The sequence below is a fragment of the Acinonyx jubatus genome, chromosome C2 (genome assembly GCF_027475565.1).
Source record: "Acinonyx jubatus isolate Ajub_Pintada_27869175 chromosome C2, VMU_Ajub_asm_v1.0, whole genome shotgun sequence".
NCBI classification, from domain to species: Eukaryota; Metazoa; Chordata; class Mammalia; order Carnivora; family Felidae; genus Acinonyx; species Acinonyx jubatus.
Genome location: NC_069384.1, coordinates 42,168,428 through 42,240,516, shown reverse-complemented (window position 1 = coordinate 42,240,516; position 72,089 = coordinate 42,168,428). Strand labels below are relative to the sequence as shown.

Sequence of the window (72,089 nt, the reverse complement as noted above, 5' to 3'; positions counted from 1 at the left end):
AATGCATAAGCATGTAATATCTTTCCATATGTTTGCATCATCTTCAATTTCTTTCATCAGTATTTTATAGTCTTCAAAGCATATGTCTTTCTCCTCTTTGGTTAAGTTTATTCCTAGGTATTTTACTCCTTTTGCTTCAATTATAAATGGTGTTATTTTCTTAATTTCTCTTTCTGCTACTTAGTTTTTGCTATATAGAAACACTACAATTTCTGGGTATTAACTTTGTATCCTGCAACTCTACCAAATTCATTTATCAGTTCTAGTAGTTTTTTTGGTGGAATCTTTAGGATTTTCTCTGTATAGCATCATGTCACCTACAAACAGTGATAGTATAACTTCTTCTTTACCAATATAGATGACTCATTTCTTTTTCTTGTCTGATTGCTATGGCCAGGATTTCCAGTACTATGTTGAATAAAAGTACTAACCTTGCTTTAACAAGACAAAAGACATAGGAACTGAGTTGATATATAAACAGACTATAAAGGAAACCTTCCTCAAAAAGTTATTTTATCTAAATTTGCTTATATAATTTCATCTTTAGAAAATATTATATGAGTAAAAATTTGTAATATAGTTTATATATGGGACATTTATTATTGAAACAAGAAATTCACTGATCTAGGCAATACTGTACATTTTAATGATATGATAAACGTTTGCTATAGTTTGGATGATCAATAGCCTTTTCCTAAAATATTTATACCGTGTTAGGCACCATGTTAGAATTAACCATGATAAGGAAGCAAGCCTATCCTAAAGAAAGTAGGAAGTTATAGTCTGAAAGAGTAGAAAAGCCATTCAACTGTAGCAGAGTTTGAAAGCTCAGGACACAGTGCTATGATGTACAAACAACAAGAGCCTAATGCAGGTATGACAGATCAGAGAAGACTTCTTCAACCTGATAGTAAGGAGTAAATGGACCAATTTAAAGAAGTGAGGAGAACATGGAAGAGTTTCTCAGCAGAGGAGATGGCAGTGAGAAGACCTGGAGGCAAGGAACTGGACAGCAGATAAGATTGTAGACAGCAGTGAGGGAGGGAGTTGTGAAATAAGGATAGAAGGATGATGAAAGGATTGTATGCTCTGTTAAAGAGTTTGGGATTTTGCCCAGAGGAAAAGAGGTCATTCAAGTTCTAAGCATGGAGGCGACACAGTCACATGTGTGCATTGTAAGATTATATCAGGTGCAATGCAGAGAAAGAGATCAATCAGATTGAAAAGAGAGATTCACCTTGAGGGTGTTGCAGAATATGAAGAGATACTGATGTCTTATAAACAATTAGAAGTGAATATAAGTAAGATATAGTAAGACAAGTAAAATGTAGTAAATGAATAAATGTGGAGATAAGGGAAAGGGAAAAGCCTAACCACAGATCTAAGATAATATCAAGTCCCTTCAATTGAGTAACCAGGGAAATGTTATTCACTAAAATAGGATCAGTAGGAAAGACCAAGTCTGGGACATGAGCTATGAACTGAACTTTATGTATATTGCACTAAAGATACCTAAGCCATCCAAATGGAGGCATCCTGTAGACAACTGGACACACAGGTTTGAAGCAAAGAAGAAAGATCTGGTCTAGAGACTCATTATCAGCATATATATAGCAATTGAAATAAAGGGCATAGATGAGATTGTTCAGGGATACTATTTAGGCTGATAAAAGAAGGTAGCAAGACTCATTACCAAGAATTATGAACAAACCTCGCAATAATGTATCTGTGGATTAATGGGGGCAAGCTAGTTTGCAACGGATGACAGAAGGTAAATTTCAGAAAACAATTACAGACAACTCTTTTATATAAAGCTTCAGACATATTTAGTATATGTGCTGCCAAAGCAAGCATGAGCTTTAGAGATATTTAAAGAGAGACATGGAATAGATATAAGATTGTCTAAAAGACGGAGAGACCTAGCATGGTTAAATGTTCATTAGAGCTTGTTTGGAGGTTCTAGCGGAAGAGCGCAGCTACTCGTATACCCTTGACGGAAGAACGGTGGTCCTCTTTCAGGAAAGGTCGTCCTCTTCGACGAGTGCGCAGCTTCGGGAGGGACGCACCTGGAGCGGTGAGGGAGGAAGGGGACACCCGCCTAACCAGCCAGATCAGCTGAATCAACTCTGGCGATCGATGGGGTGACAGATGTCGTAGCCAGATCGCCCTCACATCCTTAAATGTTCATTAGAGATATGAGTACACGATGACTTTGAAGATACAGGGTGGAATCGGAACACCCTCAAGGTGAAATAACTTTAAGGGGGTGGGGACTTTTTAAACTTTATGTAAAGAAGAAAATGATGGATTACATTTTTTTCTTAGCCCAGTGTATTAGTTTTCTATTGCAATGTAAAAAATCACTACAAAGTCAGTAGTTTGAAACTATACACATTTCTCATCTCACAGTTTTCAGGAGCCCGGACACTGGTTAACTGGATCATCTCAGGGAGTAACAGAGCAGAATCAAGCTGTTAGCCGGGGCTGGTGTTCTCATCTGAGGTTCAGGGTCCTCCTCTGAACTCACTGGTTCTTAGTAGAATTCAGTTCCTTGAAGCTGTGAGACTGAGGCCCCTGCTCTATTGCAGGCCATCAGCCAGGTGTTGGTCTAACAAGCCACTTGTCCCTTTCATGTTGTCCTTCTATAAGATGGCAATTTGCTTCTTGAAAGCTGAGGAGAGAACATTTGCTACTTCAGATCTCTCCAACATTGGGAAGGGCCTGTCTCTTTTGATGGTTCACCTGATTAGATCAGGACCACTTAGGATAATTCCCTGTGATTAACTCAAAGTCATGTGATTTGCAACCTTAATTCCATCCGAAAAGCCCCATCACCTTTATCAGATAATGTAACCTAATCACAGGAGTGACATTCAATCTATTCACAGGTCCAGGAGGAAGGGATGACACAGGACTTTTACTCCAGGAGAGGGGACATTTGAGGGCCATCTCAGATTCCTGCATAATACACATCAACCAAAAGATCACCCCAAATGTAAATATTTTTCTTTCTGAAAGGAAGATTTGTTCACTATTCACTTAATATGTGGGTTCTCATGTCTAAAGACATACGTACATAAATCGTTTTGTATCTTTTATGGAAGTAATTCTCATTCTTAAAAAAATCTACAAAAATAACTAAACATTTAATATTCATTGAAAAAGCAACACCATTGAAAACTGTTGGGACCCTCCTAACTCAGAGTTAGGCGAAGCACATAGCTGCAGAGAGGTCTCATTAGTCTACACAGAGATCTAAATCATGGCCCTCAATAACACTAATATATATACACACACACACACACACACACACACACACATAAAACAGGAAAATGAAGGCAGTTATTGCAAGTCTTTGTTACAGCTTTTCCACCTGTCTTAATGAAATTATCCTTAGGAACTTTTGCTTTGGGTTGACACTAACTGTTGACCCCTTTTGAAACACTACAGGTCTTGATGGGTATTGAGGAGGGCACCTTTTGGGATGAGCACTGGGTGTTGTATGGAAACCAATTTGACAATAAATTTCATATATTGAAAAAAAAGAAAAAGAAACAGTACAGGTCTAGTGCTTAAGGCACTATCTCTTCTCATTCCCTAAGAGGTATATTCAAAAGCACACTTGGTTCTGGACTTTCTCAGCACAGGAAAGGAAGAACAAGATGTTGGGGACTCTGCCCTTTGGATTCTAGATCTCTTTATGAAATGAGTGGAGACTAACCAGGTGAGAATTAGGTACCTGTTCACAATAAAACCTGATTCTACTCAGTATCAGCCCTCAAAACATGGGCAGGACAAAATTAATTCCCCCTTACTTTATTTTTCCAGTATTGTAAAAATTAAACTATAATAAAATTTAAATGGAAAAACTGAGAAATGATGAAACAAATCTATCTTTTCTTGCATGTAATGTGTCCTAAAATTTGTAACACCTACCAGACAACAACAGCAACAGCAACAACAACAACAACAACAACAACAACAACAACAGTATCTCCCTCAGCACATTAGCGAGATAATTAGATTCTAGGACTATCCAAACACAGTGAAATAGGTGCAGTGCCTTTATTACAGTGTCTTCCAGGGTGTGGCAAAAGGATAAGGGTGGAAACGCAAGTATCAGCAATTGACTCATGTTTGCCACACAGGATCCAGGAAAACAACGTAGGACAGAGGAGGAAGGCAGCGGAATAATAGCTACTGCCCACTAGTTATTAAATCCCCATGATGTTACAGTCATTACAGTGAATTCTCTAAATACATTATCACAGACCTTCACGACGACCTTGCGAGGTAAGCATTTGTCTCATTTTTTAAAAAGTTTACAATAGGGAGAGACCGATTAGGAAACTTATCCAGGGACACAGAAGGAACAAGAGGCTGTAATGTGTCCCCAACTTTAGCTGACTTCCGAGCCAGTGCGATTTCTCATAGATCCCACTGCCTCGGGTAGGAAGGAGTGCTAGGGAGGAGTCTGATGTCATATGTCTTCAGAGCACTGGAGTAGCACATGCTAAAATAACTTCAGACTCTTCTGGTTGTTCAGTGGCCTTGTTTTTTTCGAAAAGTGCCACAAACCATAAATTTAATATGCCCTATTGCCCTGCATATGAGGAGATTATGTCCTATAAACTGGTTTATTTTCATAATAATATTTTTAGTAAGACAGATTTTTTTAAAAAAAATAAATACTCTATCCATAAAACATTTTTATATCAGAGATCTCATAGCTGGTTAAATTCTTGGATTTGGTCATTTATTTTGTTTATTTTTTATTTTTTTAAGACCCCAGTTAAATAATGTTCTAAATAAATAAGGCACAATACCTCAGTTGCCCAGGCTTCTTACTATGGTTTAGCTTGTACAAATCTGTACCATTTTTATTCTGGAAAAAAAAAACTGTCATTTGAAGGGGAAAAGGGACACATTATATCAGTAACGTACATAAGAGCATTGGGGAAAAATTCTATAGCTTTTGTGTTATTATACAGTGATATCATTGCGGTTTCCTCTAGTGTTTCTCTCCTTCCTCTTTGAGAGGCCAACATAAGAGACTTCTGCCTGCGTGTCCAGAGCCAGAAACTCATTATGATTGCAGCCCTGCAAGGCAGTGCTGGGAACCAAACTGTGAAATTGTGATTCCTCGAGTGGAGTGTGGGAAGCCCTATGTACTGCTAGTTTTCTAATGGACTGAACCACACAATCACAGCAAACAGAAAACCCTGAAGGTTGATTTTGTGTGTGTGTTTATTTTGGTGGTGTTCAAGAGGAAACTAATCAGACAGGGAAACTTATTTAAATAAATGTTTCCTTGGCTAAGAGGTGTCCACCCTAACATTTGCTTTTCATTGATGTTTGACATGCATTTTCACTATCCTTTAAAATTTTTATTTTTCTAAAGAATTCATTTTGACAGAGAATATGAGAAAAGAAAAAATAAAAATTTTATAATAAATCAGATCTTTGGTTGTTCTTCCTCATGGGTAGACGTGGGAATCAAATGGCCAAAGTAATCAACCCTGCCGTCTACTTAATTTTCCTGCAAAAATTATATAAGAAAACAGGATAAATAGTTTAAAACCAATACAACATTATTCCTTCCATTGAGCCTACATATTTACAAACAGAATTGTGGAACTCAAGAATTATTTGATGTAAGCTGCAAGCTGAGTGTGTTAGTGAATAAAACTTCAATGCGCAATTTCAAAGAAATGTATCTAAAGCTATGATTGCCTAAAGTAAACAAATTCATATAAATTGGCCCCTGCCTATTGTTTTATATTTGTTCTTATAACAAAGAGGGCAAACTTCCCTGTAACAGGACTCTAAACAGAGCAGTAGGTCTGTAATTTTAAGTCAGACGATGGTATTTTAATTTGGTATAGGCCATGAGATGTTAAATAGATTAGCATAACTCAAAGGAACAAACATTAAATGCTCATATGCATTTAAGTGTGAAAGTAACCAAAAGAGAGCTGCCCATGTATCTGAATCATTTCAGTAATTTTCTCCTAATTCTCTTTCCCCTCTCTCTGCCACGCATCTTTCCAGGTCAGATTCCCTATATATATCCCTCCTCCCTTTTCTTACTCTTTGATCTTTTAGGTTCTAAAACAGGGATTGAAAAGTTACTAGTGTTTTCCAGGTCATGTGCCAACACAAGGAAGGTAAAGTTTGTTTGAGAAGTAAATTTGGAGCAAAACTTTATTTCTTATGTATCACTTCTCCAAAAAGGTGACTGGTGAGAGTTACTCAGGTAACCTAAAACCTAGCCTCAGAATACTGAATGCATGTTTGAGCCTGAGCATCCCTCCAGCACCAGTGAGCAGAAATATTCTCAGCGTGTTCTCTACGGGTACTGCTGTTGGAGTGGAGGGTGGTAGAGGGGGCTACTCCTCTGTACTCATTCCCAACTCTTGAAGTTTGGCTTCTGTGTCCAAAGCCAGGATTACGAGTGGGATTTTATTCTCCTTAATGACACTCCATTAAAAAATAAATGTCTTTGGGGGACCTGGGTGGCGTGGCTTAGTGGCTTAAGTGTCCGACTTTGGCTCAGGTTGTCGGTTCAAGCCCCATATTGGGTTCTCCACTCTCAGCACAGAGCCTGCTTTGGATCCTCTGTCTCCCTCTCTCTCTGCTCCTCCCCCCCTCAAAATAAATAAACATTTAAATAAATAAATAAATATCCTTAAAAATGGACATTATTTAAAAGGATATTATAGGTAAACTGAGAGCTAACACTATTCATCATTGAAAAACATAATTTTAAACGTCATTAAATCAGTGGAGATTACTGCAAAAACAGAAATAGAATAATAATTAAGGTTACACTTATATACATATATGCATGCACATATATATTTATGTATTGTAAGTGTTACATCATAAATGTAAAGGGAGAAGATATTTTAAAATGATATGTGATGAAAAAATGAATTAAAAAACGATATATGATAACTGCTGATAAAGGAACTCTGTAAAAGATTGACAGACTCATTATATATATATTTGTATATATTTATATATATTATATATAATATATTTATAATGATAATAGAAATGACTTTATAAGAAGGGAAACAGATCCATACAAATATTTGCAGCAGATTTTATATATAAAAAAACAATGTCTGTACTGTATAAAAGGCTTATGTAAATTGGCATGAAAAATAACGCTAAAATGTAAAAAGGGATACAAACAATTTGAATCAAAGTTAGCAAAGTAAAAATCTATATAAAAATCTTTAATTCTGCTAGTTATCAAAAGAACACAAAGAAATAAGAGTACTGTGTCTTTTTAAGCCAATAAAATGAGGAAATTTGTTAATCAAGCAGGTGTTCTCATACATAACTGATAAAACATAACCAATTGGCAGATTTGTTCTGGAAAAATGATTTTTCCAAGACATAAAATAATTGTACCCTTTAACCCAATTATCTGTTGATGAGAAGATAAAGGACATGGGGAAAATAGTAAGGAAAGAAATGAGGAAAAGGTAATATGCATGAAAATATTCATTATAACAAATAACAAAGCCGTTAAAATTATGAGGACTGTACAACAACATAGAAAAATGCTTATTTATAACACCTAATGAAAAATAAATAACTGCATTTGTCTACCAAATGTAAAAATCATGCCTAGATAAGAACTATATGGGACAAAAAATATTTTAAAAAGTTTGATTGGTTAGATCTTTCACTGTAAGCCATTTCAATGCATTATATTGTAAGCCAATCAATACTACAAATTTTATTTATCTAGCAAAAATAATTTATTCAAAGCAAAAATTCCTGTCAAGGAGTGACAAAAACCCTAGCATTCCCCCACTTCCCATCCTCTTCTTTTTCATAGAAAATTTTAGCGAGGCACAAGGCCACCTGAAGAAAGGCAGCATGTCCCTGTCTCCTTTGTAGCAAGGTGTGGGGGTGAACCTAAGTCCTGGCCAATGTGCTACGCCTCAGAGCGCTATGTGGCAGCTTCCTCAATCCTACCTTAACAGGCATCTGTCACATGGCCTTCCCCAACTTCTATGTTCCTTCATCCTGCCATCTGGGTTGTGGAAGCCAACTTGGACAAAGGCCACAGTGTAGATCCTTCAAGTCAATGTAGAGCAGAGTCGTACTACCAGCCCTGGTGCACCTGTCTCTGGCCTTTCTCTACATGAAGGAAAGTGAAAATAAACTATCTCGCATAAACCACTGTTCATTTTTACTTCTCTGTTACATAAAGCAGAATCTCAACCTACTAAATGCAAAGAGGTTACCCCCAAAGCCAGCTGGCTGTAATATTTAAGCCATAATCAGTTGAAAACAACTAAGAGCCAAGTTGGGACAACAATACAAGGGCAGTAGGACACTAAGAAGATTGCCAAAGTTGATCCTGGGGCACTCAATTTAGTCATCAGGATTTAGACTCTCCATATGTCAGGTGTTCTCAGTGGGGGTGATATCGCCCTATGGTGATGAAACGTGGCTCTATGGGGACAAATAAAATGTTAGCTATACAATGGTTTGTGGCTTTCCAGCATGTCACAGGACATAACGGGACACGTAATATATCTATAGTATAACATTTCATGGTGGTAGAGGGCTAGCATTTTGGAATCAAGAGCCAAAAAGCCTGGGGAGGAAGAGGGTGGAAATCATGAAAAAATAAGGAAAAAAAGACTGAGGAACTTTGCTGAATGTGACACCCTCCCCTGCCTGATCTATCAAGCAAATCCTACTTAGTCTTTTAGATTCCATAGCTTCCTCAGTTAACAACTTGTCACATTGTTTTATTAGTGATTATTTTTCCATCTCCCCACTAAGTTTTAAGAATAGTATGATTTTCAATTCTGCATCTATAACACATTGCTTGGCCCATAACAACAGCACAGAAAATGTGAATGGCTGAATGAACACCCCAGGGGCATTTTTCCTGCAAGTCTAATGCTCCAGCAATTCTCACTTAACAATAGACACAATTCTCCCTCTGCCTGAGTGGTAACAAATTAAGAAAACCACTGAGAAGCACAGCATTTCTCAAACAATATGTTGAATAACTTGGTAAAAGAATCCAGTTCAGCCCTGGGAACACCCCATTTCTACTTATTTTTTACCAATACAGGTTTTCCTGTTAAAAAAGAAAAAAACTTTAATCTTTTTACATTCATTACTACTTAGCATTTTCTTTTTTTAATCTCAAGCATCAAGTTGATTTGAAATCTGCTGTTATTTTAACAATAGGGCAGCGTTTGATATTTGGAATTTATACAAACACTCCTGAAAAGGCCACCGCTAATGGAACCTAAGCTTTTTCAGTTTACAGGAAATATCACAAACATTAATTATGAACTCAAGTTTCTTTACTAGTGGTTTATTCTACCAGTGTGGCTCAACCATGCAGCATAATTCCACCTATAAACAGTTACTGAACACCTACTGCCCGTGATGTGTTGTGCAAGTCCTACAGGGGATTTAAAGCAAAATAAAGCAGAGTCCGTCTTCAAATTTCTTACATTCTTTCTGAGAAACCATCACGTGAATGGAAACCATCATGTGAATACAGTTTGAGTGTTATGCAAAATACACATACAAATGTTTGAGAATTTGAAAGGAGAACACACAAAATACATGCAAATAAGATGCCATGGGCAGTTGGCTTTGGGGATGTGCTTTGCAGTTGAAACAGGATTATAATAGAGGGAGATGGGGAGACAGGTATTGCAGATGGTGAACAACAGAGAACAACAACAACAGAAAAAGCAAATAATCCTTTTCAAGAAGAGGGCATAAACCGCATTTGATCTGTATGCACATTAAATTTGAGAAGCAAATGTAGGCTCCCATAGCTAAGTGAAAGAAAAGAACAAATAGCAAAATAATTTGGAGTCATTTCCTAGAGAAATTATTATGCTTTGACAAAAACCACCATTAGCCAGTAGGGACTATGGGCAGCCTTTGAGCATGCATGTGAGCCACAGCTAAGCTTAGGCAAATTAGCATAATATATGTTTGCAGAGTAATGTACAAAGACTTCCAGAAGTAGGGAGACCACCATTCTTGCAAAGGTCTGGAAAGAGTTAATAAAAGAGAGGAATTAGTATTGTAGGAAAGAAATGCAAAAATGAGGATGGATGAGAAAAATTTCAGAAGCCAAATTTGCAATTCTTGACAACTTCTTGAATTTCTAGGATAAGGGAATAATATATGGCAAGAAAAAAATTATTCCTAGGCTTTGAGCCTGAATAACTGGGAGAAAGATGTGACATTAACAGAAAAAGGAAAATAAGAAGGGAAAGTTGGTTTAGGATGTGAGGAGATCAAGAATTTTCCCATTTGGACATATTAAACCAGCCAGTGTCAAACTGAGCCCATTTACCAGGTAGTTAGAAATGTAGTCTCCAGGAGTTTGGGGAAAAAATGAAAGTGCTATAAATTATGTAAGCAGAGATTATGGTTGAAGCTGTGGAAATATTTGAAGAAACAAAGAGTATGGGATAGAAAGTAAAAGAATCAAGGAAAGAAACTTGGAGATTGCTAATTTTAAGAGACAGGAGAAAGAGACAGAGCAGAAGTTCCCACAGGCCATGTGGGGAAGCCAGACTGGAATATGCCACTGGGCCAAGGCAAGTCTGCCTTTCTAAGAAAGAATCAGTCAGCATGCAAGGCTGCCAAGGCATCAGGAGAAAGGATGCTACTTTATTATGACTGAAATCAATGTTGATAATCAAACACTCACTACCAATGTAATCAAAGCTCTCTTATATATTGGCATCATCTGTTTTTCCCAGTATTTCTAAAGAACCACAAAATAAGGGTAAGGCAAGGCAAACCTGAATGTATCCCAGTACAAGTATCAATGTAACAAAATTAACGTGTTTCAATTTATTTGGTATTGTATCCAGGAAGAAAATATCAGTTCTACAAAGAGTAATACATATTTTCTGCATATAACTTTAGAGGATCTGCATTGGTAACTCAGTCTTTTTGAAGTCATTAACAAACCAGGGAGGGTTTTATTCATTGTTGTTACATGAGTAACAATGTAAATTGACCCGCATGCTGAATAGAGTTACAAAAAAGATCAGCTGTGAACTTGCTTTGTGAACCTAGGAAAGTCGCAACTTCTCTGGTTTCACTTCTTTTTCCTGTTATGTACTGCAGGGGCTGAAGAAATCTAGAAGGCACCCTACCAACTTGATATATACTCAATATATTCCTGAAATACCTTTTGACTACTTAACTTGCTTAAGAAAAGGTGGCTCTGATTGATGAAGGGAGTGAAAGCAGTAAGGTGAAGAACAATATGACAAACTATAGGTCTCACATACATAGCAAAATGGTGTATGAAGTTCAAAATCCCGTATTGGAGAGAGTCTCCAGATATATGATAAGAGACAGGAAATGCAACCTTGGATAGTCAGTCACGTTCCTTTGTCCCAGGGAGTGACAGATTGGAATAGCGACATTGTTCTCAAAAACAATGTTGCTTTAAGAAAAATGTTAGGCAAAACCTGAAATCTTTTACTAGGGAATATCCTACAAATATTAACATGAGATTTTCAGAGCTCTGCCACTGTTAAAAACTAACACTTAATTCTTTTTAAAAATAGACACACACAGCTAGGTCCTTCAGGGAGATTCTCTCATTCCAAAGAGGCTGGATTAATTCACTGCTCAGGTACTTAGAAGTCACTTTTGATTTGGGCTCAGGTCGTGATCCCATGGTTGGTGAGACGGAGCCCCATGGGGAACCCTGCCTTCGGCTGCACCCTGACAAGGCAGAGCCGCTTGGGATTCTCTCTCTCTCTCCCTCTCTCTCTCCCTCTCTCTCTCTCTCATTCTCCCCTCCTTCCTCTCTTTCTCTCCTGGAGCTCTGCCTCTGGCTGTGCCCTGACAGAGCAGAGCCGGTTTGAGACTCTCTCCCTCTCTCTCTGCCCTCCCCCCACTCTTGCTCTCTCTGTCTCTCTCTCTCTCTCAAAATAAATAAATAACCATTTTTTTAAAAAAGGAGTCATTTGAATCTCTGCCAGAAAAATGGATGTTTGTCCAATTCCAGAACTACCACAAGCCGTAGAAAACCTCAATATCAGGGCCTGCATTTTAGAAATCTCTCGTCCCAGAGCAGGTTACAAAACTCACTTTGAGCATACGTCAAAGGTGGCTTAAAGAGAGGAATTTACCATCTATTCTCAAATTTGTTCTGTAATATACGGAAAAATGTTAAACCAAAGCTGGCTTTTTCCTTAGCTTCTTAATTCTTAATAGCAGAAGCACATAAAAACAACTAATTGGACTAGTTCATCAGAATAAATAATAAATGAATGCATTGCTGGTTAACCTCATAGCTTTAGTTAAACACAGTACTTGTTCCATTTATAGAAAAATTTGAAATAGCTGATTGGCCTTAGTGACTTTTCTACCATTTGGTCAGCCAGTGTGGTGCAGTTCATATAAGAAAGCAACATAAATGCCTTACCCTTTTCTCTTTATATACCATTTCTCAAGATAAGTATTAATCCCTTCCATCTCTAAAAAAAAGCGACTAATTAACCTTTATATTCTTATAAACCTGTTAGGTAGAAGCTAGATGTGAGCAGTGGAAGGAACAGCCCCAGGCAGAGTCCCAAGTCCTTGAAGGGGAATGATAGAGACATGGGCTGAAAGTAAGGGCAGTGAAAATAAACAAACACCCTACACATTATAAGCCCAGGAGCTCAACATCCTGACCTTGGGGCTTCCAAGATCTTCGACCTGATAGACCAAGAGCTACAGGTGCAGAACATTCTACCCCTGCCCAGGGTAACCCCTACACTCATTATAATACATTTGCATTGCAGGGATAGCCTGAAGCCTAGGAAAGGCTACCAGGAGGGTAGGTATAAACTCTAGAGGGTCAAAAATTCCCCCTCCCAACCTGTGGGAAGAGTCCCCCAATGATTGGAAGCAGCCTCCATTGGAGACCACCTCACTGTACATCACCACTCCTCCCAGCCCAGAGAGACCCACTAATACCCAATCCCAAACCTAAGGCCAAACCAACCTAAGGCCAGTTCCACCTCATGGAATCGGCTCTCTCTCCCACTTTGAGCATGTATTTTCTCTTTAATAAACTGCTTTGTGCTTGCTACTTTCCTTCTGGCTGTCTTTATTCTGAGCATGGATTCCCCTGTAAATCTTCTCATGGGGAATCCAAGGACCAAGACCTCCATTTACACAACACGGTCCCTAACACACCTATGTATTTAAACAAATGGACTTCAACACATGTATTTCTTCGGCTTACTGAAGTTCAAGTGGTCCCGTACAGTTGACCCTTGAACAAACGTGGCAGCTAGGGGTACTGACCCCTGCATAGTCAAAAATCCGCATATAAATTGTGACTCCTCCAAAACTTGACTGCTAATAGGCTACTGTTGTTGACAAAAAGCATCCCTAAAAATACGAACAGTCGATAACACATATTTTGTATGTTATATACTATATTCTTACAGTAAAGTAAGCTAAAGAAAACAATTTTATTAAGAAAATCATAAGGGGAGGTGGGGGGCCCTGGGTGGCTCAGTCGGTTGAGCGTGGGACTTTGGCTCAGGTCATGATCTCGCGGTCCGTGAGTTCGAGCCCCATGTCGGGCTCTGTGCTGACAGCTCGGAGCTCAGGGCCTGGAGCCTGCTTTGGATTTTATGTCTCCCTCTCGCTCTGCCCCTCTGCCATTCACACTCTGTCTCTCTCTGTCTCTCAAAAATAAATAAAGATTAAAAAAATTTAAATAAAACATAATTTGGTCACCAGCAATATGCATTGCTGCTGGTTGGTGATGTTGCTTTTCAGTGGAGCTTATATTTAAATATAAAACGCACACACACACTCACACACACTTACGTCTTCAAACTTATTTTGAAATAGCATGTTATAACTTCGATCTGTTTTAACAGTCCTATCATTCCGGCATGCTTTCATCCTTATTTTCTTTGTATCTTGATCATTTGCAATGGGATTTAGCTACAACACTTTCTTGTTGCTCATTTTTACGTGAAGTTATTTTCCTTAACTCTTAGAAGGGACCTTGGTTTAAATGGCATTTTCTAACCTACCAAGCTCCTTCTTCCAGCATTTGCATATAGAGTTAACAAAAAACAAATAAACAAATAAACAAATAAACAAATAAACAAATAAATAAATAAATAAATGGTGGCTTTCTTTCCGAGATCTTCTAGTTCTGTTTCCCTCTCCCACTTTTACATAGACATCGTTTTTTCTTTCTTGTCAATGTCCCTATCCTGACCAATATTGATTCTACTACTGGCAGTTTCTCCCTAGTATAGGACCCTTTCCTGAAGGAAATTCTGGATAATCGGTGTCAAGAGTTGGGGACTAGTCAACCCCAGCTCCTTAAACTTTCCAAGTGTTGGCGCCTTTGTGGGTTCCTATGCTTAGGTCTTCCAGCTGCTCTGTTGTTGCCATGTAGCTTTTTCCAGGGAAGATGTTTTTGTGCTGTTAATTTGTTTCCAGCTGCTTAAATGTGGAGGTTCAAAGGAATTGCTTGTGACCCAGTTTTGTTGTAAACACTGACTATGAGTTTTTTTTTTCAATTTCCATTCCAATTGTTACCACATTCCCAGAATTTCCCAGCGCATTCTACTTTCAGAAACAGATGTAGGCACAGCTATGGCTACAGATGTAGACAGAGATGCAAATAGAGTTGCAAGGACAGGCACGAGTACAGATACAGATACAGACATAAGTCTACATAAATGTGCATAGATTAAAATGACTAACAGAAGAAGCATGGAATATAGGTTATCAGGGTGATGGGATTATGGGTAATTTTTTTTTTTTTTTTGGCATCACATAATAAAAACAAAAACCAAAGCCAGTACTTGCAAGTCTATGAGAATTACCATCATCGTCTCAGGGGTGTTTGGCAATGGCCCCTTTTCAGTATCCCATTAGTATCTAAACCCCATTCACATCAAATTCAGTTATCTCCTTCAGTTCAGCTAGTTGTACTTTACCTTCTTTATGATAGAGAAAAATGGTTCGCTGTTCATTCTTCTCAACCTTTTGGTTTTGGGCCAGTGTTCCATGTTTGAGCGTTCCAGTCTCCTTGATACACGTTAAAATCTAACTTCTGCTATTTCATTACAAACCTCTTTTGTCTGAATAGCATCTAAGCTTTTGCTTTTCAAACATTCTTTGGCTTTAATGCTAGTATCTAATATAAAATTACAAAAGCCTACTTATGAGCTATGAAGTCAAGAATTTGACTCTCAGAGTTCTTTTTTATTCTTTCCCCCTCCCCCCCCCCCCAGGGCAACAGCCCTCACATTCATGTCTCACTTAATCCTGAAGACTACAGAGTAAAAAGACCATGACCGAGAAGGAAAATGAAGTGGGTGGTATTTCAAAGTGTTGTCTATTCTCATTTCTCTGTAAGAATTATTGTCTCTGGACAGGGACATTACCGTTGTTTATGTTTGTGGCAATGTCAACTCTATTTTGTGGTCATTAGCTCACCATTTGGTTAAGATCAGACGTTTTCATAATAATTTTGAGTCCTCATTGTATTATATTTATACCTATCACCAATTACATTTGGCTATCGCTACTGTGAAAGAGCAGAGAGAGAAGCAATAGTAACCGTGACAATAACACTTGCATTTAAAATTGTTAAAAGATAAGCTGAGACATATTAAAATTTGAGAGTTTGTTTGGGCAAAACTTCATTGAAATCCGGCAGTGCCAGACAGAGTGGTTAGAATGCTCCACCGACAGGAGCGAAAGAAAGACTTTCATAGAGAAGAAGCAAGAGGAAGGCAAAAAACCAACCAACAAAAATTATTTGACCAACAGCTTAAGCAGTTGCTTTATTTGGGTTGCCTTAGTTGGCTGTTTGGGACTGGCTGTCCTTAAGTTTTGATTTCTAAACCGTGAGGCCTTACAGCTTAGAGCCTGCTTTGCTTATGTAAGCAACTAAGGCATTAAAGCCACCTCAGCCCAAGGACCTCCTTGTCTAATTAACTTAACCGGGTTTTCTCCCGACTCCTGATTTTTTTTTTCCGAGGAATTTCTGAAACATGATGTCCCCTGAAAAAGGTCCCTTTTTCCTTATTGGGCTCACTGCCCCCTACAGGTTTTGCCATGTAAAGTAACTGGGACAGAGGCATTAGATAAGTATTTGTAGGTGGCTGTTCTGAAATTCTCAGCGGGAAAGACAGCAAATGCAATGGTGCTTTCCTGTCAGCAATACTCCCCACCAAGTCTCAAAGCTCCATTATTATCTCAAGTCTTCCAGGAATTCAAACAGTTAAGGGAAACCCCATCATGATCTTTTCCTGAAATTATATTCCAATAAGTGTGTTCCCTTCTACGTGGCTACCCTTTAGCAAGTTTGGCTTCTGATTAATTTAGTTGTTAATGACTGACAGGGAAAACCACTGGACATCAAAAGCTACTCCATCTGTTTCTTTACCCAGTGGAATTAAAAAAAAAAAAAAAAACATCAGATTTAAAGTTGCCTTTTAAATGATTCCAACTGTTTATAAATAAAATTCACTCCTATAAATAACTCTGAAGGTTTATAGATAAGGTCAATCTCCATAGACTGCTAAATGGAATCTTAAAAATATTGTAAATGTAATGTTTCTATAATGTGGTTTTCATTTACCCATTAATTTCTGACAGTAAAATTTGAAACAAGATGTATTCATATCATGGAAGAAAATAAAAGTTACATTTATATAGCCATTCACAATTCTTCCATATACATACGTCATTTAATTATTTATTTTTATGTTTTTAAGTTTATTCATTTTTGAAAGAGATAGAGAGATTATGTGAGTTGGTGAGGGGCAGAGAGAGAGGGAGAGAGAGACAGAGGCTAAGCAGGCTCCACACTGTCTGCACAGAGCCCGACGTGGGGCTCAAACTCAGGAAACCATGCGATCAATGCCTGAGCTGAAACCAAGAGTCAGATGCTTAGCTGACTGAGCCACTCAGGTGCCCCATACTTCATTTGATTTTTAAATCTATATTCTCTTTAATGAGAATTTACTCAGTACCTGTCCTGCAGCAGGCACTAATTTAGGAATAAGGTGAAGGAGGTGGTGAAGGAGGCCACTCTCTAAAATATAAGGGAACAGGGGTGCCTGGGTGGCTCAGTTGGTTAAGCAACCTGACTTCAACTCAGGTCATGATCTCACCACTTGTGAGTTCGAACCTGGCATTGGGCTCTGTGCTGACAGTTCAGAGCCTGGAGCCTGCTTTGGATTCTGTGTCTCCCTCTCTCTCTGCCCCTCCCCCCACCTTGCGGCGGCTCGCGCGCTCTCTCTCTCTCTCTCTCTCTCTCTCTCAAAAATAAATATACATTAATAAAAATAAATAATCATTTTAAAAATAAAATATAAGGGAACAGCCTCAGAAAGATTAAGTGGTTTGCCAAGCTCGCTGATAGAAAAATTGGTAATAGATCTGGAACTAGTATTCACGTTAAGAGACTATGATCTCATATCAACTAGTAATGCTGCTATCAGATCATTTACTCTAATAACATAACTATATATTTATATAAAATAAAAATAACACTCCTGGCTGTGGAAAAATTTGCATTCACTTGAAACCAAATTTTCATGCAGATACGTGTCTCTGGCATAAAAAAATTTTTTTAAACACAATCAAATGAACATAAATCCCCAATTCTAAATTGGCAAGCTTCCATCTATGCTGTGTTTGGGTACTTGGGGGATAGAAAGGGTTGAAGGAGACAAACCTTTGTCCCTGAACTGAATTTATTAATCCAAAACTATTCCAGTACTCATTGCCGATTCAGTGACTCACTAGCCTATCACTCTACTGTAGAAATAAATGCTGCATTTACTTTTCTTTCTTTAATCTCTCTGTTCTTAATTGCCATATTGACAAAAAAGAAACAGTTGTTTACCTTCCAAATTCTCTGGAGCACCAGCCAAATTAATCCTTTTAAGCAGTGTTCCTTCAGCTCTGGAAACAAGTAGCATGCAAAGTAGCAAAAGGCTCCCTTAAGAGGCAGCAAACACAAGATGCCTAGACATTAACCTTGACTGGGAGAGCCTTGCAGGTGTTTGCTTCTTACTGTGGAAACAGCCCTGAGGTTCTGGGGAGAAGGTGGAGATAACTAGGGCTGGATTAAGGAGGATGCCAGTTGAGCAGTTCCCTAGGGTGTAAATCTTTAAGGGAAAGACTGATAAACACAACTGATCTCTTCCCCTTAGGCATTCCACCTTCTTTCCTGATAACAGAATCCTAACCTTGTTCCTCACAGCAATGTATCTAATCTGAGTGATGAATCATGATGTCTGAACTAATCTTAGTATCTCACTCCCTTGGAAGATACTTTCATACATAGACTCCCTTGCAGCTACAGGTGACTATTTGACTCAATTCTGTAGAATACTACGAGCAAAATAAAATTTTAGAGTAGTGTTGGTTGGTACCACTCCTTCTTCCTTCTTGTTTGGGACACTGTTGTGATACAGTACCAAAACCCAAAAGGTGGAGAGAAAGTCATTCCAAAAGAATTGAGACCTCAATGTTAAGTAGAAACTATCAGAGTGAATAGGGTGGGGAATAGGTACCCAGGAAGAAGGACTACTCTATAAATGCCCAGAGACAAGAAAGAGCATAGAATCTTGAAGAAACTGTAGGAGATTTTGTATGATCAAATTATGAAGCAGAAGGCTAGAAATGATAAGAAAATAAATGGGAGAAAAACAATGATCAAATCATGAAGGGCATTGTAAGTCACACTAAGAAGGTGATATTTTACACTAAAAATGGGGGCTATTGAAAGCTTTTAATCAGACAAGTAGCAAAATTAGAATAAAATATAAGGGAATGCATGAACTTTATTAGGGTGTAGGGAAAACAGAAAATTACTATTGTACATTTTTATGAGAGATAATGGGGACCAATAAAGATAGTGAAAATGGTACTAGAGATAACTGGATACAATGTACCAAGATTCAAAAGGCAGAATAAATAGGAGACTATTAGTGAATGAATTGAGGGGAAAAGACAAAAATTAGAGTTACCTCTCAGTTTCTGGCTTTGGCAGCTGTCCAGACATAAGTGACCAACCACTGAAGAAGGAAATACAGGATGAAGACCAAGTTCAAGGGAAACTTGAGGCTTTTATGTGCCCTCCAAGGACAGACAGAATCCCGAGACTCAGAAGTAAGATTGGAATGGACACAGCATGGAGGTCAGAATAGGTTAAGAGCATTTTTGGACAGTAGGGAGAATTCTAGTGTGACTGAGGCAAAATGTAAAAAAAACTGTGAAATAGCCCATCATTTAAGGTAGAAGATCTCGAACTTTATTGTGCTTAAGGCACACTCAGAGAAACTATAAGCCTCAGGCTCTATCACTAGGAGATTTCTCTTTAGGAGGCCAGAACTGGGATCAAAAATCTGCATTTTTAGTAGGAATCCTATTATAATGATTATTATACATGCAGATGAGTGAAGAATCACACTTGAAGAAATACTCATTGAAGGGGAAGATGAAGACACAGAAGAACTTAGAGATAGGATGAGAATCAAGAACAGTGTGTTGTAAGGAAGAAGTGAGAACATTTCAGAAAGTAAAGGCAATCAGTAGAACCAAAATTAGGAGGAAGAGTTATGCTGAATTTTACTTTAGTACCTTAAGGAAGACTGGAAATACCCTCAAATGCAATGGAAGAAGTCACCAAATAGAGGAAGAGTTGGAGGTTTTCTTGTTTGGTCTTTTTTTTTTTTTTTTTTTTTTTTGACATTTAGTTGCAATTCACTAGTTACTATTAAATAATCAAATCCACTTTTTCAAATATCCTACATAGATGTTTTTCTTCTCATAACGGCTTTTAACTTCTATTGAAAATACTTCAAAACTATTTTCCCTTTCATTATAAAGAGTCATAAATATCAAAACTAAAAAGGAGTGAAGGGTGCAAGAATATGCCACCCCAAAATATGCCTCTTTGACATAAGGATTATTTTGAGCTGCTTATTTTGAGAAACACCAGACACAAGAGAAGCTCTGAAAATACAGTAGTTACCCTTTCCTAAAAGAAATTTACAATTATAAAGAAAGTCTCCATTTGTAAGGGTGTATGTACCAAAAAGAAACAATGACTCACTAGAAACTCCTACTAATGGAGAAGGAATGAACTTAAATCTGAATAACAAACCTTACTCTTGTGTACCATACTTTTCCCGGTTACCTCCCTGCAACGGGGCCTTCCTCATACCCTTCTCCCTTTGTATATAGCCGAAGATGGTATTTAAGTCTAAATTCAAAGCCACGTCTAAGAGTTACTCCTTTACATGAGGCATACATGTTAATACACTTCTGTTTGTTTTCTCTTGTCAATCTGCCTTGTTACTGGGGCCCAAGCTGAGAACCTAGGAGAATAGAGGGAAAACTATTTTCTTCTCCCCTACAGAATGTAGGATTCATATTTCAGATAAATAACAGAAAATTGCATATTCCATTATTGGGAAGAGGGCATATAATTGACATAAGAGCATGCAAGTTAGTTATTTGATGAGTTTTGATAGATCATGTACTTTAAATTTGGCTTCTGATTATAAAACAATGATATTGCTCTTGGTATTAAGGGGAAAAAATTCCAAGGCCATATAAAAATCACAAATCAAACTCTAGTCTCAATAGACTCCATACTCATGTATTAAGATCAGATTGCATATTAAATGGCATAAAAAGACAACTTTAGGAGAAAGATTATAAGCTTTCTGCTTAGAAATAAATTAAGAAAATGTATAGAGTATCCCTGAACAAATTTTTAAGAAACAAAACTTTCTGGCCTTTTTCTATTGTGTTATAAAGCAAAAATATCTGGTCAGTGATGCATGAAAAATCAAGTGTACATAGTGCTAAATTCATATGACCGAAACCTTAAAGGTAAAAGTAAAATTATAAAATCTCCCTTTGTGTCAGTTAGCCAAATATCCTAGCCTCTAGGATATTCTCACCTTAGTGAAGGGGAGGAGGGTGTGGGGGGAGATGGGGAAGAAAGAAGGAAAGAAGAAAGGAAGGAAAGGAGGGAGGGAGGGAGAGGATAGGAAAGAAGGAAATAAAGAAGGGAAGAAGAGAGGAAGGGAGGAAGGGAAGAAAAGATATTATTCTGTTAGACTATCATGTAGTCTGAAAGCTCTGCAATTGCTTTTTTCCACCACAAAAATCCATCTCCCAAGTTCATAAACCTAGTTGTCTTTGAAAGACATCTTGTCAATTATCTTTCCATTTCACAATACACTACAGCCAAGCCAATTTAGTAACCACAACTGTTCTTCCTCATTATTTTACCATGCTATATAAGTTCCAGGAAGAAACAGACTTGAATGTCATTCAGTTTGACGATCAACTTGACTACATTTTTCTTACATTCTACTTATGATGATTAGTGTTGTGATCATTTTTGAGCCTGACTTATAACAAATACTTTACCCCTTGGACAACTTTTCTTTAACTACCAGCCTACCAGAAACTACCATTATTTGGCTGGGAAAAAGTGGCAAGTTACCATGACTTGACACCCTTTGCATCATGACTCCAACCTAACAGGGTCATTCAGATCAGAATGACATTACAACAGCAATTGTTCTGGTCTCTCCCTTGTCACAGTCATTATCTTTGGTCATTTTATTTAAATGCATCATTTAGTTCAACAGCAAATTGTATGACAGAATAAAAGGGACCTTGGGGGGTGGGGAGGGGGGGTGAGTGAAAAAACATCCCTAAGTAAAACTGATTTAACATCATATAACTTCAAGGTTAACTCTGAACAATGAGTTGTTATCTCTTTTACCAAGAAGAATGCTGGCATAGCTGAACTGGGCCATTTAACCTTGAGGGTTAGAGAGAAAAAAAAAATAGGCTGCTGAAGCCTTTAAGGATCTATGTACAGAAAACAACAATTATTAAAAAGAAAGAGAGAGAGAACTAAGTCATTTACAAAAAAATGTATTTTAAACATATAAATCAGGGTTAAGTAGTGGTGAGGAGTTTTAACTTACTCTCAATTTACAAGTATAGGCTGTGAAGTTACACAGACTTGAGAATGGTGTAAATTTAGGGATTAAGTAAAATAAAAAGACTCTACTTAACACTGAAAATACATAACAAATAGGGAAAGTTTATTAATGGTATCACTGTAATGTAATTAATAAGAGAAATGATGATCCCTAATCAATAGTAATGTTAAGTTCAAGATTAAGTTTAAGGACTGGTGATTACTTCCATATTCCTTTCCACCTGGCTTATAGATTCAGGTGTGTGTTTAATCAACATCAATTCTTATCCATTTCCAGTTCTTCTCCTTTAAAATTGGAGTAATGTAAATCTTAAAAACAAACAAGATGCTTCCATTGTCTTGTGAAGAGTAGGAGAGGAGAGCCGGGAATAACACAAGACATCAAGAATACAGCCTGAGTGAAGGTGGTACCTTAGTAAGCATGGAAATAGGGCTACCAACAGACTTACAAGGGAGGAAAGATAATGAAAACACAAAACAAAAACAATTTCACAGTTTCATCCAAAGGTTTCATAAGCTTGGAGTCTAATAAAATGTTTATGTGTTTCATACTTGCTGTAGGATACCATCATATGAGGTATGACTAAATCTGCACTGAGTCTGTTCGGGGCCAAGAGACCACCCTCTCTTTCTGAGATACCTCATAACTAAAGATGTCCCACTGAGCCACGTGGAACATGTGGAAAAAGGCATCTCCTAGAATTTCTAGCTAATCCTAATTTTTGCCGCAATTAAATGTGGATTCAACGATTCAGTGGTCTCTTGGAGATTATTTCAGTCCCTTTCAAGTTATAGCTCAGTTTGTCAGATTCTTCTCTTTCTCCTTGGCTACCTTCCAAGATGGTATGTTGCAAGAGTGGGCAAACTTTATCTGTAAATGACCAGACAGTATATTTGAGGCTTTATTGCCCGTACAGTCACTATTGCAACTATTCAACTTTGCCGGGAGGAAAGTAACCATGGTCAAGACATAAATGAATGACTATGGCTGTGTTCCAGTAAAACTTTATTTATGAGTGCTTTATATGAAATTTGATTTTCATATATTATTCAAGTGCTGCTGTAAAATATTTTGCGTTTTTTTCCAACTATTTAAAAATGTAAGAATCATTCTCAGCTTATAGGACATACAAAAACAGGCAGCAAGCTATGTTGGCCTGTGGGTCACAATTTGCTGACCCCTGCTGTATTGTATACTAGTGGGGACAGCTTAAGTGACCTTGGGCTCTGGGACAGGGAGGCTCTGAGCCTCAGGCTAAGCTTTGGGTGTATTATCTAGTGATCACTAAGAGTTTACCTATTCATTATATAGCTGTACTCTTCTGATCCTAAATTTCTCAGTTTGCTTTGACCTCTTAACCCACTGAGCTGGCACTTCTTCCCCTCTGGTCCCTGATTCTGCAAATCCCTCAGAGCCACCTTTGCATTATTCTTGGACTCAGGTTGCTCTCACACCATACTAGGTTCTTTTGTAGTCTTTATACCAGTGTCTACACACTCTGAAACTGAAGGGAACATGCGTATGTCAATATCCTTCCTCCTCCAAACTGAACCTCCCACTCTTCTGACTGTACTGAGCTACCACATGTTTGCCAGAACAGCCCTGGAACATTAGATTCCTGTAGAAGTACTAAGTGCGGAGGAAGGCTACAGCTCCTCTGCCCTTAGTTTTCCTGTTTACATTTGTAAACAAATTTGTAGCAAACTTTCTCCTTATTCTGCGTGGGGCTTCAAAGCATCAGAAGGTAGATTAAAATTCCATTACTTTTGTCTCCAACATCATATTCTTCTTTCAGAAAGAGTATTGTCCTTCTCCCCTTCCCTGATGCCAAAATAGTGGACGGCCTCCTGAGAAAAATCAGTTTATTAATAAGGAATTAATTTAGGAAGTATTAAAAATATTTCACCCTTAATATGTAGGTTTCCATGGATAGAAATGAAGAGGTTTAAAAATTCTGGCAAACAAGAACAAGATAAGTCAAAATAAAAAAAGAAAGAAAGCAAACAGAAGACAGAAGATTGTCTACAAAGACACAGCTTTCATTCAAAAGCAAAATGCTTATTTTATGATTTGGTCCAGAAACCATTCTAGGATAAAGAACCAATTTATAATGAGGCAAAATAACCTTCATGTTAATTACTAACAGAGCTTTTTCCAGATAGCATTGTGCTCAGAAAGTATATTTACTAGAAGAAAAGTCATACTTTATCGTATGCAAATGTGTGATACAGAAGCATTTTTAATACTGTAAAATAAAACCCATGTTGAAAAATTTTGTTAGTGAAATAGTTTTTTTTTAATGTGACCATGAATTAATATAACTAAAAAAGAATCTGGAGATGGCTTAGTAAATACTCATTATCTAGTAAATAATTATTCAACAACTATTTATTGAGTACTTGCCATATGCCAAGCACTACTGTAAGGCCAGATATTATGCAGTGAACAAAACACTGTCAAGCAGGAGGCAGACAACAAACAAGATAAATAAGTAAATATATATTATGTGAATAAATGATGTATTCTAAGAAGGAATTATAAAACAAGGAAAGCCCTATGAAATGCAAAGTTAAGCATTAAAATTTTAGATCAAGTGTCCAGGAAAGTATTATTAAAAGATGACTTTTGAATAAAAATACGAAGTGAGGGAGCTAAACATGTAAATATAATAAGAAAGGATATTCCAAGCTATGAGAGTACAAAGTTCAGAGGACTTCTTGAATGTATGTCTGATATGTTTGAGAGACAACAAGGAAGCCATAGTTGCTGAAGTCCTAAAAGGGAAAATTGAAGGTTGAGAGTTCATGCATGTGGAGCCAGTGAGGCTTTTTTGGGTTTTGCTCTGTATTAGAAAGCCATGGAAAATTTGGGGGCAGAGAGTTTACCTAATCTGATGATACTTTAATAGGATCACTCTGGCCACTGTGCTGATAAATAGTCTACAGGAGGACAAGATTGGACACATAATCCAGGCATGAGGAGATGGTGCCTTGGTCTTACATGATAGCAGTAGATATGATGATAATGATCAGATTCTGGATATATTTACAGGTAGAATCAAATAGATTTCCCTATAGACTTGGAATGAGATTCAAAAGTACAGGAGTGATCAGGCATGGCACTAGGTGTTTTGGTTTGAGACGCTGGAAATAGAAAACTGTCACTTACCGAAATGGCAGCAAAATGCTAGGGGAGCTTGCTTGGGGGGATATATCAGAAGCTCAGTTTTAGACAGGTTAAACTTTAGGAGCCTCTTAGACATCTAGATGCAAAGGTTAAGGGGGCAGTTGAAGCTAAGGAAAGAAATGTGAGCCAGCTATATAATTGTATACGTCACCAGTACACAGAATTCATAGCCTGGAGATTGCATAAGATCAAGAGAGGAGAAACCAGCAAAAGAAATTGAGTAGGAATGGACAAAAAGGTAGGAAGAAGACTAGATAAATCACATATGTTGGGAACTAAGTGAAGACAGTACTTTAAGAAGTAGAGATATATCAGATGTTGAGATTGGAGAGCTATGTGTTCGACTTGTTAGCACATTCTGGTTGGCTTCTCCTTCATGCATTCTTTGGATTAGTGATGTTGAACTGTAGCTGTTTATGTTTGATGACCCACTGAATGAGTAAACATACCTGAACACCAGGCTTGAAAATAGTGGCTGAATGAGTTAGCTAACCAAGAAAATTTTCTACTAAGAATGTTTTGGATTAAGGCATTCAATACTACTGAACAAATATTTTAAGTTGTCTGGAGATCAGAAATATGAATGAGATGTAACCATTATCCTTCGGGAACTCACATACTAATAGAATCCATTAAAGGCAATGCACAAATAATGTAAACATAAAATGTAATCCGTATGAATCTTAATCTACAAAACTCAGGTGCACAAGAAATGTAAATTTGTTTATTTTTCAATACTTCAACTTAATTTTGTATCTTGGGTCCCCATTTGATCAGGTGATAAAAATAAATTCTTAATCAGGTCAAAACAATTTCCTTTATTATAGGGGTTTTGTCATAAATCTAGGGTTTGTTTGTTTTGATTTTTGTTTTAGTTTGCTTGTTTGTTTTTTCAGAGAGAGAGCCATCAGGGGAGGGGCAGAGAGGGAGAGAGAGGATCCCAAGCAGGGATGCTGAGGCTCGAACTCATGAACTATGAGATCATGACCTAAGGTGAAACCAAGAGTCAGTAACTTAACTGACTGGGTCACCCAGGTGCCCCAATCTAGGGTTCTTATGTAATGACTTGGTATCAAGAATGAGGGGATGAGATTGGGCTCCTTCCTCAGGAGCTCTTCCTGTCTGCACCCTCTGAGATCCATATGTTCCCATCTAATTCTCAGACACTGACCCAGGCAGGTTGCCTCTGCATTTTCTCATGTTCCCTCCTTTATGAACTCTCCAGGTCTGGCTTTCTATTACTTATGCAGTCTCCAGGAGGCACAGCAAGTCATCAGATGCCCTCCCTCACTGGTATGGGTTGTGAGAAATTCTGTGGCTTCTAAGGCTTATCTTAGACCTGACACTCTAGCCTGTTTTTTTTTTTTTTTTGTTTTTTTTTTTTTTTTTTTTTTTTTTGCTTCCACATGATTTTGGGAACAATGTGGAGGACTGGATCATGGGACTTGTTTGAGTACTCACTGAGAAAGAGGAAATGGACCTCGCTCTGAGATCTTGGATCTATGCCTACACATTTTTCAAGCACGGGGAGAGGGACAGAACACAGGGGCCCACCATACATAAATGTTCTTGCTTATCCTCTGATTATCTCTTCCTTCTCAGTCCAGTTAGATTTTATTGAATTGATGAACATGGAAAATACTGACACTGGCTATCATGTTTTCTTACAATTCCATTGTTTGTTTGTTTTGTTTGTTTGTTTGTTTTAAACCTTAAGCTTTGGAGGGGCACCTGAGTGGCTCAGTCGGTTAAGTGTCCGACTTTGGCTCAAGTCATGATCTCATGGTTTGTGAGTTCAAGCCCCGCATCAGGTTCTATGCTGACAGCTCAGAGTCTGAAGCACACTTAAGATAATCTCTCTCTCCCCCTTCCCTGCTCATGCTCTGTACTCTCTCTTTCTCAAGAATAAAGAAACATTAAAAAAAACAATCTAAAAAAACAAAACCTTCTGCTTTGGAAAGTCTAAAAGGCCTTTCTCCTAACAAAGAGTTTCGGAGGTCCTTTCAGAAGTTGTTTTTTCTTTTCCCTTTTAATTTATGATATTGGTCATACCCATTCCCTGAAACATTAATGTGGGATATTATAGCTGCCTTCTCTAGGATAGGAAAAAAAAAAAAAAAAAAGGTCATGGACTAGAAAGAACTACAGTTAATATCTCAAAGTATTATCCTACTTATTTTTTTTTCTACTAGTAAATATTTGCATCCTTGAAAAAAAAGTTGTTTTTATTTCAAAGTCCCTTCCATGCTAAGAAGATAGGAGCTTAGTTGAATTTGTTTCTCCATAATCTTACCTCCTACACGCAAACAGCCAAGGGAACCATTTTCACCAGGGTGTCCAAGATTGGGTGATAAGATTGAAAGTTGGATGAAGTTTTCACCTCACTCTACTAAGGTCTTGGGAGATAATAGCAAATATATATACTGGTCTCTACCCGTGGTTCCTGGCACAGGGCTCCCAAGACTCTTGTAAATTCGTTAATGACAATAGCACTTGGTGCATCGTTGTTGTTATTGTTGTTTTTAATGAGTCTACTCTGAGTAGGGTCCTGGATGGGAGCTGATCACCAGAAAGACGAAGCCATGATTAGAACTTTGGAATTTTCAGTAGCATCACACACACACACACACACACACACACACACACACACACTCACTTCTCAATACATGGGAGAGGAATGGAGTTAATGATGTGTCATGCTTACATGAGGAAGCCTCCATAAAAATCCCAATAGTACAGGGTTCAAAGAACTTCCAGGTTAGTGAACACATATGAAGAGAATGATGCACCTCAACTGTATGGGTACAGAAACTCCTGTACTTGGGACCCTTCCAGACTTCATCTTACATATCTCTTCATCTCTTCATCTGGCTTTTCTTCTGTATCCTTTATCATATCCTTTATCATATCCTCTTCTGTATCCTTTATCATATCCTTTAATAAACTGATAAACCTAAATACATATTTCCCTGAGTTCTGTGAGCATCTCTAGAAAATAATCAAATCCAAGGGGAGGGACTCATGGGAACTTCCAATTTGTAGCCAAGTTGGACAGAAGTTGTGAATAACCTGGGGACCTACTACTTAAGTTGTCATCTGAAGTGGGAAGCTATCTGGTGAGACTGAGCCTTTAACCTGTGGGATCTGATGCTATCTCCAGGTAGACAGAATTGCTTTGTGTGGGGAAAACCCCCAACACATTTGGTGACCAGAAGTAAAGTAAGGTAAAGTGCTGTTATGAGGTATAAAGAAGGCACACAGGAGATGAAGGACTGAATAGTTTTTCTAATACAGGTCTCCACTCACTGTGTCAGCAAACTCTCTCCAGGCTTAATTTTATTCTCCCCCGTCCACAAAAGCCAGGCCACTGTTGTAGGTAGAACTTCACTACTTCCTGTTACCATGGTTAGCTGGGACTAGCCTCTAAGAAACTTCATGCTCTAGTGCAATGATGGTTCTCAATTGTCTTTGCCTAAAGTCAGTACCATGAATTGGCTTCCGACACCAATCTCGATCCATGCCTTCTAATAGAGCTGCGTCCAGCACCTGACCCTTGGCTACCTAACATAGAAAGAAAATGGTTTCCTGACTAGGTTTTTGCAAGACCATAGTTGAGTCTCCCACTCTGGATTGCTCCTGTGACTCCTCAAGTCCATCTTAGCTTCCACATAGCCAGCAGTGAACAGATACTCTTTATAGATTTAGTCCACCAGCAAATTGTTTGATTATCTTATAGGCGAGGCAGAAAGAAGGGTGTCTGTGAAGCTTGTAAATACTCTTCTTAAAGTGTTTCTTTTGCAGGACTGAGGCCTCCTACATGTATTGGGGATTAAAAAGCTTCTATAACTCTCTAGCAGAAATTATACAAGTGAGAAGAATCTAGTTAAAACTAACTCTAGAGTTGGTACTGTTTCCCATTTCTTAGCTCTTTTCCCCTTTACGAAAATAAAAGAGCACAGTAGCTGAAAATTAAGCTGGATTAAAGTAGCTAAAATAATATACTTAGAAAATCCATTTTATTTATAGGAAAATGTCTTCTGAGAGGACACATTGATTTTTATTCTATTTTACATGTCTAAAAATTATCCAATTCTAGGATTAAGAAACTTAAAAATTCGTTGATTCTAATTAATCAGAACATTTTCTTTCACTTAGTTCTGGAAACCCATAAAAAGTTATTAGCTGTCAGCAGCTTTAATGCCAGTTTATTAGAGGCTCTGACTTGGTGCCTGCTGGTAGTTATTGTGAAGGCTGAAAGGTTAACAAGAACGGGCTGCTACCAACCTCGTTGCCAGGTGTTTTTCCCTGCAGTTAATGGACCTGAGCCAATTGAAATTATCACTCTAGAACTAGTCACAGACACTCTTAATCTTTGCATAGAAACATTGGTAGAGGGAAAAAAGGCTGGAATTTGTATTGTTGTTTTTCACCATCATCACATTTGGAACAATTAATATAAAGTATAGTTAATCTTCTACTTGTAAATGAAGGCCTGACAAATCCAAAAAGAAAGAAACCATTTAAAATCATATGCGTGTATAACATGTTCCATTAAAATAATGATAGTCCCTTCAATGAAACAATGTCTTGTAAAAAGTATTGCACTTTTTTTGAGGCATGGTGTTTAAGGGCAACATAGGTATTAACATGTCTAGGTTTTTTTGTTTTGTTTTTTTTTTAATTGCTGGGTTTATAAATCTGAACAGTTGTAATGAAATAACAAGAATCAACCAGATGGAACTGAAGCCAGTCACTGTGGGTTTTTGAGACATGCATGCTGTTTGGGGGGATTGAATAAGTACTTACCAATCCAAAACAGAGCAGATGGCAATGCCAACAGGTAAGCACTTGCTTTATCTTCCAGATATTGTGGTTCACTGAATATCCCTATTTATTTTGGGAACTTTAGCACATCTGTAAATCAGATGAAAGACAAACAGAGGTGACTGAGAAAGACTTGAATGAATTGTGGAATTCTAGGACTTTCACACTGTCAGATGCAGACAGAAAGAATCTCATCGTCCGTCAATCTTTAGGAATCATGTAGAATTTTAGGTAGCAGCAGCTGAAATTAAAGACTTAGCTGAATAAAATACAAGAGAAGAAAATGCTATTATTGCATGAAATCCAAAATTAAATAAGTGGGAACAAGAGTAAGAAGAATGGAAGTGAACTACATATAATAGAAGTGAAAATGCTCATATCCAATGTCCACACGAACACTGTGTTCATCTAGTGCAAAGACCTTGGTTTCTAAATACCATTCTCCACATAAAGGAACCAGAGTTCCTTGGAAAAACGGCTGAGGCAGAGAAAACCACTGGTGAATTTAAATGCTCTTACAGTGTCAGAAAGCAAGAAAGTACTCAATGATTAATGGGGACATAACAAAAAAACCATAAGAACTAGCTTCAAAGATCCAACTGGTCAAATTTGGGACAATTGAAACATTTTTTTTAAAGGAAATAAATTATAACATTGCATTAAAAAAGGGTCAATAAAAATGTATGGGGGAGGGAGAGGAAAAAAACTCTTTGTAACAAAAGAATGTTAGCTATTATGTGTAGAAGGAATGATAAAAATAAAATCATCACTTTGCAAACAACAGTGTAGGAACTGATTTAGGCAAGAATCACCAAATGATGCTAAAAACCATAGGGTGAACGGATTGCCACATGCTCAAAGTTTCACCTAACATATGATTTATTGATACAAAGGACAAATAAAGGTATTTTTACAATAGTGAAAGTGTCTTAACCAAGGGATCAAAGTAAGCATCACCAGTAATGCATCAAATTAGCATTATGTATCTTTTGATAAGATGCAAGGGAAAGTATGCAAACCACCTATGGTTATGTGCAAAAAAAATTTAACCTGAAAGTAGTGGTGAGAAAACAAGTTCATACCGTAGAATATTGCACAAAACAATTGCCTTGGATTTGACAAACTTGTCAAGTTTGTAAAAGAAAAAAATAAAATAAAAACAGAGAAAAGAAAAGAAGAGGCAAAGGAATGGATATAGATTAAAGGAGACAAGACAATTTAATGCAAATTGTGATCCTCGAATAGATATAAATAAATAAATAAATAAATAAATAAATAAATAATAAAAGCCACATTAACACAACTTACTAGGAACTCACATGGGACAAATGGAGAAATTTTAATGAAACTGTTTATTAGATATTATTGTGCTCATATGCAAAGTCCTAGATATGAAAATAATATTGTGTTCATATAAAAAGAAGTCCTTGTTCTTATGGGGCACCTGGGTGGCTCAGTTGGTTGAGTATCCAGCTTTGGCTCAGGTCATGATCTCACAGATCATGAGTTCGAGCCCTGTGTCAGTCTCTATGCTGACAGTTCATAGCCTGGAGCCTGCTTTGGGTTCTGTGTCTCCCTCTCTCTCTGCCCCTAACTCACTCACATTCTGTCTCTGTCTCTCTCAAAAAAAAATAAACATTTAAAAAAATTTTTAAAAAGAAGTCCTTGTTCTTATGAAATACATGTTGAAGCATTTAGACTAAAACATCATTATGTTTGCAACTTAATTCCAAATATCTCAGCAAAAAAGACATAAAGATAAAATGGATACATTGATAGATATCTTCTTTTTCTTTTTTTTTTTTTTTTTTTTTTGAGAAACAGAGACAGTGTGTGAACAGGGGAGGGGCAAAGAGAGAGAGAGATACTAAATCTGAAGCAGGTTCCAGGCTCTGAGCTGTCAGCACAGAGCCCGATGTGGGGCTCGAACTCACAAACTGTGAGATCATGACCTGAGCTGAAGTCGGACACTTGACAGACTGAGCCACCCAGGCTCCCCTATGTTGACAGAATTTTTAAAGCAAATGTAACAAAAATGATAAAAATTAGAACTTATAAGGGAAAGATATATGTGTGCCCATTATACTATTCTTTTAACTTTTTATAGGATTTAACTTTTTTTTTTTAATTTAGAAAAGATAATGCTCATTTCTAAGCGGCTCAATGCAGTGGCTGAGGAAACCCCTGAAATCCCAAACAGATAATAATGTCTCTTGGCAGCTATGTCAACAGATCTTCTGCAAGTTCCCACTGGTACATAATGCTACTTGGTCATCACAGGTCACCACCAATGGGCAAAATAAAAACACAATGTAAATAATATCAGATAAGAAAGTTTCATTTCCATTCAAGTCACATCTGGCTTTCTTTGAGAGCATGGCAGTTAAGTGACCAAAATTCGTTGCTAGGCACAAGAGACTGTATAGAACTTGTTAGAATTGATGACAGTCAATCTGTTAAAACTGGTGGTAGGTTTCCCTAATGAACACCGAAATTTCTACATAAAATTAAATAAAAAATTTAAACAAAAAACAAAAAACTTTGCTTAAACTGTTAAGCCTGCTAAGTCAAACTGACCCACCATACCACTCTAAAGCTTCTGAAAAGTAAGTTGCCTTCTCTTTTTGTCAACATGGAGAATTGAAGTTACTTGATGGTTTAGAAAATTATTCATTCATTCAACAAATATTGATTGAGCAGTGTTATAGGTGCAACAAGACAGAAATAAGCAAATATGTAATATAATGTCAGTGCTATAAGGGGAAAAAAAGAAAGCAGTGTCATGAAGGAAAAGGATGGCAAGAAAATAAAAAAAATAATAATTTTTGGTAGGGTGGTCAGACAATGCCTATAGAGATGAAGAATTGAAGACATAGTGAATGTCCAGGAAATAATTTATAGTCCAATTTGGCCTTGCATAGCATACATATGTAAGAAGTTGGATTTAAGGCTGACAATGATGTTGGGGCTAGGGCTGAGAAGCCTTGAATACCAAGCTAAGTTGTTTAGACTTTATACAATGAGAAATAAATGAAATGAAATGATGTAATCAGTGTTGTGCTCTTATTTTTTTCCCAAAGAATTTGATACTGTATATTAAAGTTTTGTAAATTCAATTTCTTCAAACCTCAAGGAAAAAGCAATTTAATTTTCTTTACAGCCATATTCTGTTGATTGCCCTAAAGGAAAATGTGCATATTTTAGTCAACTCTCAATTATCTGTATAACATGGAAGCACTGTCAAGAAAGGAGCCCAAAATTTGTGTCAAAGCCACACCGTGAGATTGAGATCATGATCTGATTTCCTGAAGCAACCAAAATTGTATGAGGAGCAGTTTCATTAAAGTATTCCTCTGGACAGCAAGCAAATAGAGAAACCTGACACTATGAGGAGTTACCCTGCTGCTCATGAATGTTTGTTTTGTTTCTACTCAATAAGCTTGTTGGGGAGGAAGAAGTTTTCTCTGCCATTCAAGATTCTTCTGGTTGGTCTAAGTTAAATTGACATCAGACAGATTAACAGGAGAAAAATCAAATTTAATTTTGGAGATACAGGAATCCCACATATATGAAAGATTCAAAAACAGAAAAGTAAAATGAGGTATATTTATGTATGCCATCCTGAACCAAGGATAAGGGGGCAGAGGTGTGGGACTTCAAAAGGAAGAAAAGGAATTCACAAGAGATGAAAAAGACTAAATGTTTGGCAAACAAACGTTTACTGGGCCATACAGAAACAATGAGACATACAGAGAAATTTTAACAAATAGACTCTATGCTAAATTCCTTCCTGTCTACCATCTCTTTTCATATTATAATGTAGTTATCTATAGTGATAGCTCTATTTCTATAGCAGGTCCTCCATCTAAATTCCTTTAGGCAGTTAAGGAAAAAGTCAAAGTTTTCTCCTGAGTTTTTGGTTCTTGATTGTCCTCAGCTCAAAATACTCTGCATGTCAAAGTGGCACATCTTGGGGCAATTCATTCTAAACTCTACCAGCTAATCTTTGATCTTGTGTCACAAGTGTCTCAGTCGACCAAGGTAAATCCAGATAAAGGTGATACAAAACAGATTACATATTTTCAATAGAAAGATTAACATGGAACACAGATGATCCATGTATAGTCAACAATGCAAAGCACTGAAATTATACTACAAAGTATCAACAAATATCCACAGTTTAATACTTTGGAAATGAATGAAGATAATAAATAGAATTATTTTAAATTACTCAGGCATTAGCTCTTCCTCTGTATTTCATTACTTATTCATTTATTTGTTCACCAAACATTCACTGGAGTACCAGACAGGCAAAAGGCATTGCTGTGAACTGTGAGGAGCAATGTCCATAATTATTTCCACTTTCCTAGTAGCAATCTGTTATAATTCAATGTAGCTTTATAATTTTAAAATTAGAGCCTTAAATTTGGATAGCTGTACAATCTAAATTTCTCTAGCATTGTCTTATATGTTGAGGCTCTAGACTTATAAGGTTTCCATTCATAAGTTATGTGGCATTGGACAAGTTAAATATCTGTCTGGGGATCATTTTCTCATCTGTGAAATAAAAATAGTTCTCTCAGATTTGCTCTTACTGAAGTGAATCAATGATGAAAATAGACAATTCTGAGCATCAGAAGACCTTCTAATTTACCTGATGCATGATCCCTATAGTTCTGAAAAGCAAAAAAAAAAAGTAATTTAGAAAAATAAGGGCTTACGTCTGGAGTGTGTGTGTGTGTGTGTGTGTGTAAAGATGACAGTGTATAACTGAGGACTTGATGAATGAGATTGGGGTGAGTATGGAGGGGATATGAAAGACTAATCATTTCTGAGCAATGATGGAAAGATTTTACTACTGACATTTACAACTATGAATGTTTCTACACTTGATCTGAGCTCAAGAAAAACAAAATAAGTGCATATATTCCATAAGGTTGCTGAGAAAACTGAGATTAGGCTTATGAAATACTTAGAGTCTAGCACTTAGCAATAACTCAGTCAATGTTTAGTGATGACTATTATTTGTAATTATTATCATTAGAATAAATGATGAAATTATTAAAAGTATTATTAGAAGCTCAGAATAAAGTCTTAAATATTTTTATTATGCTAAAAACACAGAGATTCAATATGTATGTGTTTGCCTTGTACCAAGAAGGAAAAGAAAACAGAACCATGTTACAAATTACAATATAATATCATGTATTTATAGCTTCAAGATACAAACAGGAGTAGTAGTTATTAAACTGATGGGGACAAGAGGGACTTGTAATGCCTAATTACCCCTCCCTTTGGGATTAGCATAAAGTCACTTTTCCTGATCATTAGAGGGTACAGGTTCACCCATAAGTATGGACCAAATGAATAATGAACAGATCCACTGACAGACACCTTGAGAAATAAGATAATTCAGATGGTCAAGCCTGACACCTGAGGCACAGAATTCACTTTATAAACTCATCATAGTTGTGTTAGCAATAAAATCTCACACCTTTTTTTTTTAATTTTTTTTCCTTGGTGGTGCCATCAGTTATTGTAGGTGATTTTTCTCCCATGTATTTGATATCCACAGGGCAAATGTTTTCACCCTGCTCAGTGAACTATGCTAAAACATCTTTCTGAAACCCTTCATTATTACCTTTGAAGGGATATAGGTCTTTAAAATCTCTTTACAGAGAACTTATACAGGGGGAAAAAAGCATTCTCATCCTCCCCTCCCCAAACACACACACACACACACACACACACACGACCATTATAAGCCCCCACTGGGTATATACTATCATCTCGTAATTAACAAAAACAGTGCCTTATACTTGCCTTTTTCTCACTTCCATAAAGCTGCTGGTTCTTGAATTTTCCAAGACACTGAGGAGAATTTTAAAGCTATTAGTGAATTGTGGAGAAATATTGGTCTTAAGGTGCTGTGTTTTGTTTGTTTGTTTCTTTTTTTAATTGTCTTATTTGTATTTTAAAAAGTTTAAATACAGAATATATGGCACTGTAGTCACAGGGTTAGAACAAGTTGCTTCTGGGGAACTTCTTCAGTTTAATCATCTTTTCCAACCTCACATTATTCCAGACCATCAGGAAAATTAGAGTATTTATGCCAGACACCCCTGACCTTAACATGTATTTCCTTTCCTTCTCCTGAAACCATTTGCCTGGGACTTTATCCTGAAGTTTTTAACAGATAAATGGGGGAAAACCCAACTGTACATTTCTAACACCTATCTGATTGTTATATTCTGTACTCATTCTAGAATCATCACATGTTATGATGGGAAGTTAGACACTCTCCTAAATATAGATGGCAAATGGAAATCCATTTTCATGGTTGGGAGCAAATTATTCAGATTCAGATACCAACCCCAGTCCCAGTAAACTAGTAACCCCCAACTAAACCCCAGTAAACCCCAAGCTAAGTAAACCTGTACCAGGTAGCCACCTTCCCTGACTTCATTTACTTATCTATAAAATGGCGATAAAAATATCCCATAAGATTGTTGTGAGGATAAATGTGATAACTTATTTTTAAATGTGTTAACTATTGTGATGCCTGGCATTTAGTAAGCATTCACTAATTTGTGGCTATTTTACAGCTTTCTTCATGTTTGCATGTTCCAATTGTAAACACAGACTTTCAAGTCAGAACCAGGTTCAAAGAATATTATGTATAAGATGTTTGTGCTAAAATTCACCTTTTTGAATCTCGGTTTATTCTTCTATTTTCTCAAAGGCATTCTGAGGATTAAATAGTGACCATAAAATACCTAACATACATCCTGGAACTTAATAATTACTCTGTAAGTGATAGTTTCTTCCCCCATTTCCATCACTATATATCCCAGCAAATATAAAAATGTAGTCAACATGTAACAGTCATAAATCTAAGTAATACTGTTGACTAGTCCATTCTTTGCTATTCATTGCCTGCCAACTGGAAAGCCAGTTGGAAACATGATGGCCTTGGCTTTGGCAAATGAGATATTGGCACAAGTGCACTGGGAAGCCTTTTTTGAAGGGCTTTTCTTTTCCCGCCCCCCTAATAAAAGGGACAGAAGAGGTTAGTTTCAACCCTTCCCTCCCATTTTATGCTTTAGCTGTGTCCATGATTTCTGGGCCTGCAGTAACCGTCCTGAGACCACGAAAGGAAGGCTAATATAATTGCAGAGATAGCAACCCTGGCATTATCCCATAGATAAACCAATGCCAAGAGCTGCCTATTCAGCATTTCTTGTTAACCAAGATAGTAACTATTATTTGGAGAGGTGAGTGGATTTTCTGCTACTTTTAAAGTGGTATCTCCCACTAGAGATATTAAACCTTTTTCTGTCTACAAATTAGCCCCAAAAACCAAAAGAAAAGAAAATATATAATTTTCACCCCCTGCTAACAATTTGAATCTAATCTTTAATTTTATGTATTTTTATTTATGTATGTATTTTATTTATACATGTATTTATGTATGTATGTATTTATGTATGTATTTTATTTATGTATTTTATGCATATTATGTATGCTCCTGGCCAGATTATTCCTTAGTCTTTATTCTAACATTTCTGGGAATTAGAATACAGAGTGATGCATGTAGGTAATGGTTTATTTAGTTCTCTTTTCAAATTTATATCTAAACTAAAAACTAAAGGATATCTCTAGTTATCTTTTAACCCTTACACTTCCTGAATTATCTTGTTCTTACACTTCAGAAAGAGGGAAAACTAGATACATATTACAAGGATGATGTGAATCTTAAAGTGATTCTTTGAGGTAGGTTCTATTAATATCATTCCCATTTCATATATGAGAAAACTGAGGAATTAAGAGGCCTAAAGTCCCTTAATTTGTAAGAGGCAAATCTAGGCAATCTGGATGCTATATTATACTATTTGGGCCTCATGTTCTTTATCAATAAAATATGATGGTTTGACTAGTTGGCCTTCTACATTTCCTTTCATGTCTAATTCTCTACTTCTTTCAGAATATTAACTGCCAGTTTCTCCAACGTCTGCTCTCCTCACTACTGTAATTAGAGAGAAGTATCATCAACAGGGAGACAGTTTAGCATACATTTTTTAGTCACTTTTACTATGTTTATGGCCACGGGAAATTTACCTAACTTCTTCACATCTAATTCCCTTATTTGTGAAACTATATATGGTATCACATAGTGATTTGATCTGAGACTTCAATAAGATCATCCATATAAAGTACCTAATGCACAGGGCTTGGTATATAATGCTCAACAAATATTAGTCATCATTTTTGTTGTTACTGCTATTATATTAACCTCTGAAAACTTAACTTCAAATAAGTTGGTGAGAATTCTCCTGTGAATTAAAATCTATTGTCATAAGAAAACCATCACTGACATATTTGATAAATTTCATTAATCTTATCCATAATATCATATTATTAAGTATTTTATTTGATGTATGTTCTGTTCCTGAATCCTGAAAAATAAACTTGAAATTAGCTTTCATTTTAGTAGGTCTATAGCAAAAGAAAAAAAAATCCACCAATGTTAGTAATAAAACAAAAGCACCATTTTTTTAATTTCTTGGGCCACAACAACTAGATATGTGATAGGGTGGTAAAAACAGGACAATTTAATTTCAAACATTACATTAAAAACTGGATTCCATCCAATTATCAGATCCTAACAATACACATCCCAAGCTACTTAAGGAATTGATGGAAGTGATTACTGAGCCACTAAATATTATTTACGAGTTTTTGAAGGACACAGTGTCTCTGATAGCAACAACTCACCATCTTTCTTTTAGAGAGGGAAAGGACAATTCTAAAAGTAATAAGCCAATCACCTTGACTAGTTGACCAGTGAATTTCCAACCATGCTCTTCAGAGCCTATCAAAAGAAAATCTTCTTAACCCCTTTCCACATGCTTTTATCTTTATCCCTCTTTTAACTTCAGTTGAAGTATACAGATATATGAAATTTGCATTAATATATACATATATAGAATATAAATTTTACAAATTGGACTTTATTTTTAAGAAAGGCCTTAAGGGCTAAGAAGCCAAGAGCAAATGAACAAAATTTTGAATTACTATGATTTAAAGGACACAAGAAAAAAATCACCACGTTGTTTAAAATAAATTAAATTTAAAAATTCATATTGTTTATTTCTAAGGCTTTAGATTCACAATGTTATGTCAAATGAGAATACGTACTACCAGAATGTTGGGATATTGGAAGTAGGGTTTTATTCTGTGTTCTTTAATTCTGTCATTCATAGTATTAACACTTAGCTATTACTGAAATCAACAAAGCCCAAAGTTGGGATTTATTTAGTTAAGGAGAGTAAGTGAATGAGCATCCCAACCATGACATCCAGATTACAGGAGTGACTATTAGTAACCTTTCACCTAAGGCATTTTTTAAAAATGCCTTGTCAAGAAAGTGTTCCTGGCCCTCCTGACCTATATGGTTAGAGGAGTACCTACCTGAACAGCTTGTGGAATTAAAATGAATTCAATATTGCTATCTCTCTGGGCCTTTTAACTCCTTCTTCTGCAGTATGCCAGGTAAATTCTGACTTTAATACTTTTTTGATGAAAGGTCACCAATGTCTCTAGCCTATAATGAGTCAACCTAATTGATTAAAATCACTCCTATGTGTTAAACCAGCACATTAAGTTCTGTAGCTTTTGTGGGCATATGCATGTCAGTCACTTTTGTCCAATCAAATAATACCCATAGAATCAATACCCACACATGCTTCTGACTCCTGCTAATACAAACTGATGTGGTCCTATAACCTTTTGGGTACATAAGCTGTATGCTTCCAGAGCAGGCTTCGTAGTCTCCATGAGGTCCATGTTGAGATCTAACTCCTATGGGTAGAGGAGCCGGGAAGGGAAGTGGTGGCGGGTACGTAGGAGAATTGGAACTTCTTTTTGTTTTTTGTTGTTGTTTATTTGAGAGAGAGAGAGAGAGAGAGAGAGAGAAAGCATGAGTGGGGAAGGGGCAGAGAGGGATAGAAAATCCCAAGCAGACCCAGCACTCTCAGCACAGAGCCCAACAGAGGGCTTGATCCCACAAACTGTGAGATCACGACCTGAGTCGAAATCAAGAATCCATTGCTTAACTGACCTAACCACCTAGGCGCCCCAAGAACTGGCACTTCTTTGTGAGACATCTCACCCAGGAGCAGTCATTAAAAGTTTCATTTCAAGGGGAATCTTCTCCCTTAGATGGGACAGGGAGGTAAGATCCCTTTGTCCCATGGGATTGAGACTTCAACTGGCACTACAAATCTGCAGCCTTTATAATCAGGCCTTGGGCTTGGTCCTTAGCCATATCTGCCCTGTGACTACGGGAAATAAGAGGACTCCTTCAAAGATGCCCTTGAAGATTTCTGATTTCCATCTTGTACTCTGCGTGATATTTTTATGACTTTGAATTTGTTCCTTTCACCCCATATGATTTCCAGGACCTTCTGAAACAGCCAACTGATCCATAATCTTATAATCACTATTGCTAACATAAGACCAAGTGCCACAGCACTTGATTTCCCACTCCTTGCCTTTCTACATTCGCTTATGCCTGTGCCACATGGGTGGAATTTTGAGTAATCATAAAGACACTGTAGGCCATGGGGCTCCTGGGTAGCTCAGTTGGTTGAATGTCCAATCCTTAATTTTGGTTCAAGTCATGATCTCACAGTTCTTGAGTTTGAGCCCCACATCAGGCTCTCGGCTGCAGTGGGGAGCCCAATTTAGATCCTGTGCCCCCTCTCTCTCTGCCATTCCCCACTCATGCTCTCTCTCTCTCTCTCTCTCTCTCTCTCTCTCTCTCAAAAATAAATAAACATTTTTTTAAAAAGATACTGAGCCATGGTTTATTAGTATCCTATCTCTCCCTACCAAAAGATTATCTATGTGTTCCTCAACTGTATTGAGCTATCAATCCATTTTTCAGGGCACCCCAACTACCAGATACTTTATCAGTCATATTCTTAACAAAAAAAAATAGATGGCACCTGCAATCTGGGTAATTTGTGAAAATTTTAGTAAAGGACTACTTGCAAAGGAGTGGGCAAGGGGTAGGGCAATAAATAAGGAAAAGTGTACTTCCTCCAGAGCTAACAACAGTGGAAAACCATTACTATGTGATGGCCTGAAGGTGCAGAGGAGTGAGCAGTTACAACAATGTGCAATAACTAGATGTCCATCTAAAAAGAGCTTGGGCAGGGCACCTAGATGACTCATTCCATTAAGCTTCGACTTGAGCTCAGGTCATGATCTCCCAGTTTGTTTGAGCCCTGCATTGGGCTCTGTGCTGACAGCTCAGAGTCTGGACTCTGCTTCAGATTCTGTGTCTCCCTGTCTCTCTCTGCCCCTCCCACACTCAGGCTTTCTCTCTATCTCACTCCCTCTCTCCCTCTCTCTCTCTCTGTCTAATAAATAAACATTAAAAAAATAAATAATAAATAAATAAAAGGAGCTGGGACAACCAACCACAGGGAGTTGACAGTCTAAATGCCCTGAACTCACTCTGCTCCCACTCAGATATCTGACTCTGAAGAAGTAAATGAAAATTATCCATCACACATAATCTCAAGGGGGAAAACATTTCGACTGGAATCTTGTTGCCAAAAATTAGGAGTTTGGATTCCATTCTCAGTGCAATGCAAAGCCACTTAAACTCGTAAAGTTGAGAAACAGCATGAAATTCAATTTATGATTTAAAAACAATTCTCTGGCTGTACTGTGAACACTGGACTGGAGACGGTCAAGAATGAAAATAGGATGATGAATTTGGAAGTTATGGCAATGGCTTAGGCACGAAATGATGTTTGTATTAGAAAGGTGGCAGCAGAGATGGATATAAGGGAGTGGCATGAAGCACAACTTGGAGGGAGAATTCAGAGGATTTCGTGGAAAATATGATATGGAGAATGAGGAAGAGGATGTCAATATAAATCTCAATTTTCTGGACTCACTAGCAAGCTAAAGCGTGGCGTAAATTTCTGAGATCTGTTCAGCGTGAGCTATTTGAAAATTAAGTTTGAGACAAATCCCCGAAGTGAGAAGAAAAAAAGTGTAGTGTGTAAAGAGTTACACAAGCTGTATAGTTTTCTAGGAACAAAGCATATTTTATTATAGTCTATTTCAGCATTTTGGAATCTAACCACAAATAAAAAAGCCGGCTTTATGGCTGTCTTCTGTCACTGGCAAATGGGAGCTTTCAGGGACGTCTGCTCACCTCTTTGGGATAAATGATATTACCAACTGAGGACAATAAAGTTATTTGTGACATGAATAGAATATTGATTTTATTCTGTTTTCCTGTGGTAATTTTTTAAAGAAATTTTCAGAATAAGCTACGTTCCAGGCCCAATCCATTGAAAATAACAACAGAATCAATTTATTATTAACTAATCCATTCTCAATATTTCTAGCATCTGTGTTTATTTGGCTGTAGTTTATATATCCTCCATTAGTCAGAATTTTATTAACTGTTTCCAGGATTATGTACTCCACAGAGATTACAAGTAATGAAGCAGAATTTAAAGTTTCGATACCTGCCTTGTCCTCTTCCCAAAATTTCTGAACATTTTGACTTCCTAACTTTCCTAATAGAAAGCTAGTCATACCTTCTAATGAGAAAACTTGAAAGACCGATATTATCTTTTCCACAGATTAAAGTCACTTACACTGGATTATCAGAGAATGGCAACCCTCAAGCCTGACAGTCCACCTGCCACTTCCAATGATGGTTCCTTCTGGCGTCCTCAAGTAGGTAATTTGGTCAATGGCTTTTGCAGGGCCTCTCATAGAAAATTGTGGTAACTGGAGTGCCAATTGGGACAAGTCTTGGTTCAGGTTCTTAGCAATCGTGCCCAGAAAGAATGAGTAGAGCCTGTAGTGATTATCTACTACAAGCTACTCCACTTAGCTCCAGTTAAAAAGACTAGAACTTTATGGCAAAAATGTCCATAAATGGATATTTCCAGGAAATACATCATTTGATGAATTCCTTGCTTCCTTGAAAGTTATAATGTTCTGGAATAGTTTAAGTTCCTATATTCACTTTTTAAAGTTTATTTTATTTATTTATTTATTTATTTATTGAGAGAGCACGAAATGGGGAGGGGCAGAGAGAGAGGGAGAGAGAGAATCCCAAGCAGGCTCTGCACTGTCTGCGCAGAGCCCGATGTGGGGCTCCAACCCACAAAACCATGAAATCACATTCCACGTGGTAGTCTTATAGTGTGATACTGACACTCTTCCATCAGGAGGTAGGTTCTATTATACTTCTTGAAACTGGGTAAATCTTTGTCACTGCCTCAATGCAAGGAATGTAGTAGACTTCAGAAGTGCTTGACTTCTGAAGCTAGATCATAAGAAGTGATATGGCTTCTGTCTGGCTCTTACTCTCTCCTGAAACTCAGCCTTTGAACCTAGCCACCAAGTTGTAAGGAAGCCCAGGACACAGGAAAGGCCATGGATAGGCATTCCAGCTGAAAGTCCCACCTAAGGTCTCATTTGACAGCCAACGTTAATCACCAGACATATGAGTAAATGCACCATTAGATCATACCATCTCTCAGCCTTGGAGGCTTCCAGTTGAGACATCAGATATTCTTAAGCAGAGACAAGTCATCTCCATTGTGCCCTTGCCAAGTTCCTGGCCCGCAGAACCTATCAAAACAATAAATCATTATTTTACATCACTAATTTTTAGGGTTATTTATTATAGCATAGTAACCAGAATACTTGATAAATAATAATTGTTATAGGATATTATTATGTCAGAACCCCTCAAATATGATGCAATTATATTATTATAATTACCATCATTTTCATCGTCATCATCATTACTCTTTTGTGAGGGTACTACATATTTTATTTCTGTAAATACATGGTCAGAGAAAGTATGACTCAATTTATTTAAAGATTCTTTAAAATTAACTTTATTGAAGCATATATTCCCTTAAATGGAGAGGACCCATTGTGTTTATAATGTGTTCTTGCCACTGTGGGCCTGAGTCAGGAGAAACTTCCAGAAGTGTTTGACAAGCTGTTTGTGTTTGAGAGCTTTATTTTAATTATGCTGAACAATCAAGAGAATTGAAATAGAATGCTGTAAGACAAGCATCTTTTTGCAACTTCCCAACTAGAAGGCCCATTTAATGTGCGTAACTTTTTACATCAGGTATAGAAAGCAAAACATGATCTTTCAACAGCAAAAAGATGTTTTTTTATGTTAATTGGCAACAAGACAATTTGTTCTAGTTAATTTATAGTAAAAGTATAGAATTTCTTTTAAAAAGTAAATCTTTGTTCTTAGTGGAAAAACATATACAACAGTATTGTTTCGTGGGTACCAAAGATGACAGATGCTGGTAATGTGGTCAGCTTCCTGATGATTCTTAGTTCTTTGTTGGGCTAATGAACTTTTCATGGTTACACTTTATTCTCCCACCTTCTACCCTTACTTGTCTTTCATTTCCACCTTCTTGCTGAAACTTGTAAGGGTAAAATGCCTTTTTAAATATGTGAAATAGCCGTATTTCATTGAAGGAAAAATGCCAATGTCAAAAAGGGAGAATAAGAACCAACAGTTGAACCAGAAACCTTGAATAATGCCATAGACACAATGCTGAAAAATTTAGCTTAACTTGGACTTTGGTAAATTATATTTTAAATACACTATCAAAGTTTGATACTGAAAAAAATTCTTCTTAAATCTTAGTATATTTGTTTTGTAAATATAAAGCTTCCAATATTATTCTTATTTAATATAAGCAATGTCTAAAGTAGAAAATGGACAGCATATATAAATTTAATTACAATTGAATAAAAACCTTAATGCAAAACTTAAAATAAAAAAACAAAAATTATTATATTTTGTTTTAATATGGAAAATATTTATTCATTTTTGGACAAAGATATTCTTTTTAACGTTTGTAACTATAAAGAGATCTTTTAAGAATAGATTGATAGATTTGGTTTCATAAACATTTGAAACCTATACCCATAAAATATAACTCAAGTTAATTTTAAAAGTAAATTGAAAAGGGAAAAAACAATTGCAACATGTACAATAAATACTTTCATGTATACATATATATGTAAACCATAGAGACAGAGAGCCAAGACAGAAAGAGAGCTCCTACGAATCAAACGTAGTAATAGAAAAATGTGTCAAGATGTAAAGAGGCAAATGAAAGAGATAAGAAAATAGTGTAACTAATTACGTTATGTTTAAACATACATATAACAAAACATACAAATATCAAAACAAAACCATGATGAGACAGATTTTCAAATCTACCTAATTTTCAGTCACTGAAATAGGGAAATCAATATTCTCTTACACAATTTCATACACTGTTGTTAGAAATATAAATGGATATCACCATTTTGAAGGGCAATTTTGCAAAATCTACTAAAATTATGATGTTTTGTATCATTTGACACATCAACTTCACTTAGTAGATTTTATACAATTGAGCCATTTCCACCAGTGAATCAAGACATATGTATAAGATATACATTTTTTAAATGTTTGTAATAGACAAAGATTGAGGAAAGAACATCTGACAGCAAAGGATCCATTAAACCAAGGTATACAAATATAGCTATTTAAAAGAATGAAGTCGATCTAAGTTAATATATAAGTTGTAAAGCCATATTTATAGCATGATTAGTTTCTTACAAAATATTAATAGAAATAATACAGAGAAAAAATTAAAGAATATGCACCAAGCAGGTGATAAAAGTTATCTCCAAAGATGGAATTGTGAGAACTCTTACTTTCTTCAATCCATATATCTATAATGAACAAACTTTTATAGAATGAACAGGTATTGTGTTTCTTAATTAAAATATGTAATAAATTGCAACAAAACAAGAAGTAAAAGAGAAGATTGAATTTTACTTGTTACATGCCACCTATAGAACAAATTGACCTAAAACTCCAAAGAATTCTTTGGCCCTTTTGGTTTGAGTGAATCTTCCTTTCATTAAGAGCTGCAAGAGGTGGGGCACCTGGGTGGCTCAGTTGGTTAAGTGTCCAACTCTTGGTTTCCACTCCAGTCATGATCTCATGGTTCCTGAGTTGGGAGCCTGCATGGGGCTCTGTGCTGACAGGCAGAGCCTGCTTGGGATTCTCTCTTTCACCCTCTATGCCCACCCCCACACACACTTGCTCTCGCTGTCAGTCTCTCTCACTCAAAATAAATAAATAAAGTTAAAAAAAAAAGAGTTCCAAGAGGGAGGCTTCTGACTTTCCTTCCTCCCATGGAGCACCCCAAATAAACAGCTACATATGGATCAATTCTCTCTGAAAGAAGTCTGGAAATTAGTTCACTGACTTCTATAGATGGGCAACTGAAAAAATACCCATATGAAATGGGTAGGAAAAGCTGAGACACACTCACATTATAAATCCTGTCACCAGCCAGCACCTTACAATCAGTAGGGAATTCCCAATACCCAGTTTCTCCCTGATAAGCAAAGCATTTGGGCAATACATCTAGTGCCCCAACTTGAATGGTTGCCACCCAAGAAACTGGCTCCCAAGACACGCAGCTCTGGGAGTTAACAGGGCTAAGTATTTGTGAGTCCCCAGTGCAACAGAAAACAAGAATGTGGTTTTAAAAGCACTTCTCACTGCCGTTCCCTCAGGCTTGTCACAGAGGGAGCAGGCAAAACCCCAGAAGGGGTGTGACTGCATACTTTCCCAGCTGCTGTCCAAGGGTTATGCTTCTAATCTAACCCTGCATCTGGGAGCTCACCAGGCTTCCCTGGGAGCCTGAAAAGGTTTGTGGGCACTGCCCACACCTCTCCCTGACCTGCTCCAGAGATAAAAACAAGTCTCTAGTTTTTCCCTGGAAGGAGCTAGTTCACACATCTAACACCTCAAATTTTATGGCTGCCACCTGGCGGACTGGTTCCAGCTCTGAGAGCTAATGGGGCTCGGCATTCATGAGACCCCCTTGGCCACAGGAGAAAAGAAGCATTTTTTTCAATGTCTATATTTGAGAGAAAGAGAGAGACAGAGACAGAGTGCAAGTGAGGAAGCAGGGGAGGGACAGAGAGAGAGGGAGACAGAATCCAAAGCAGGCTCCAGGCTCTGAGCTGTCAGCACAGAGCCCGATGCAGGGCTCGAACTCATGAGCCATGAGATCATGACCTGAGCCGATGTCGGACGCTTAACCGACTGAGCCACCCAGATGCCCTGAAAATAAGCATTTTTTAATGGACACATAAGCACTTCCTAGGACTATCCCCCAGGCTCAGCATAAAAAGAACAGGCAAAAATCTAATGCTCCCAGTTTCTCACTGGAAAAGGTTTAACCACACACTTTTCCAGCTGCTGCCTGAGGGTTGGGATTCTAATTTGTGTGCCTTCTTACCCCAGTTTTACCCAGGGATAAAATCAAGTCTCCAGCTTCCTTCTCAAAGATATTGATCCAGACATCTATCTCCCCAACTTCTACAACTGCCACCAGAGACTCTGGCTCCTAAATTACCTAGCTCTTGGAGTTGACAGGGTTTGGCATTCCCGTCCCACAGGACCTAAAAGAACAGAGAGGTACTTTTAAATGGTTTCACAAGTAGTCCCAGTGCCTATTCCCTATGGCTAAGCCCAGAGCAAGTAAGCAAAAATATCAAGCTCTCAGTTTCTCCTTCATAGAGGCCAGACTACATATCTAACATTCCATCTTTCCCAGCTGCTGCTTAAACATTGGGCTTCCAATTAGCATGAACTTTGGAACTGACAGAGTAAACAATTATGTTAAGTCCTCCAGGAGCCTAAATAGGCAGATAGGCATTTCCCCTACCTTCTCTTTTGGGCCACTAAGAACAAAGACTGCAACTTCCAGGGAAGATGGTACAGTAGAAGGACCTTAGGCTCATCTTATCTACACCATCTAGGATATCTAGTTGTATCTAGGATACAGCTAGATAACACTCACATCATTGTAAAAAAACGAACAAGCAAACAAACAAACAAACCAGAAAAGGACCTGAAGACTGGCAGAATAAACTCCACAACTACATGTAGTGAAGAGGCTACATCTAATCGGGAAGGAAGGGTGGAGACTCAGTTGGGAAATAAATGAACTCATATGACTGTAGGAGAGAGAGATGCCATGGGCATAAAAATGGGAGAGAAACAGACCTCCCTACTGGGGGCCCTTCATGGGGAAGATGAATGTTTATAACATTTGGCTTTGCAAACCAGAGGGGCCAAATTTTGTGAGTTCTTACAACTGGTGAGACTTAAACCTGGGATTTAAAAAAAAATTATCAGACTCACCTCTGGAAGAGGTAGGAGGATGAGAACAAACTGAGTCCCCATACTTAGAGACAGCATGAGGAATAGCCCACAGAGATACAGCATCGAAGCAGCAGTTTGAAAGGCACCTGGAGTATACAGGATCTCAGAACATGTCCTGGAGGTACAGAAATCACTGGGAAACTCCTCCAGGAACAAAGGAAGTGGTGAATACCATTTTCCTCCCCCAACCCCCAGTGTAAATACATGGCCACCTGCAGGACACCCTGTCTAACTTGGCCAGTACTACCACTAGGCCTCCCTGCACTATATTTCTGCCATTCCACCCCTTCAGATAGCCCACCTTGGTCTGGGTGCTATGGGGCCTCTCCTGGAGAGAAATGATGGTGTACAAAACTTGCTGGAACCACCACCCCATGGCACTACTCCCTAGCACTGTGCTTCAGTGGATCTGCCCTCCCCAATTCTCTCTTGGCCAGCAACTATACAGGGAAGTGTCACAGCCCTGGAAGTATCCAAACCACCCCTACAGTGGTCAGTAACATTCCAAAGTAACCCCTGTCCCAGAGAGAAGGAAAGATAACCACTCATACCCGTCATACAGAGGCCCCAGCAGTGGGCTGGAGGCAGACAAGTGGTCCAACTACAGGCCCCAACCACCAACAAAAGCTTCTCAGGAGACAACACAGAGAAAGCACGCAGCAGTTTGGTGCCACTGCATCTCTGGCAAACACCTAGTGTGACTCAGCTCAAGCCAAAGGCATCCCCAGACTGGCCCACTAACACCACAGGAACCAAACAGTAACCACATCAGGCAAAGAGAGCCATTGCAGAAAGAAAATAGTGGCTCACCTTGGACTGAAATAAAAAGTGGCTCACCTACAATAGCAGGTAACACTCATCACACATAGGAGACACCCCTAAAGTGCCAAGTTCTGGTAAACAGGGTACATTGCACAGCAGAACACTACAGGGCCTACTCTTCATAAGGCCATTATTTTCAAGTGCAAGAGATGTAACTGTCTTTCCTAATACAGAAAAACAGACACAGAGAGTTAAGCAAAATGTAGAAACAGAGGAATATGTCCCAAATGAAAGAACAGGACAAAATCACAGCAAGAGACCTAAGTGAAATGAAGGAAAGTAATATGTGTGATAGAGAATTCAAAGTAATGATCACAAAGATACTCAATGGACTTGAGAAAAGAGTGGAGAACATTAGTGAGATCCTTAACAATGAGATAAGAAAGAACCAATCAGAGGTGAAGAACACAATAAATGAAACAGACATACAGATGTCAAGAGATACATGAAAGGATGTTCAGCATCACTCATCATCAGGAAAATGCAAATCCAAACTATAAGGAGGTATCACCTCACACCCGCCAGAATGGCTAAAATCATAAACGCAAGAAACAACAAGTGTTAGCAAGGAGGTGTACACTGTTGATGGGAATGCAAATTGATGCAGCCACTCTGGAAAACAGTAGGGAGGTTCCTCAAAAAATTAAAAGTAGAAATACCCTATAATCCAGCAATTGTACTACTGGGTGTTTACGCAAATCATACAAAAACACTAATTCGAAAGTATATACGTACTTCCATGTTTATTGCAGCATTATTTACAAAAGCCAAATAGTAGACACAGCCCAAGTGTCCAATGGTAGAAGAATGGATAAATAAGTCGTGGTATATACCTATAAGACAATATTATTCAGACATAAAAAACAATGAAATCTTACCATTTGCAACAACATGGATGGAGCTAGAGAGTATAATGCTAAGTGAAACAAGTCAGTCAGATAAAGGCAAAAAACATGATTTCACTCGTGTGGAATTTAGGAAACAAAACAAACAAACAAACAAAAAACAAAGGGGAAAAAAAAGAGAGAGGCAAACCAAGAAACAGACTTCTAAATATAGGGAATAAACCAGTGGGGAAGTGGTTGAGGAGATGGGTGCAATGGGTGATGGCAATTAAATAGTACACATATCATGATGAGAAATGAATAATGTATAGAATTGTTGAATCACTATATTGTACACCTGAAACTAACATAACACTGTATGTTAACTGTACTGTAATTAAAATTTTCAACCTTAATAAAATTAAAAAAGTAAAAAACAAAGATGGATGTTTGGACAAACACAAAGGTTTGAGAGGCATCCAGAATCTCAGGCCAGGTTGATTGGCAAGATTTATCTGTTACATGAGGCCAGCCTTCCAAGACTAGTAGAGGCAGCTATTTCATGAAATGAACAGAAACCAACACAGAGAACCAAGGAAAATGAATAGGAAAATATGTTCCAAACAAAAGAGAAAGACAAATATCCAGAAACCAACCCTAATGAAACAGAGAGAAGTGATTTACCCAAAAAAGAAAATGCAAAATAATAATCATAAAGATGATCACTGAGGTCAGAAGAGGAATGTATGAACAAAGTGAGAATTCTAATAAAGAGAAAGAAAATATAAAAAGTACCAAAACGAAATCACAAAGCTGGAGAATACAATAAGTGAATTGAAACATTTAATAGAAGAATTCAACAGCAGACTAGTTCAAGCAGAAGAAAGAATGAAGAAATTTGAAGATTGGTCAATGAAAATTATTTGATCACAGAACAAAAAGTAAAAAAAAAAAAAGAAAGAAAGAAAGGAAGAAAGAAAGCATGCGAAGATTGTTTAGGGGACTTATAGACCACTATTAGTGAAACAATATACACATTATGGAGAAAAGGGGCAAAGAAAGAGAAAAGGGGCAAAAATTCATTCAAAGAAAACAATGGCTGAAAACTCCCAAAATTTAGAGAAAAAAATAAACATGCAGATCCACAAATCCCAGAGAAAGTTACTAAGATAAATGCAAGGAGACCCACACCAATACTTTATAATTAAATTCTCAAAGTTTAAAGACAATAACAGAATTTTGAATACAGCAAGAAAAGAGTAATCTGTTGCATACAAAGAAACCCTCATAAGACAGCAGATTTTTTTTAGCACAAACTTTGCAGGCCATAAACAGTGGGAAGATACATTCAAAATGCTGAAAGAAATAAATTGCCAACCAAGAATATTTTATCCATATTTGAAGGAGAGACAAATACTGAAATTTATCACCACTAGACCTGCCTTATAAGAAATGCTAAGGGGAATTCTTGAAGCTGAAATGAAAAGGTTACACTAACAAATATAAAGATAAACATAGTCAAATTCAGAATACCCTATTATAGTAATGGGTATATTACTATAATATAGTAATATATTATATTACTATATAATATAGTAATTTTGTATTAGTATATAATATAAATATTACATTTATATTATATAAATATAAATGTGTAAATCACTTTTAACTCTAGGGTGAATGTTAAAACACAAAATTATTAAAAATAACTATAACTACAATAATTTGTTAGTGGTACACCATAAAAATTATGTAAATTATGACATCAAAAACATAAAATGGTGGAGGAGGAGTGTAAAAATGCCAACCTTTTGTATGTATTTGAAGTTAAGTTGTCATCAGCTTAAAATAGAATTTTATAACTGGTATGTTTTTATGTAAGCCTCATGGTAACTACAAAAGCAAAAATCTATAGTAGGTATACACAATACAAAGAGAAAGAAATCAAAGCAGAAAATCATCAAATCACAAAGGAGACATTAAGAGTGTAAAGTAAGGAACAAAAAAAATCTATAAACATCCAGAAAACAATTAAATAAATGGCAAGCTTTTTTAAATTGTATTTTAATTAAATTTTTAAATTAAATTTTAATTAAATTTTTAATTTAATTTTAATTAAATAAATAGGTAAGCTTTTACCTATCAATAATCACTTTAAATATAAATGGGCTATATTTTCTAATCAAAAGATACAGAGTAATGTGAATGGATAAAAAACAAGATCCAACTATATACTGCCTACAAAAGATTCACTTCATGTATAGGCTGAAAGTGATGGTATACAGAAGGATGGCCCATGCAGATAGAAACCAAAAAAAAAAAAAAGCAGGGATAGCTACATTTATATCAGACAAAATAGACATTTAAATCAAAAACTATAACAAAAGACAAAGAAGATTATTATATAATGATAAAGGGGTCAATTTATCAAGAGCATATAACAACTGTAAAATATTTATGCACCCAACATCAAAGCACTTAAATATATACAGCAGATATTAACAAGTATAAAGGGAGAAATAATACATAGAAATACACTAACAGTAGGGTACTTCAATACCCCACTTTCAACAATGGATAGATCATCCTCACAGGAAATCAATAAGGAAATATTGAACTTGAACTATACTACAGACCAAATGGACACAATAGACATATACAGACTATTCCATCCCACAGTAGGAGAATATTCATTTTTCTCAAGTAGGCAAACATTCAATAAGAAAGACTATGTGTTGGGCCACAAAACAAATCTTAACAAACTTAAGAGACTGAAATGTCAAGTATCTTTTCTAACTAGAAGTGTATGAAAATAGAAATCAATATAACAGGAGGAAAACTGGAAAATTTTTAAAAATTGTGGAAATTAAACAACTTGTTTCTGAACAATCAATGGGTCAAAAACGAAATCAAAAAGGAAATAAATATATTGAGACAAAAAAAGATGGAAGCATATAATACCACAACTTATGGGATGCAGTAAAAGTAGTTCTTAAGAAAAATGTTTATAGCAATAAGCACCTACATTAAGAAAAAAGAAAGACCTCAAATAAAAACCTAAGTTTATACCTCAAGGAACTCGGAAAAAAAAAATAAGAATAAACTAAGCCCAACATTAGTAGAAGGAAAAAATAACAAAGATCACAGTAGAAATAAATGAGATAGAGACAAATAGCCAATAGAAAAGCCAATGAAACTAAGAGTTGGTTCTTTACAAAGATAAACAAAATTGACAAATATTTAGTTAGGGTAACTCCAAAAAAAAGAGAGAGAGAGAGAGAAACTCAAATAAAATCAGAATTGAAAGAGGAGACATTACAACTGATACCACAGAAATACAAAGGAATGTTTGTAACAGACCATGACAACCAATTAAACCCTAATCAATTGGAGAACCCGGGGAAAAATGAATAAATTTTTTCAATGAAAGGAAAACATACAACTTCCTAAGACTGAATTATGAAGAAATAGAAAATCTAAACAGACTAATAATGTGTAAGGAGATCGAATCAGTAATAAAAAAATCTCCTAAGAAAAGCCAAGCAACAGATTTCTTCATGGGGAATTCTACAAAACACTTAAAGAACAATTAATCCCAGTCCTTCTCAAACCCTCCCGAAAAAGTGATGAGGAGAGAACACTTCCACAATCATTTTATAAAGCAAGCATTACTCTGATACCAAAGCCAGACAAGAACACTATAAGAAAAAAGATTATAAGTTAATGTCCCTAGTGTACATAAATGTAAAAATCCTCAACAAAATGCTAACAAGCTCAATTCAACAACACATTAAAAGGATCATATAGCATCACCAAGTGGGATTTAACCCTGGGATGCAAATATAGTCTAATATCTATAAATCAATAAGTGTGATTAATATACCACAATCCAAAATGAAGTATAAAAATCATATGATCCTGTCAATAGATGCAGAAAAAGCATTTTATAAAAGTTATGATAAAAACTCTTAACCAACTAGGTATAAAAGGAATCAACATAATAAAGGCTATATATGACAAGCCCACAACTAACAATACACTCAATGGTGAAAAGTTGAAAGTTTTTTCTCTAAGATCAAGAACAGGATAAGTGTGCCCACTCTCACTACTTTTGTTCAACCATAGTACTGGAAGTGCTGGCCAGAGCAATAGGGCAATAAAAGAAATAAAATTGTATCAAAATTGGAAGAGAAGAAGTAAAATGTCTGTTTGCAGATGGCATGATGTCATATAGAGAAAATCCTAAAACTCTACCAAAAAAAAAAAAAATGCAAAACAAAACAAAGAAAAAACAACAAAAAAAACAATGCTGTTAAAACGAATCAGTTTTGTGGTAGGATACAAAAATCAACATGCAAGAATCAGTTGTGTTTCTATATACTTACAAGCTGTTGCCCCCACCCCCCACAAATTAAGAAACAATCCCATGTACCATAGCATCGAAAACAATAAAATATTTAGAAGTAAATTTAACCACGGAGGTGAAGATCTGCACACAAATAAATGGAAAGATATTCCAGGTTTATGAACTGGAAGAATTAATATTTTTAAAATATCCATGCTATCCAAAATGGTCTACAGATTCAGTGCAACCCCTAACAAAATTCCAATGTCATTTTTCACAGAAATAAATAAAACCCTAAAATTCATATGGTACCACCAAAACCTCTGAATAGCTAAACAATTGAACATGCAGAACAAAGCTAGAGGCATCACACTTCCCCATTTCAAACTATACGACGAAGCCATACTAATCAAAACAAAATGGTACTGGCATAAAAACAAAAACATAAATCAATGGAAGAGAATAGACAGCCCAGAAATAAATGCACACATATGTGGTCAGCAAATTTTTGACAAAGGCACCAAGCAGACACAATGGGGGAAGAGCCCCTAAATGGTGCTGGAAAAACTGGACAGCTCTATGCAAAAGAGTGAAATTGGACCCCTATACCATACACAAGAATAAACTCAAGATGAATTTAAGACTTAAACAAAAAATCTGGAACTATAAAACTCCTAGGGGAAAACAGGGGAAAGCTGCTCAACATTGGTCTTGGGAATTATTTTTTGACACTAGGTTATGACGGATATATTTATATCAAATATGGATTAAATCTTAATAAAACACCAAAAGTTCAAGCAACAAAGGCAAACACGCACACACGCACACACACACACAAAACAAATGGGACTACATCAAATTAAATTATGTGCGCAGCAGACGAAACAACAAAATGAAGAGGCAACCTGCAGAATGGGAGAAAATATTTGGAAACCAAAATATATTAAAAAAAAGTGTTACAACTTAATGACAAAAATAAAATAAATTTTTAAAAAATAATCCAAATGAAAATTGGGCAAAGGACTTGAATAGAGAGTTTTCCAAAGACGACATGTAAATGGCCAACAGGTAAATGAAAAGATGATCAACATCACTAGGCACCAGGACAATGCAAATCAAAGCCACAATGAAATATAACCTTGTACCTGTTAGGATGGCTATCATAAAAAGGTCAGAAGATGAGTTTTCACAAGGATGTGGAGCAAAGGGAACCCAGACCTTGTGCCCTGTTGGTAGGAATATAAAATTGGCACAGCTGTTATGGAAAACAGTAAGGAAGTTACTCAAAAAATTAAAAATGTAACTACCATATGATCCAACAATCCCATTTCTGGGTTTACATCCAAAATAAATAAAATCACCATCTCAAAGAGGTATCTGCACTCCCATGTTAACTGCATTATTTACAATAGCAAGATATAAAAACTTAAATGTTCATCAGTGGATGAATGGATAGAGAAAATGCTATACACATAACACACACACACACACACAAAGTAGAACATTATTCAGCCTTTAAACAGAAAGTTCTTCCTTTTACAACATGTGTCAATATGGAGGACACCATACTAAGTAAAGTAAGACAAAGAAAGTAAAACATTACATGATCTTACATGTGGAATCCAAAAATAATAAACAAAACAAAAACAAAAACCTGAACTAATAGTAACAGAAAGTGTAATGGTGGGTTATGAGAGGCTGGGGTGGGGGGGCATCGGGGTATTTACAAAAAAAAAAAAAAGAATTAAAAAAGCAAGTAGAATGGTGGTTGCCAGGTGCTGGGGAAACAGTTCACAGGGGGTTATTGTTTAATCAGTACAGAGTTTCTGTCTTGCCAAATGAAAAGAGTTCTGGTGATGAACGGTGGTGAAAGTTGTATAACAATATGGATATACACCGACTGTACACCTAAAAATGGTTCAGATAGTAAATTTTATGTCATGTGTATTTTATAATGAAAAAATGAAAAAAATACTAATAAAAAAGCAGGAACTATTAATAGGAATAACAACAACAGCAATGACAATGATGACAATAATAATAACACAGCCTAGGCCTTCACTTTAAAAAATGGAGAGTCTCTGATAATAATTTCTTAAATTTTAATTTTAAATATAAAAAAAGAGTTGTAATAAATAGGCTTGTCACTGATTAGAACTTGTTGTACGAGGGTTTAATCCATATCTGATGCAAATATGATAGCCCAGGCATATACTGCATAACTACAGTTAATAAATAAAAATAAAATAAATAAATGGAAGAAAAGAACTAAAATGGAGATACTGTTTAGAAGTATGTTAAGACAGTCTTTAATGAAGATGTCATAGGCTCAGATTCTTGGCTTTATAAGAAAACTTTCCCTTGAGAACTCTATACGTAAAACAATAGACCAATCAAATTCACAATACTAGAAAAGGAGGATATCTGGATTACTTCAGAAGAAAGTTTTTAAGTATATTTAAATAATCCATTAACAGAAAAAGTAAGTGTTAAGGAATCAAGAACTTAGAAATTTTGCAAACGTTTTATTGTGTATATATTCAGTACTTTAGAACTTACCACTAGTGCATCTGGCCTTCTCATTCCAACCAATTCAACTCTGAGATTTTTTTTTAAATAATAATTCAAACACTGCTTCTAAGGCTGTGTAGCTTCTACAAGTTAGAGAGCCCTTTCTAAGAAGAACAAAGAGGAATCTGTCTATGAAAATGCATTGCTAGCGTTGCTCTGGCAAGGATCATTAACCGTATGGTACACCTGACTCTCCTTTCCTCATTTTATAATCAAGGAAGAATAGTTTTCTTCTGCTTGAGTGCCCTCGTACTCTCTCTCTCTCTCTCTCTCTCTCTCTCTCTCTCTCTCTCTCTGAAGAACTAAGAGAATACTTTTCCTCTTCCAACAGATCTTAATTTACCTGCTAGGCTTTTTTTTTTCCACCCCTGGCAGGGGTTCCCTGGCCTTCTTCCATCAGGGGGCCTAATGAACCCTTTTATGCTTCATGTTTTTTTGGAAAAAAAGCTCTCAGTTCACTTTTCCTCATAATGATATGTTCTTGTGACAGCAGAGACTCCCCTTTTACCATACCACCACTTTCTCCCGATTTTATAAAATGAAGCTTACAAGGAAAGAGTGAATCAAATGTTTCTATGAGTTCCTCCACCAATAAGAAACAGGTTCAGCTGTTTCTGAGAAGATTACAAGGCAAGCAAATGGCCTTTCACTGTGTTGATATGTCAGGATATAAAACTTTGCTACCTTGTTAAAACACTATTAGTAAACAGGATGCAAAAATGAAGCAGGTTGATATTTCTACTTGGATAGCTATAGAAGGCAGTAGTGTATACACAGAAATTGGTCAAAGAATCCAAATGCAAAAATTGTTGGTACTTTAATTTAGTCCAAATTATTATTACATTTAAGTGAGAGAACCATATACATTTTGAACGTTCAAATCCACTTACAATGACTTTTAATTCAGCATTTTATTTTTCTTTATCCAGAACTTTCTTACATGAAAAGCTCTCGTGGGAAGTCTGGTACGTATTCCAATTTCTTCAGTTTCCTACCTAGCAATCAAGAGTATACGCTCATTAATTTTAAACCACTGATTCCAGACTAACAATGAGTCAACATACTGTATGTGCTGGAAAGGTTGACATGGAAAGAGCTTTATTCAATATTTGTTTTTACTATTATCTCCATACCGTCTTGCTAAATAGACTACTTATGAATATGGTAATGAATAATTTGTACTCATAGTTTGCTTTTGTTAAACAAAGCATCAGAACCTACCTCAGGGGAATCTCTGATTTAAGTCTCAGCTTCAAATATCCCTTTCAGTTAGTGAGTGTTAGACTCCGAGCCCCTGAACTGAAACCTCATTGACGTTTTGTCATTTCCTCGAGAGACAAAGAGGCCACCTCCTGAGAAAACAATTGTAAACGGTTGAGCAAATAATTGCTGCCTTGTAATACTACATCATGCTCCATGATCTCATGGCTTCTGTCTGGGAGATAACATCTGAACTGATGCATCAGCCAAAATCCAAACATTCTAAGGTGAAACATAGTATGTACCATCTATTTCATAAAAATTAATAAATATTATAAAAGTAAAAAAAGCACAACCTCCATCACTCTAAAAATGCACATGCAAGCCCGTGTACAGACCCCCAGAACATGAGTGGGGAGCCACTGGAGACGGTCTGTTTCACAGAGATAGAGCCACCTCTCCTGAGAGCAACACCACAGGAAGCATGAGCTCGGCTGCTAAACATCCCTTCCTATACCTTCTTTCCTGTCAGTACTACCCCCACAAACAAAAATGGCACAATTTTTTAACGTCTGCAACTAAACTGTTGATTATTGCATTTCATCAATTTCTGGGTCCCATTAAAGGCAATATAAATTCTATTCTACTTAAATGTAAAGTCAGTTAATATTTTGTCTCCTCCTAACCAACCTTTGGGAAACCAAATCCACTTACCCATAATGATTGCAAAACAGACTTTTAGGGGAAGGTGAGAGGGGATCTACCTCCTCTGAGTCTCCCTAAGTATTTGTGACTTCTTGAGCTCTGTTACATGACATCAAAATCTTTGACGATGATTCACACCCTCTAGCATAAGGAGGCAACAGAGTGTGGTGGTTGAGAGTAGGACCTCCTTGGTTTGATCTCAGCTCTGACACACCGTCATTGAGTAATATTTAACAAAGCTACGTAACCTCCCAAGTTTTGGTCTTCTCATCTATAAAACGGGAACAATAATAGAACAAGACTGGGATTGTGATTCTGGGAGGATGAAATGAATTAACACAGGTAAAATATTTAGAGTAGTGACTTACACAGGGTAACACCCAATAAATAGTTCGATACCAGCCACTGCCATTAAGGAAAAATTCTCTTATAGAAAAAGCATATGGCCTAAAAAGATTTTATGCATATTCAGGGACTCCCCCACATGTCCACCCCTTTCACTTGAGACGTTCAAATTCTTGCCACATTCTTTTTTCAGAGTTGTTTGAATTCACAATATGCTCTTCTCCAAATTCCAAAATCCCTTTGATATCTAAAGACATCCAGGAGCAAGACGACAGCTTTGGCCCATGTGATCTGATTTCTTTGATCTTAGACAAAACAATCTTTAAATACATTCTACATCCATGCATTGTGTTAGCCATTAGGAATCATAACAAAAGAAATGAAAGACATGGTCTCAAGCCTCCGAATTGAGGTGGGGGGAAGAGGAATGGGAAGATAAACAAGTGAATCAGTAACAACAAGTTTTCTGCATCATCCTCTCCTTTAATGTATAAATGGTAATAGTCCAAATCATTATCCTGTCCTGTGTCCCGGATCCTAATTTGTTGCTTTTGTTGTTGCTGTTGCTTTGAGAATCTCCAGTAAGTTCTTTGAGAATCTCTAGTAAGTTCTAGTATAGCCCACGATTCATTTCTGATTGCCATCAGCCATCCCTCACCAGACTGCGGTCCTGGCTTCTATCCCATGGGGCGCTCTCCAAGCCACTTCATCTGCTGTGGTCAACTCTCTGATCTGCTTCATCTCCAAACATGGATGGAGGGAAAACTGGAGGGTCTAAGAAGTCAGGGACCATACCTGGGGATTTGTACATTATTATAACCCCAGAACCTAGCACAGTGGCTGGCCTCCAGTAGGTTCATGATAAATATCTACTGAATGGATAAAGGAATATATGAAAGAATTAGTGAACAAGTACATAAAACAATAAAAAGGAATTTTCTTTTTCTCTCCTCTCTCCCTAAATTTTGGGCCCCTTACTCCATATATGGATAATCAAGAGGCATTAAAAAACATTCAGCTATTATGTTAATTTCTACAATGATGCCCCTTGCCCATAAGGAACAAAAAACCCAAAAACCTTGTTTTATATTATTTTACATTATTCTAATATCAATCATTTCAGTGTATCTGAGGTCTCAAATATCTGTATAATTCAAAAGGTACTCCAAAGTACTTCTTCTCAAAACAAAGGTAGCACTCTCTTCCTCTCCTCAAAGGATGAATGTCAGTTTCCATTTCCCTCTCTCCTCCAATGTAGAAACAGTTGAAATTTCTAGGATAGCTCTTGGGGGAACCTGGGTGGCTCAGTCAGTTAAGCGTCTGACTTTGGCTCTGGTCATGATCTCGCGTTCGTGGGTTCAAGTCCTGCATCAGGCTCTGTGCTGACAGTGCAGAACCTGCTTGGGATTCTCTCCCTCTCTCTGCCCCTCCTGCACTCACACTCTATCTCTTTCTAAAATAAGTAAGCATTAAAATAGCTCATATCGGGCCCTGCTACAAGATGGTGGTGGTGGTGATAATGCTGATCATGCATTTAACCTTCATGTAAGTGCTTTAAATATAATATTTCAACACTCCATAATAAGCTGTTCGTGAATGAGGAACTATAACTCCCATTTATAGATAGGGAAACTGAGGCTTACTGAGGACAGACCTACTACAATGGTGTAGCAGGGTTCAAATCCAAGTGTATATTCTCTCAATCCCCATAATTTGGTAAATGAGTAATCATTTAGGTGCTGGTCAGGACCATATTTAAATGGACTGATATGGTAAACTGTACTGCTGTATATACTCACACACCTTAATTGCTGTGTGTCATGAGTACTTTCTATGAGTGGAATTATACTCACCATCCCATTGACTTTAATCTGGTCATATGACTTGGTTTGATCAATAGTTTATGAGCTGAAATGCCATTTATTATATCCAAACAAAAATTTTACATTCAATTGTATGGTTCAGCTCAGCCTCTTCCTCTTCTGTTCTACCAGAAGAAGGTGCTCCCACATATGGGAGCAGAGCCAGATAGCTCTATTATAAGCTACTGAAACTTAGGTTGTCCATTTGAGACAAAGCAGACTAATATTACTGATAGAGTAAAGTTTATACTCAGTTGAAGAAAAAAAAAAAAAGATGCAATAAGCTCTATCAAACATATATGGCTGTAAAGGAAAGGAGAAAGACCAAAAGCAAATGACTGAAGAAATCAGGGCACGTGAAAGAAAAAAAAATTATAAAGTTTTTTTAACGTTTATTTATTATTGAGAGACAGAGAGACACAGACTGTAAGCAGAGGAGGAGCAGAGAGAGAGGGAGACACAGAAACTGAAGCAGGCTCCAGGCTCTGAGCTGTCAGCACAGAACCCAACGGGGGGCTTGAACTCATGAACTGCAAGATCATAACCTGAGCTAAAGTCGAACGCTTAACCAACTGAGCCACCCAGGTACCCCTGAAACAAAATTTTAAATGCAGTTAAACCTTGGGCTGTAACTTGTTTTGTGAGTGTTCCACAAGATGAGCAAACATTTCTAATAAATTTTAGTTGATAAATGAGTGATGTCTTACAATAAGAGTAGTATGTGATGCTGAACCTTACATGGTTCTTCTCTTTTGTTCCCTCTCTCTCTCTTTATCTCTCTCTCTGCAGAATTGTGGGTGATCGTCTGTCTCCCATGCTCAGATGCTCAGTCTCAGGTCACAGTGTTTGGCAGAAGTCAGTGATTTTTCAGAACATTGGAAGGTGCCCACAACTGGCACTAGCATATTTTTTGTCACTTCAAAGCAACTATGGACAGTCCTTTGCTTTTCCACACAAGAGTAAGCTTAGGGATGCTTTGCTTCATTCTAGGTCGGCTGCCTGCAGATAGAGACCCTTTCCTCTGCTACCTTACTGCCAGTTACATTAAATACAGTATATGACAAGAGTTTATTAATACTGTACTGTAGTCAACATCCATGCAAGAGTATACAATAGCCCCCATGCAGAAAAACGTTGGAAATAAAGGTGGTAAGAAGCAGATGATTACAGTGGAAGTTAAGAAAGAAATCATGGAGAAGTATGAACAAGGTATGCAAGTGGCCAAAACTGCAGTATTTTTTTAATATTTAAAAAAAAATTAATGTTCATTTTTGAGTGAGAGAAAGACAGATTGAAAGCAGGGAAAGAGAAGAGAGAGAGGGTTACACAGAATCCAAAGCAGGCTCCAGGCTCTGAGCTGTCAGCACAGAGCCCGACACAGGGCTCTAACTCATGAGCCATGAGATCATGACCTGAGCTGAAGTCAGATGCTTAACCCACTGAGCCATCCAGGTGCCCCTTGAAATATTTTTTTAATGTTTATTTATTTTTGAGAGAGAGACAGAGCTCAAGTGGGGGAAGGACAGAGAGAGAGGGAGACACAGAATCTGAAGCAGGTTCCAGGAGCTGAGCTGTCAGCAAGGCAGGGCTCAAACTCATGGACCTGGAGATTATGACCTGAGCCAAAGTTGGCTGCTCAACTGACTGAACCACCCAGGCGCCCCGAAATTTCAAGCTTTTATAAGAAATCTATGTCTGTATCTCATCTGCAGAGGAGGAAGGAAAAAAGGTGGAGGAATTCCTCCCTTCAAATGAGATTAGGGAGATGTGTAAAATGTGGGAAACAGTGCAAAATTTTGTAGAAAACACCATCCGAATAAGGCTGTATCAATGCAAGCGATGAATCTGTTTAATGACAATGCAATGTCACATTTCCACAAAATCCTCAAAAAAGGAGGCAAAACAAGTGTCATTGGATAGGTTTCTTGTTAAAGTTGCACAAAAAGAGAAAGATTCCATTGAGCCAATAGATAGTAGTGATTCTGTTAGTGAAAGTCATCGTATACAATAACCCTCCTTTGTCTCCCTCACACTAGCCACGAAGGTTTTCAAAGGTAAGTGCAGCTTAATTTGTTTATTTTTCTTTGTATTTTCTTTATTATTTTGTATTATATTACAGTATTATAATCACTTTTATATGAATATTTTTGGGTTGTGGAATGAATCATCTGAGTTTCCATTATTTCTTATGGGGAAACTCGCTTTGATACACAAGCGCTTTGGATTACAAGCACTTTTCCGGAATGAATTATGTTCTCAAATCAAGGCTTTACTGTATATTGCTTAGTAAGAGAGAGAGAAAGATTTACCGTGCATTATCCAAAGGGATTATTTCTCACCTAAAGTCCCAAAATAAGAATGAAAGGGAAAAAGAAGTAAAAATTGAGTACATTTAAGTCAGTAAGGAAAATAAAATTTGACTCTATAGAAGAAGCTCATCACATTTGATGGAGTATCTTTTCTGAAAATATTAGAGGTCAGGGCCCAAGTGCTGTGAACAGATATGGGTCATGATAACTATGTGTCAGGCATGATACTAAGCACATTGCATTAAATGGGAAAGTCCCATTAAAATCTCACAACTACTCTACCTAACCTTGCCCCTATTACAGGTGAGTATGCTCAGACCTACAATGAAGTCAAGAAGCTTGTAAGAGGCAGAGACATGATTTTAATATAGTATAGCTCCATAATCTGTGCCTCTGAACACTCAACAATGTTTTCTTATTACAGGAAAAGTGAGACTTTTTTATACATTGAATGAGAAAGACTGTAGAAGAGTTTGAACGCACACAGATCACCTTAAGAGTGGAGAGGAATTTAAGAACATTCTGCCTGATATCAATGGTTCTCTTTGAAAGGTGGTGTGAGAGAATGAGGATACTGGTGGAAACGTAGGATTGTTCATAGGGGGGAAAAGAGAGGGACTTACACATGAAAGGATTCTAACACAAAGCTGAGAACCCAGCAGTGATACCAATCTGTCCAGTGATGTCACTTCTCCCAGAAGTGCCTAGAACCTCAGGTATAAGAAATGTATACAACTGAAGATGGGCCTGATTTAGAGTGGAGTGTCTGTAGGGCAGGTGTAGTGGAAAAACAAGGATGTGAAGAGCTAGAAGCCTCGAGGTGTAAGAGGAAGAAAACAAAGCCAGAAGAGATGAAGAAATACTCCTCCAAATGGCCATGGACAATTATTTCCCTTTCTTTTGCCCAGATAAGAGATGGAGGTTCCATAATTTTTACCTTTATATTTTCCTCTATTATGTAATACTTTTCCTCATATCCCTCTTTTTTGCTTGTATAAGATATAAATGTATTACTTTTGTCTTGTGTTTTATTTATTTCTAAACCTATCTCTACAATCTGATGGCATTACACAGTAAATTGCAAGATGAGACAAAATTAGTCTATAGGCTCTTGGAGATAAGAAGCATACCCAGATCTACACTTACAAAAACATACAAACCAAAACAAAAATAACAACAAAAGTAGGGGATTGCTCAAATTAGTAATCAATCCACAGAAATATCGCATGTAGCTGTGTTTAAAATATGTCTTCCAGTAAGTTACAAAAATGATACAATCCTTCACTCCAATCTGAATCCATGTCCATCTCCCATCAAGAAGGGGCCCTATTTCTCCTGCCCTTGAGTTGGCATCTGCCTTTTGATCTGCCTTGGCCAACAGAATACAGCAGAACCAATGATATGTCAATTCCAAGCCTAAGCCTCAAGAAGTTTTGTGTACTTCCTCAGTGTCTCTTGGAATCCTAGCAGACATCATGGAAATAAGCCCTGGATTGCTAACTAGAGGATAAAAGACCACATGGAACAGAAATGAGCCATATCAGCTGAAGGCATCCACATGAGCCAGCTCCCAGCCAACCTGACATACACACATGAGTGAGCTCTGCTAAGACCAGAAGAATCTCCTAGATGAGCCCAGTTCAAGTTGTTGACTTGCAAAATTAGGGTGTAAATAAATAATTGTCATTTTAAGACACTAATCTCAGGGTAGTTTGTATGCAGCATAAGTTAACAGATTCATGGAAACTACTGCTTGCGCCCTTCTAGCAGGCCTGGGATCTGATCCCTATGACCTGGGAAATATGTCACTACTGGTCTCTTCTCTCAAGTTTGAATTGGCAGGAGCCTCAAGCCTACAAGACAAATCTATTAGATTTACGTTAAGAGGACCAGTTATGTGGTTCATCTTCTGCTGTCCTGAAACCACAGATCATACAAAGACAACTAATTATGTTAGAAGAAACTATTTTTCTTCACATTTGGGTTTTCGTGGTCCAGGATTTGGTGTTATTATCTGTCAATTCTCATCTCCTCTTGGTCCAAAAGTAGACTAGACAAGGCTAAGAGGGATCTTGAAGGAAGTAAGAGGCTCCTTCGCAGAAGAAATGATGACACATCCATTTTCAAGAGAGACTATATGAAAGATGAATCAAATACTAACCATGTCCCCAGTGACAAGGTATGGCCCCAAAAAGGGGTGGGGGGGAAAGACATATTTTTCTCACTTTGGATTGAATACAGAACTGATAAAGGGTATAGTAAGTCAGTGCAATGCCTCAGAGCAGTGACAGAGTAAGAGTCTGACAGTGATGTCTGGCTAAGGAAGGAAAAAGTTCTGCAGAAAAGGTGGGCATCATGGTACCCAGATATCAGGAAATATGTTGGTGAGGATATATAAAGTACTTCCTGAAAACACCAAGAAATAACCAAAGGCAACATGTGCAGAGGGTAAACCATGAACAGAACTATTACAGTGGTCATACCTGGATGCACAGGGTGGAAGTAAGTTCTGGAGAAATCTGTGGTACCTTAAATATTGCAAAACATTAAATTTGGGAATGCCATTGAAAATAACTTAAAATATTAACAAAGTCTGGGAAACAGGCTGTGAATCAGGTTTCTGATTTTCAAGATCAACAACTTGCCAACAACAGTGAGAAAAACAGTGATTTCTTGCCTTTCGAGGAAACATGAACTGTCTCCATATCCTCTTAGCCACTTCAACCTCTCCTGGATGCCCCTGTCAATCTAGCTAATAACACCACAGTCGGTAAAATGAGCCAGTGTCCCCCATGGTGAAATGTTTCCTTCAGTTTCAAATTGGGCCATGCGTTCGTCAGTATCAGTGCTGCTCTCACAGGAAAGCGATGGCTGAGCAATCCAAGCAGGCTGCCTGCATTCCCATCGCGTGACTTGACACCCCACAGCAAGAAGGCCACCCGCACAGATGCCAAACAAATGCTCTCAACCTGAAAAAGACAAGGATGTTTTCATTGGCCTCTGCAATCAGCTTGTCAAGTTGGAGAAGAGGAAGTCGGGAGAGAAAAGGAGAAAGAGCCTTCCAGAGTACCCTCTTCCACACCTTCTTGTCAAAAGAATTGTAACTTCTCTGTTTGTTTACTAACAAGGATGCCAAAGGCTTCTTCATGCTTTGGGTTTTACATATTGACAATATTAGAAGGGGGGAAAAAGGCAAAGAAAAAAGATGGGGATTTTTTTTTTCTTCTCTTCTTTGCCTAACAGAATGTCATCAAAGAACCGTGACTTATTACTGGGGAAGGTGAAGTCATTGCTGACATGACCTGAGGAGATTTTTCTCTTTGGAAATAATCACACCTACGAGGTGTCCTGGACATGCCCAGGTGTTATATAGGCCCGTTTTCAAAATTCTCTTTTTTAAATACAACTAAAGTTGGCAGAGGAAAGGATCTGGGGTTTCTCTGCTTTTGCAATACATAATAATAATATAATTTTTTTTTACATTCTTCAACACTGGACTCCAGAGTGATTTAAAACACACTGAACTCACAGATCCCTTTGTACAGTACTGAAATGTACCAGTTGGACAGACACACATGTACAGGTAAGATTATTACAGTTTCCAATCAAGAAATAGCAGAGTTCAATTTCAATTTTACCACCATCATTCTGTTGGAGCCTTTAAGAATCAATGTATTTCCAGACACAGAAAGGAGCCACGTGTTGATATAGGATACAACTATCCTCTGCCTATCAGAGAGAGGGAAAAGTTGAGAATACAGATTCCTGGACCCAGAGTGAACCAGCATTTCCACGAATGGGTTACAGTTACCAGTACTTTAAATAGTTCCCCAAAAGATTCTTGTTAAAATAACACAGATGCAGTTTTGCTATACCTGCAATTGGGACGTCGTCAGACACCATGATGTTATTAGTAGCTTCTTTCTGTTAGTTTGTTTTGCATTTTTTAAAAATGAAATGCCTGTGTTCGCAAGAGCTATGTGAGCTGGAGAAGACAATATCGTTGCCTTCTAGAAGCTTTACAATAGATACCGCTGATGCATATGAACGTGTAAAAAGCATATTTGCCGCCAAACGAGTGAGCTCTAAGTCACTTGATAACTGAAATGAAACTGGCAGTTGGTAGTGGGAAAATTAACTCTGATTTAACCTTCCCCAGTGAGGAAATAATTCCCCCAGGAGGACTTCAGTGTCCTCTTCAAGGTGATGAGGAAGTGTGCTTGACACGTTTGGCCATAAAAGGCTTAGAAGATGTAATGGACAAAAGGACAGTGGGCTCACAGAAAGAGTCTGGAAGGAGAACAAAGGGAGATAATTCAGCAGTTATTCACTGCACAGGGCTTTGAAGGGTTCACGAAAACGTACCGTGGTGGAAAGGATCTAAAGAGGGACCAGAAGACTCGGATCTCGTGGAGATACCAAGGTTGCCTTGGGGGAATATTAGTGCGTCTACCCTGATTTCTACCAACCTCCCAGCTACACCAAGTGTTTTTAATAATAATAACATCCTTTAGTATGGACAATCAACATTTCTCTACCCTTAAGTTAACAATGAAAAAATCATCTTTAGAAAATGTTACCATTTTTATTGATCTGCAATATAAATCTAATTTTGAAAATATATATGCTGGACACACAGAGCTTCAAGACAACCCCCTTCACTTTCCTTCTCATTGACTAAGTCCCTTCTAAAAGGAAATAATGCTTTTGCTCTAGTCCTGGCTTAGAAAAATCTCTCCTTCTCTTTAGGATTTTGCCTCCTTCATCAGAAACATTCCAGTTGGTCTATGTGACTTCTATGATCATATAGCTAAAATATTATAATTTTGTTATTCTCAGGCTATAAAATATTACACTCTGTTATCACCAAACCAAAACCCCAGATCATCTTAATTTGTCATGAGACTCTGCTTGTTCTGATTTGATCTCTTGATAGTTGCTAATCTTCTGATAGAGGAAAAAAACATTAATTCCATAAATGGGCCTCTGGTGATCAGGGGCTCAGAAATGCAAGCTTTATTTGTTAGCAACTCCATTCTCAGCATGAGTCAATTTTTCTCTTTGCACATACCACAAATTCTATCTCTGTTTCTGTGCCAGCTCCTGGCAAACACCCACACCACCCTCACTCACTATGATCAAGTTAAAATGTGTATCAAAATAAACCCTAAACATTGTAAAGCCTCGTAGAAAATTTTCTTCATCTCTATTTTTGTGAGTTTTGCTAATACTATAAATTTTGTTTTTAACTGATGGATGCCATCCTGTGGGCAAACTTGGTAATACTGAGCCATTGCTAACTTGCTTCTGGTCCGCTCTAATGCAATTAATAATAGGCAAGCATGCATTTTACATCCCACTAGCATTACGTTCTAGCATTGGGCTAGAATAAACTCAGGATGGTCTGCACCAAAAACTCTGACTCCCATTGGTAATTGCAGCCTAAGCCACTTATTGAAAGGCTGCTGGCCAACTCAGTAAGGGAACTGGTTTTGTTCCATGGATGATTATATTTCCTACTACAAACACAAAATCTTGTATCTCCATAACATCCCCCTGAAAAGTCGGCACAGTGATTTCTTCCCTTCAAAAAGAAGAACGAAAAAAATATGTGAGGTTATATCTCAGTGAGGTAAGAACTCAATTCTGTTTTATAACTGAGCTTACTGCCCACCTCACCGAATGAATCAACCTGATTAGCTGTCGAGTACAAACTGCTGAGAGCCCACCACGGAGCGGTCACCTTTACACTTAACAGCACAGGAAAATTACAATTTCAAAAAAAACATTTAGTCACTTACTCTAAAATAGCAAATCCAGTCATTGTCATGAGTGTTGCTTAACACAATTTCATGCCCTCTCAGCCTTGCTGAGCTGCGTTTTCTCTTCACTGTCTTTGCACCGGGGAAGGTGAATGATTAAAGCTGGCAGCCTCACCCCAGGCAGCTGCCTATAAGTCCCTAAAAAGCCACAGGAAGTCTGCTGTCTTAGAGGTGCTATGAGAGGAAAGCGACAAGCTGGGAGTGACACTTTCGAGTAGCCATATTTGTGCGACAGCATTTATCCCAGGTGTAGGTAAACTGTCCATTGTGCCTGGATTCTAAGTTTATCCACTTTCTTGTATACTCCAAGAGCATTCTGGTGATGCCACCATCATACATGACACATACCTCCTTGTACTAAACAATCGGAATGTTTTTCCCATCTCCACTTATTAGATTATGAGTTCCTAGAAAGCAGGAAAAGTCTTACACAACTTTGAGTCTTTCAAAAACCAAAATAAAAAATGAGTAGTACCTTGTAAGCATTCATTACTTAGTAGTTTACTTTAAAAAGAAAGAGGGGAGTCTGGGTGGCTCAGTCGGGTAAGCGTCAGACTCATGGTCATGATCTCATGGTTCGTGAGTCTTAGCCCCACTGGGGTTCTGTGCTGACAGCTCAGAGCCTGGAGCCTGATTCGGATTCTGTGTCTCCCTCTCTCTCTTCCCCTCCCCCACTTGCACTCTGTCTCTGTTTCTCTCAAAATAAATAAAAAGGAAGGAAGGAAGGAAGGAAGGAAGGAAGGAAGGAAGGAAGGAAGGAAGAAAAAGAGGGACACCTGGGTGGCTCAGTTTGTTGAGCAACTAACTCTCAATTTTGGCTCAGGTCATGATCCCAGCACTCTGGGATCCAGCCTGGAGTCAGGCTCTGTGCTGAGTGTGGAACATGCTTAAGATTCATTCTCTTTCCCTCTGCCCCTCTCCCCTGCTCTCTCTTTCTCTCTCTGAAATTTAAAAAAGAAAGAGAGAGAGAGAGAAGCTGCTAAGCATAATATAGTCACTTCTTGGTTAGGGAGTATCTCTCTAAATTGTCTGATTGCATCATAGAAAATCAATTATGCTAATTTTCAAAATTGTCAACTTCCCCCAATAACAAAGAAAAATCAAAACCTTAAACAAGAAACTATTCAATACTGTAAGCACCCAGCTCACCCAGCATACAGAAGAGAGACAAAAAAAATAAAAGACTCAGCAAAAGCGAAAGAATGGGTGACAGCTAGACCATCAGTTTCATTTGCTACTTTACATGGTTAGAACAGGGTTTTCCAAGCTTGGCGTTATTAACATTTTAGGCTGGATAACTCTTTGTTGGGGGTGGAGTGGGGCTCTGTCTTGTGCATTGTGGGAACTTTAGTAGCATCCCTAGCCTCTACCCATTAGATACCGGTAGCACCTTTCCCACAGATGTGACAACCAAAAAATGGTTCCAGACATTGCCAAATGTCCCCTAGAGGGCAAAATCATCCTGGTAGAGAACCATTGGCTTAGAGTTAACCTGTACTTAAGATGGACTCTCTGAAAGAAAGAAAGTATACAATAGATTTTGGCATCATGGACATATTCTATTCAGTTGATATCTTTCTGCCTTTCACTCTGTGTTTTGGAATCAAATTAAGAATGTAAAGCAAAGGGTAAGACTATTGGGTCCTCAAGATCACCAACTCTTAACTGCATTAAACATTCCTAAACAGAGGACACTGCTTCTCAGCTCAGGCCTCAATGCTTTGCAGCTTTGACTCACTGAAAAACCTGGACTGGACATGTAACCATCATATTGAGTCAGGGCCACTCAATGGCTAAGGTAAGATTTTGAGGATCTCTGGATCTAAAAAAATTTAAGAAATTTCATATTAGAGTTATAGAAAAAGGTTAAAACACTACGTGACCAATAATGGAAATTTTAGTTTAAACCAGCTTTCAAAAGTTGGGAGAAGTGTTGATCATGAAAATGGAATTTTCTCAGATACAGCAGGCCTCAGAATCAGCAAATCTATGACTATGAAGGAGGGACACTGTCCCTCCTTTTTTTCTTCTCCCTTTCAACTCAACCATCTATAGAGTGGATCTTTCTTTCTTTCTTTCTTTCTTTCTTTCTTTCTTTCCTCTCCTCTCTGCCTTCTTGAGGTTCATTTTTCTCATGGCATAAGGTATACATTTCCTGCTGTAAATCCATCAGGAGAAGGAATCTAACAACTCTTCCAGAAAGAGTCCTGGAACTCAATCAAGCTAGACCACTGAAGTCATGCCCATCCTTGAACCAGTGTCTATGGCTATAAGATGGAAACATGTTGACTGGTTCAAGCCATCCAGGGTTATGCCTGGGTTGAAGGTAGAGTGAATAGGTGAGCCCTGGATACAGCCCAGGTAAAATCTGGGTGATATTTGGAAGGGAAAAGGAAAGGAATGAGTTCTAGAACTGCTACTAATACTATCTGCTACTACAGTTAAAATTTTCAATGTTTACATTGAAAAATAACATTTTAAAGCAAAAGTTACAACATAACATATTTTGCTATTTGCAAGATAATTATAGGATTAGTATTTTGAAATAAATGTCACTTCATAATATGCTACATGGATGTGGCTTAGCAACGAACACAAGTTTGAAGTGTAGGATGATCATCTTTCAATCCTTTACTTTATGTATGTAATTGCATACTATTTCCTCATTTTCAGGTTATAGCAAAAGCTGTAAACTTGAGCTTGGCCAAATGGCCACATGAACACAGGCAGCCCTCATCACCAGCACCACCACTATCACCATTGACACGGTTTCTATACTCCTTTTGGTCCTTTTAGTTTTATTAGGAAGCTTTCAAAGACACTCACAAAATTAGAAATAAGTTCACGTTCCAATGATGAAATGAAATACAAATAACCCTGCCTACAGT

At 37.3% G+C, this 72,089-nt stretch overlaps 2 non-coding genes across 2 annotated transcripts; both read left to right on the top strand.

Moving 5' to 3' along the window:
- The first annotated feature begins 34,673 nt into the window (after positions 1 to 34,673).
- On the top strand, positions 34,674 to 34,753 carry LOC113604834 (small nucleolar RNA U2-19). Its single transcript, XR_003426857.1, has one exon. It is a non-coding gene; the product is annotated as a small nucleolar RNA U2-19 (small nucleolar RNA).
- Positions 34,754 to 34,904: 151 nt separating this feature from the next.
- On the top strand, positions 34,905 to 34,974 carry LOC113604833 (small nucleolar RNA U2-30). Its single transcript, XR_003426856.1, has one exon. It is a non-coding gene; the product is annotated as a small nucleolar RNA U2-30 (small nucleolar RNA).
- Positions 34,975 to 72,089: the final 37,115 nt, after the last annotated feature.